Consider the following 61185-nt stretch of genomic DNA (forward strand, 5'->3'; position numbering starts at 1 on the left):
TTTTCATTCGAAGCACACAACATGAGTAACCTTATCTTAGTTCCGAGCCTTTATATATATATATATATATATATATATATATATATATATATATATATATATCGTTGCTGCTCGTGTCGAAGACGGTGACGGTAATCGCAACAACAGTTGCCGAGTCCTCGGCATTGTTGTAGCTCCAATAAGTAACTCTAGCGGGCAATGCGATGATGTCTCCCTCATGGCAGTGGATCATCTGGTGCTCGTATCGGAACCTCTGACATTCTTTGCCTGTCTCCTGCTCCCATATTTGTTTGGGTTGCTGGAAGGATGGGAACGTCTCTAGGCAACCAAGGAACACTGTTCCAATGATTCCCCTTCCTGCATCCATCATAGACCATCGTCGAGCTTTAAGACAATATATATGACATGAAATTAAATCATCATATTCAAAAGAGCACGATGTATATGCGTGAACGAGCCTTGCACAATATAGACGAGACGTGGTGGGCTGGAAATGGATGGCAAGAGAAGGCCTCTCGGTTGGATGGTACGACGACATGCAGCCACACCCACACACTGGAGCTGTTCAGTAAACTGGTTACAGTACTCCGTGTACCCAGCTTCCGAGGGCACACGTCGGGTGAGCTCAAGGGCGCTTAGCTTATCGATTCTGCAGTGGCTCACGGGGCTGTAGTGATGAGCACTCATCCATGGTTCACCTGCTCGCTGCTGGCCCAAGCCAAGTGGGGCTGGTGAGTTGTGCAAGAGAAGGAGCACCCAAACAGAGAAAGAGAGGACAATGTAAAGGGAGGTGGCCATGGGCTAGTGTTCTGCACAAGGAACGGAGCGAGAGTGATGAAGGGGAGTGAAGAAGTGGGAGAGGATATTTATAATCGGTTTATTTGCAGGGTCACGAGTATTTCCATCACCTCTCGTGTCGCCGCATGCTGCATGGTGCGACACCATTCGGTTGAGAGGCCAACTGCAAGCTGAGAAGAACGTGTTCTTGATGACGCTATGACCTTTCTGAACTACCACGACGGGGATGGCTAGAATGCTACAGTGTTCGACCGGTACCGCCCTGCACCATTCGGTACCGCCCGGCACCACACGATAACGGTCGAAATCGTCCGTTAAGACACTGTAGCAGTCATGCTACAGTGTTCCACCGGTGCCGCCCGGCACCACACGATAACGGTCTAAATCGTCCGTTAAGACACTGTAGGAATAACACAAATTTGCCTCTCGATCAGCTCAGCTTCAGGAATAACAGAATAAGTCACACTAGAAATGGCTGTCATGCAAAATATAAAAAAGAATTCTTAATTCTTCAGGTCAGACAATATACCAATCTGATGCTACATATTTCACATCTGTAGACAAACAAATGCACCGGTTAATACTAATGCAAAAAGCGAATTTTGTATCAAGTAGCTTATGGTGCATTTGTCAATAATATGCATTTCAGGACTAAGAGTTTGTTACGCATGAAAAAGTAAGCATCAAAATCATTTGTAGGGACATATACATTCTTCAGCCATTGGATAGGATGCAAAAAACAAATTATTTAGGAGGTACTAAAGCATATGATTAGAAATATTGCCTTGGTGACGCATATTCGCACTAACAGAGATGGCACATTCAAGAAAAGTCTGTCATAAATTTTTAGAAGGTTACCTGGTGAATAGAGCTTAGTGCAAGCGTCATAACCAATGGCAGATGAACGGCCATTGAGCTCCATCATGGTATTGACCTGGCGAAGAACAGAACGTAGGCACCTTTGCCATCCCACCATGGTATCTAATTCTAACAAATCCAAGAATTACAAGAGTCGTGGTCAATAGAATGCGACAAACAATTGCACACAATATATATGATACAAGAAAAGAGCACAAGATCAGTGTTACTTTCATAATGTTAATTTTAAAATTGCTCTATAAAGATCATGCATGAAACAAGGAAACTACTGTGACTAGCTACTATCACAAATTCTGAATACACAACCAATGGCGATGTGTGTGCTCATGGTAATAGTAAACTTCAAAATCACATTACACGAAAAAATTAAATAAATAAATGTCAGTTGGAGATGGCAATTTCCTGAGGAAATCCAGATGTCACTTTAATTAGGGAAACACCAACATCTGGTCTTTTTTTCTTTTTGGTCTTTTTTCATTCTTCACCAGCAACTTCTTTTTCATTCTTCATACCGAATGACAATTTAGCAGCTTTTGTACAGAAATGTTACATGTCTAACATTTATTCGGTTTCAAAACCACGAACCACATAATTATCTGTCAATTCATACGATGCCATCCATGCGGGGGGTTACGGTCAATGCAGGCTTGAAACTTGTACCAGAATAAAGATTAAGAACGAAAGACGAAAGAGAAGTCAAAATCGAGGCATTTCAAAAATTACCAACTGGTATAGCCGCTGGAGCAATCCAGTTCAATAAACAAAACATAGAATGTGACCGATAAATGCATGAACTGAAGTTACCCCGACGCCAGTAACTCCGGTCGGAACTACAACTCGTTCTGCAAGGACTATTTCCAGCCAAAACCAAATCCAAACGTATTGTTAATTCGATGCGCTAGTATCAGTACTTACTCATATGGTTAAATAATATTTGGCCACCAGGACAATACATCGATCATCGAAACCAAGATCAACAACCCAACCCCCCTTTGCCCGCCCTGAATCACCACCAAGGCAAGAAGAAGGACAAATAAAAAGAAATCAAGACAACGAAATGCCGTGTCGGGTGATTCACAGAACTGCTACTCATGAGGGTTCAAAGTGCTAATTATTAGACACCGATCTCACTGCTTCTCAGGATATGAATGAACGCTCCGATAGAGCATCAAGTAAAAGAAAAGAGCGAGAGAGAACCTCTTGGCGGCGGCCGGCGACGACAGCCAAGGCTTGAGAATTGGGAGAGAGGCAGCGAGCGACGACCGGCTCTCAGTAACTCGCCGGCAGTAGTCGGGCTTGCTTTGCTTTGCTTCGCTTCGCTAGGGTTCAACTTCAGGAATAACGCAAATTTGCCTCTCGATCAGCTCAGCTTCAGGAATAACAGAATAAGTCACACTAGAAATGGCTGTCATGCAAAAAATAAAAAAGAATTCTTAATTCTTCAGGTCAGACAATATACCAATCTGATGCTACATATTTCACATCTGTAGACAAACAAATGCACCGGTTAATACTAATGCAAAAAGCGAATTTTGTATCAAGTAGGTTATGGTGCATTTGTCAATAATATGCATTTCAGGACTAAGAGTTTGTTACGCATGAAAAAGTAAGCATCAAAATCATTTGTAGGGACATATACATTCTTCAGCCATTGGATAGGATGCAAAAAACCAAAATTATTTAGGAGGTACAAAAGCATATGATTAGAAATATTGCCTTGGTGACGCATATTCACACTAACAGAGATGGCACATTCAAGAAAAGTGTCTGTCATAAATTTTTAGAAGGTTACCTGGTGAATAGAGCTTAGTGCAAGCGTCATACCCAATGGCAGATGAACGGCCATTGCGCTCCATCATGGTATTGACCTGGCGAAGAACAGAACGTAGGCACCTTTGCCATCCCACCATGGTATCTAATTCTAACAAATCCAAGAATTACAAGAGTCGTGGTCAATACAATGCGACAAACAATTGCACACAATATATATGATACAAGAAAAGAGCACAAGATCAGTGTTACTTTCATAATGTTAATTTTAAAATTGCTCTATAAAGATCATGCATGAAACAAGGAAACTACAGTGACTAGCTACTATCACAAATTCTGAATACACAACCAATGGCGATGTGTGTGCTCATGGTAATAGTAAACTTCAAAATCACATTACACGAAAAAATTAAATAAATAATTGTCAGTTGGAGATGACAATTTCCTGGTGAAATCCAGATGTCACTTTAATTAGGGAAACACCAACATCTGGTCTTTTTTTCTTTTTGGTCTTTTTTCATTCTTCACCAGCAACTTCTTTTTCATTCTTCATACCGAAAGACAATTTAGCAGCTTTTGTACAGAAATGTTACATGTCTAACATTTATTCGGTTTCAAAACCACGAACCACATAATTATCTGTCAATTCATATGATGCCATCCATGCGGGGGGTTACGGTCAATGCAGGCATGAAACTTGTACCAGAATAAAGATTAAGAACGAAAGACGAAAGAGAAGTCAAAATCGAGGCATTTCAAAAATTACCAACTGGTATAGCCGCTGGAGCAATCCAGTTCAATAAACAAAACATAGAATGTGACCGATAAATGCATGAACTGAAGTTACCCCGACGCCAGTAACTCCGGTCGGAACTACAACTCGTTCTGCAAGGACTATTTCCAGCCAAAACCAAATCCAAACGTATTGTTAATTCGATGCGCTAGTATCAGTAGTTACTCATATGGTTAAATAATATTTGGCCACCAGGACAATAAATCGATCATCGAAACCAAGATCAACAACCCAACCCCCATTTGCCCGCCTTGAATCACCACCAAGGCAAGAAGAAGGACAAATAAAAAGAAATCAAGACAACGAAATGCCGTGTCGGGTGATTCACAGAACTGCTACTCATGAGGGTTCAAAGTGCTAATTATTAGACACCGATCTCACTGCTTCTCAGGATATGAATGAACGCTCCGATAGAGCATCAAGTAAAAGAAAAGAGCGAGAGAGAACCTCTTGGCGGCGGCCGGCGACGACAGCCAAGGCTTGAGAATTGGGAGAGAGGCAGCGAGCGACGACCGGCTCTCAGTAACTCGCCGGCAGCAGTCGGGCTTGCTTTGCTTTGCTTCGCTTCGCTAGGGTTCAACTTCAGGAATAACACAAATTTGCCTCTCGATCAGCTCAGCTTCAGGAATAACAGAATAAGTCACACTAGAAAGGGCTGTCATGCAAAATATAAAAAAGAATTCATAATTCTTCAGGTCAGACAATATACCAATCTGATGCTACATATTTCACATCTGTAGACAAACAAATGCACCGGTTAATACTAATGCAAAAAGCGAATTTTGTATCAAGTAGCTTATGGTGCATTTGTCAATAATATGCATTTCAGGACTAAGAGTTTGTTACGCATGAAAAAGTAAGCATCAAAATCATTTGTAGGGACATATACATTCTTCAGCCATTGGATAGGATGCAAAAAACAAAAATTATTTAGGAGGTACTAAAGCATATGATTAGAAATATTGCCTTGGTGACGCATATTCGCACTAACAGAGATGGCACATTCAAGAAAAGTCTGTCATAAATTTTTAGAAGGTTACCTGGTGAATAGAGCTTAGTGCAAGCGTCATAACCAATGGCAGATGAACGGCCATTGAGCTCCATCATGGTATTGACCTGGCGAAGAACAGAACGTAGGCACCTTTGCCATCCCACCATGGTATCTAATTCTAACAAATCCAAGAATTACAAGAGTCGTGGTCAATAGAATGCGACAAACAATTGCACACAATATATATGATACAAGAAAAGAGCACAAGATCAGTGTTACTTTCATAATGTTAATTTTAAAATTGCTCTATAAAGATCATGCATGAAACAAGGAAACTACTGTGACTAGCTACTATCACAAATTCTGAATACACAACCAATGGCGATGTGTGTGCTCATGGTAATAGTAAACTTCAAAATCACATTACACGAAAAAATTAAATAAATAAATGTCAGTTGGAGATGGCAATTTCCTGAGGAAATCCAGATGTCACTTTAATTAGGGAAACACCAACATCTGGTCTTTTTTTCTTTTTGGTCTTTTTTCATTCTTCACCAGCAACTTCTTTTTCATTCTTCATACCGAATGACAATTTAGCAGCTTTTGTACAGAAATGTTACATGTCTAACATTTATTCGGTTTCAAAACCACGAACCACATAATTATCTGTCAATTCATACGATGCCATCCATGCGGGGGGTTACGGTCAATGCAGGCTTGAAACTTGTACCAGAATAAAGATTAAGAACGAAAGACGAAAGAGAAGTCAAAATCGAGGCATTTCAAAAATTACCAACTGGTATAGCCGCTGGAGCAATCCAGTTCAATAAACAAAACATAGAATGTGACCGATAAATGCATGAACTGAAGTTACCCCGACGCCAGTAACTCCGGTCGGAACTACAACTCGTTCTGCAAGGACTATTTCCAGCCAAAACCAAATCCAAACGTATTGTTAATTCGATGCGCTAGTATCAGTACTTACTCATATGGTTAAATAATATTTGGCCACCAGGACAATACATCGATCATCGAAACCAAGATCAACAACCCAACCCCCCTTTGCCCGCCCTGAATCACCACCAAGGCAAGAAGAAGGACAAATAAAAAGAAATCAAGACAACGAAATGCCGTGTCGGGTGATTCACAGAACTGCTACTCATGAGGGTTCAAAGTGCTAATTATTAGACACCGATCTCACTGCTTCTCAGGATATGAATGAACGCTCCGATAGAGCATCAAGTAAAAGAAAAGAGCGAGAGAGAACCTCTTGGCGGCGGCCGGCGACGACAGCCAAGGCTTGAGAATTGGGAGAGAGGCAGCGAGCGACGACCGGCTCTCAGTAACTCGCCGGCAGTAGTCGGGCTTGCTTTGCTTTGCTTCGCTTCGCTAGGGTTCAACTTCAGGAATAACGCAAATTTGCCTCTCGATCAGCTCAGCTTCAGGAATAACAGAATAAGTCACACTAGAAATGGCTGTCATGCAAAAAATAAAAAAGAATTCTTAATTCTTCAGGTCAGACAATATACCAATCTGATGCTACATATTTCACATCTGTAGACAAACAAATGCACCGGTTAATACTAATGCAAAAAGCGAATTTTGTATCAAGTAGGTTATGGTGCATTTGTCAATAATATGCATTTCAGGACTAAGAGTTTGTTACGCATGAAAAAGTAAGCATCAAAATCATTTGTAGGGACATATACATTCTTCAGCCATTGGATAGGATGCAAAAAACCAAAATTATTTAGGAGGTACAAAAGCATATGATTAGAAATATTGCCTTGGTGACGCATATTCACACTAACAGAGATGGCACATTCAAGAAAAGTGTCTGTCATAAATTTTTAGAAGGTTACCTGGTGAATAGAGCTTAGTGCAAGCGTCATACCCAATGGCAGATGAACGGCCATTGCGCTCCATCATGGTATTGACCTGGCGAAGAACAGAACGTAGGCACCTTTGCCATCCCACCATGGTATCTAATTCTAACAAATCCAAGAATTACAAGAGTCGTGGTCAATACAATGCGACAAACAATTGCACACAATATATATGATACAAGAAAAGAGCACAAGATCAGTGTTACTTTCATAATGTTAATTTTAAAATTGCTCTATAAAGATCATGCATGAAACAAGGAAACTACAGTGACTAGCTACTATCACAAATTCTGAATACACAACCAATGGCGATGTGTGTGCTCATGGTAATAGTAAACTTCAAAATCACATTACACGAAAAAATTAAATAAATAAATGTCAGTTGGAGATGACAATTTCCTGGTGAAATCCAGATGTCACTTTAATTAGGGAAACACCAACATCTGGTCTTTTTTTCTTTTTGGTCTTTTTTCATTCTTCACCAGCAACTTCTTTTTCATTCTTCATACCGAAAGACAATTTAGCAGCTTTTGTACAGAAATGTTACATGTCTAACATTTATTCGGTTTCAAAACCACGAACCACATAATTATCTGTCAATTCATATGATGCCATCCATGCGGGGGGTTACGGTCAATGCAGGCATGAAACTTGTACCAGAATAAAGATTAAGAACGAAAGACGAAAGAGAAGTCAAAATCGAGGCATTTCAAAAATTACCAACTGGTATAGCCGCTGGAGCAATCCAGTTCAATAAACAAAACATAGAATGTGACCGATAAATGCATGAAATGAAGTTACCCCGACGCCAGTAACTCCGGTCGGAACTACAACTCGTTCTGCAAGGACTATTTCCAGCCAAAACCAAATCCAAACGTATTGTTAATTCGATGCGCTAGTATCAGTAGTTACTCATATGGTTAAATAATATTTGGCCACCAGGACAATAAATCGATCATCGAAACCAAGATCAACAACCCAACCCCCATTTGCCCGCCTTGAATCACCACCAAGGCAAGAAGAAGGACAAATAAAAAGAAATCAAGACAACGAAATGCCGTGTCGGGTGATTCACAGAACTGCTACTCATGAGGGTTCAAAGTGCTAATTATTAGACACCGATCTCACTGCTTCTCAGGATATGAATGAACGCTCCGATAGAGCATCAAGTAAAAGAAAAGAGCGAGAGAGAACCTCTTGGCGGCGGCCGGCGACGACAGCCAAGGCTTGAGAATTGGGAGAGAGGCAGCGAGCGACGACCGGCTCTCAGTAACTCGCCGGCAGCAGTCGGGCTTGCTTTGCTTTGCTTCGCTTCGCTAGGGTTCAACTTCAGGAATAACACAAATTTGCCTCTCGATCAGCTCAGCTTCAGGAATAACAGAATAAGTCACACTAGAAAGGGCTGTCATGCAAAATATAAAAAAGAATTCATAATTCTTCAGGTCAGACAATATACCAATCTGATGCTACATATTTCACATCTGTAGACAAACAAATGCACCGGTTAATACTAATGCAAAAAGCGAATTTTGTATCAAGTAGCTTATGGTGCATTTGTCAATAATATGCATTTCAGGACTAAGAGTTTGTTACGCATGAAAAAGTAAGCATCAAAATCATTTGTAGGGACATATACATTCTTCAGCCATTGGATAGGATGCAAAAAACAAAAATTATTTAGGAGGTACTAAAGCATATGATTAGAAATATTGCCTTGGTGACGCATATTCGCACTAACAGAGATGGCACATTCAAGAAAAGTCTGTCATAAATTTTTAGAAGGTTACCTGGTGAATAGAGCTTAGTGCAAGCGTCATAACCAATGGCAGATGAACGGCCATTGAGCTCCATCATGGTATTGACCTGGCGAAGAACAGAACGTAGGCACCTTTGCCATCCCACCATGGTATCTAATTCTAACAAATCCAAGAATTACAAGAGTCGTGGTCAATAGAATGCGACAAACAATTGCACACAATATATATGATACAAGAAAAGAGCACAAGATCAGTGTTACTTTCATAATGTTAATTTTAAAATTGCTCTATAAAGATCATGCATGAAACAAGGAAACTACTGTGACTAGCTACTATCACAAATTCTGAATACACAACCAATGGCGATGTGTGTGCTCATGGTAATAGTAAACTTCAAAATCACATTACACGAAAAAATTAAATAAATAAATGTCAGTTGGAGATGGCAATTTCCTGAGGAAATCCAGATGTCACTTTAATTAGGGAAACACCAACATCTGGTCTTTTTTTCTTTTTGGTCTTTTTTCATTCTTCACCAGCAACTTCTTTTTCATTCTTCATACCGAATGACAATTTAGCAGCTTTTGTACAGAAATGTTACATGTCTAACATTTATTCGGTTTCAAAACCACGAACCACATAATTATCTGTCAATTCATACGATGCCATCCATGCGGGGGGTTACGGTCAATGCAGGCTTGAAACTTGTACCAGAATAAAGATTAAGAACGAAAGACGAAAGAGAAGTCAAAATCGAGGCATTTCAAAAATTACCAACTGGTATAGCCGCTGGAGCAATCCAGTTCAATAAACAAAACATAGAATGTGACCGATAAATGCATGAACTGAAGTTACCCCGACGCCAGTAACTCCGGTCGGAACTACAACTCGTTCTGCAAGGACTATTTCCAGCCAAAACCAAATCCAAACGTATTGTTAATTCGATGCGCTAGTATCAGTACTTACTCATATGGTTAAATAATATTTGGCCACCAGGACAATACATCGATCATCGAAACCAAGATCAACAACCCAACCCCCCTTTGCCCGCCCTGAATCACCACCAAGGCAAGAAGAAGGACAAATAAAAAGAAATCAAGACAACGAAATGCCGTGTCGGGTGATTCACAGAACTGCTACTCATGAGGGTTCAAAGTGCTAATTATTAGACACCGATCTCACTGCTTCTCAGGATATGAATGAACGCTCCGATAGAGCATCAAGTAAAAGAAAAGAGCGAGAGAGAACCTCTTGGCGGCGGCCGGCGACGACAGCCAAGGCTTGAGAATTGGGAGAGAGGCAGCGAGCGACGACCGGCTCTCAGTAACTCGCCGGCAGTAGTCGGGCTTGCTTTGCTTTGCTTCGCTTCGCTAGGGTTCAACTTCAGGAATAACGCAAATTTGCCTCTCGATCAGCTCAGCTTCAGGAATAACAGAATAAGTCACACTAGAAATGGCTGTCATGCAAAAAATAAAAAAGAATTCTTAATTCTTCAGGTCAGACAATATACCAATCTGATGCTACATATTTCACATCTGTAGACAAACAAATGCACCGGTTAATACTAATGCAAAAAGCGAATTTTGTATCAAGTAGGTTATGGTGCATTTGTCAATAATATGCATTTCAGGACTAAGAGTTTGTTACGCATGAAAAAGTAAGCATCAAAATCATTTGTAGGGACATATACATTCTTCAGCCATTGGATAGGATGCAAAAAACCAAAATTATTTAGGAGGTACAAAAGCATATGATTAGAAATATTGCCTTGGTGACGCATATTCACACTAACAGAGATGGCACATTCAAGAAAAGTGTCTGTCATAAATTTTTAGAAGGTTACCTGGTGAATAGAGCTTAGTGCAAGCGTCATACCCAATGGCAGATGAACGGCCATTGCGCTCCATCATGGTATTGACCTGGCGAAGAACAGAACGTAGGCACCTTTGCCATCCCACCATGGTATCTAATTCTAACAAATCCAAGAATTACAAGAGTCGTGGTCAATACAATGCGACAAACAATTGCACACAATATATATGATACAAGAAAAGAGCACAAGATCAGTGTTACTTTCATAATGTTAATTTTAAAATTGCTCTATAAAGATCATGCATGAAACAAGGAAACTACAGTGACTAGCTACTATCACAAATTCTGAATACACAACCAATGGCGATGTGTGTGCTCATGGTAATAGTAAACTTCAAAATCACATTACACGAAAAAATTAAATAAATAATTGTCAGTTGGAGATGACAATTTCCTGGTGAAATCCAGATGTCACTTTAATTAGGGAAACACCAACATCTGGTCTTTTTTTCTTTTTGGTCTTTTTTCATTCTTCACCAGCAACTTCTTTTTCATTCTTCATACCGAAAGACAATTTAGCAGCTTTTGTACAGAAATGTTACATGTCTAACATTTATTCGGTTTCAAAACCACGAACCACATAATTATCTGTCAATTCATATGATGCCATCCATGCGGGGGGTTACGGTCAATGCAGGCATGAAACTTGTACCAGAATAAAGATTAAGAACGAAAGACGAAAGAGAAGTCAAAATCGAGGCATTTCAAAAATTACCAACTGGTATAGCCGCTGGAGCAATCCAGTTCAATAAACAAAACATAGAATGTGACCGATAAATGCATGAACTGAAGTTACCCCGACGCCAGTAACTCCGGTCGGAACTACAACTCGTTCTGCAAGGACTATTTCCAGCCAAAACCAAATCCAAACGTATTGTTAATTCGATGCGCTAGTATCAGTAGTTACTCATATGGTTAAATAATATTTGGCCACCAGGACAATAAATCGATCATCGAAACCAAGATCAACAACCCAACCCCCATTTGCCCGCCTTGAATCACCACCAAGGCAAGAAGAAGGACAAATAAAAAGAAATCAAGACAACGAAATGCCGTGTCGGGTGATTCACAGAACTGCTACTCATGAGGGTTCAAAGTGCTAATTATTAGACACCGATCTCACTGCTTCTCAGGATATGAATGAACGCTCCGATAGAGCATCAAGTAAAAGAAAAGAGCGAGAGAGAACCTCTTGGCGGCGGCCGGCGACGACAGCCAAGGCTTGAGAATTGGGAGAGAGGCAGCGAGCGACGACCGGCTCTCAGTAACTCGCCGGCAGCAGTCGGGCTTGCTTTGCTTTGCTTCGCTTCGCTAGGGTTCAACTTCAGGAATAACACAAATTTGCCTCTCGATCAGCTCAGCTTCAGGAATAACAGAATAAGTCACACTAGAAAGGGCTGTCATGCAAAATATAAAAAAGAATTCATAATTCTTCAGGTCAGACAATATACCAATCTGATGCTACATATTTCACATCTGTAGACAAACAAATGCACCGGTTAATACTAATGCAAAAAGCGAATTTTGTATCAAGTAGCTTATGGTGCATTTGTCAATAATATGCATTTCAGGACTAAGAGTTTGTTACGCATGAAAAAGTAAGCATCAAAATCATTTGTAGGGACATATACATTCTTCAGCCATTGGATAGGATGCAAAAAACAAAAATTATTTAGGAGGTACTAAAGCATATGATTAGAAATATTGCCTTGGTGACGCATATTCGCACTAACAGAGATGGCACATTCAAGAAAAGTCTGTCATAAATTTTTAGAAGGTTACCTGGTGAATAGAGCTTAGTGCAAGCGTCATAACCAATGGCAGATGAACGGCCATTGAGCTCCATCATGGTATTGACCTGGCGAAGAACAGAACGTAGGCACCTTTGCCATCCCACCATGGTATCTAATTCTAACAAATCCAAGAATTACAAGAGTCGTGGTCAATAGAATGCGACAAACAATTGCACACAATATATATGATACAAGAAAAGAGCACAAGATCAGTGTTACTTTCATAATGTTAATTTTAAAATTGCTCTATAAAGATCATGCATGAAACAAGGAAACTACTGTGACTAGCTACTATCACAAATTCTGAATACACAACCAATGGCGATGTGTGTGCTCATGGTAATAGTAAACTTCAAAATCACATTACACGAAAAAATTAAATAAATAAATGTCAGTTGGAGATGGCAATTTCCTGAGGAAATCCAGATGTCACTTTAATTAGGGAAACACCAACATCTGGTCTTTTTTTCTTTTTGGTCTTTTTTCATTCTTCACCAGCAACTTCTTTTTCATTCTTCATACCGAATGACAATTTAGCAGCTTTTGTACAGAAATGTTACATGTCTAACATTTATTCGGTTTCAAAACCACGAACCACATAATTATCTGTCAAATCATACGATGCCATCCATGCGGGGGGTTACGGTCAATGCAGGCTTGAAACTTGTACCAGAATAAAGATTAAGAACGAAAGACGAAAGAGAAGTCAAAATCGAGGCATTTCAAAAATTACCAACTGGTATAGCCGCTGGAGCAATCCAGTTCAATAAACAAAACATAGAATGTGACCGATAAATGCATGAACTGAAGTTACCCCGACGCCAGTAACTCCGGTCGGAACTACAACTCGTTCTGCAAGGACTATTTCCAGCCAAAACCAAATCCAAACGTATTGTTAATTCGATGCGCTAGTATCAGTACTTACTCATATGGTTAAATAATATTTGGCCACCAGGACAATACATCGATCATCGAAACCAAGATCAACAACCCAACCCCCCTTTGCCCGCCCTGAATCACCACCAAGGCAAGAAGAAGGACAAATAAAAAGAAATCAAGACAACGAAATGCCGTGTCGGGTGATTCACAGAACTGCTACTCATGAGGGTTCAAAGTGCTAATTATTAGACACCGATCTCACTGCTTCTCAGGATATGAATGAACGCTCCGATAGAGCATCAAGTAAAAGAAAAGAGCGAGAGAGAACCTCTTGGCGGCGGCCGGCGACGACAGCCAAGGCTTGAGAATTGGGAGAGAGGCAGCGAGCGACGACCGGCTCTCAGTAACTCGCCGGCAGTAGTCGGGCTTGCTTTGCTTTGCTTCGCTTCGCTAGGGTTCAACTTCAGGAATAACGCAAATTTGCCTCTCGATCAGCTCAGCTTCAGGAATAACAGAATAAGTCACACTAGAAAGGGCTGTCATGCAAAATATAAAAAAGAATTCATAATTCTTCAGGTCAGACAATATACCAATCTGATGCTACATATTTCACATCTGTAGACAAACAAATGCACCGGTTAATACTAATGCAAAAAGCGAATTTTGTATCAAGTAGGTTATGGTGCATTTGTCAATAATATGCATTTCAGGACTAAGAGTTTGTTACGCATGAAAAAGTAAGCATCAAAATCATTTGTAGGGACATATACATTCTTCAGCCATTGGATAGGATGCAAAAAACCAAAATTATTTAGGAGGTACAAAAGCATATGATTAGAAATATTGCCTTGGTGACGCATATTCACACTAACAGAGATGGCACATTCAAGAAAAGTGTCTGTCATAAATTTTTAGAAGGTTACCTGGTGAATAGAGCTTAGTGCAAGCGTCATACCCAATGGCAGATGAACGGCCATTGCGCTCCATCATGGTATTGACCTGGCGAAGAACAGAACGTAGGCACCTTTGCCATCCCACCATGGTATCTAATTCTATCAAATCCAAGAATTACAAGAGTCGTGGTCAATACAATGCGACAAACAATTGCACACAATATATATGATACAAGAAAAGAGCACAAGATCAGTGTTACTTTCATAATGTTAATTTTAAAATTGCTCTATAAAGATCATGCATGAAACAAGGAAACTACTGTGACTAGCTACTATCACAAATTCTGAATACACAACCAATGGCGATGTGTGTGCTCATGGTAATAGTAAACTTCAAAATCACATTACACGAAAAAATTAAATAAATAAATGTCAGTTGGAGATGGCAATTTCCTGGTGAAATCCAGATGTCACTTTAATTAGGGAAACACCAACATCTGGTCTTTTTTTCTTTTTGGTCTTTTTTCATTCTTCACCAGCAACTTCTTTTGCATTCTTCATACCGAATGACAATTTAGCAGCTTTTGTACAGAAATGTTACATGTCTAACATTTATTCGGTTTCAAAACCACGAACCACATAATTATCTGTCAATTCATACGATGCCATCCATGCGGGGGGTTACTGTCAATGCAGGCATGAAACTTGTACCAGAATAAAGATTAAGAACGAAAGACGAAAGAGAAGTCAAAATCGAGGCATTTCAAAAATTACCAACTGGTATAGCCGCTGGAGCAATCCAGTTCAATAAACAAAACATAGAATGTGACCGATAAATGCATGAACTGATGTTACCCCGACGCCAGTAACTCCGGTCGGAACTACAACTCGTTCTTCAAGGACTATTTCCAGCCAAAACCAAATCCAAACGTATTGTTAATTCGATGCGCTAGTATCAATACTTACTCATATGGTTAAATAATATTTGGCCACCAGGACAATACATCGATCATCGAAACCAAGATCAACAACCCAACCCCCCTTTGCCCGCCCTGAATCACCACCAAGGCAAGAAGAAGGACAAATAAAAAGAATTCAAGACAACGAAATGCCGTGTCGGGTGATTCACAGAACTGCTACTCATGAGGGTTCAAAGTGCTAATTATTAGACACCGATCTCACTGCTTCTCAGGATATGAATGAACGCTCCGATAGAGCATCAAGTAAAAGAAAATAGCGAGAGAGAACCTCTTGGCGGCGGCCGGCGACGACAGCCAAGGCTTGAGAATTGGGAGAGAGGCAGCGAGCGACGACCGGCTCTCAGTAACTCGCCGGCAGCAGTCGGGCTTGCTTTGCTTTGCTTCGCTTCGCTAGGGTTCAACTTCAGGAATAACACAAATTTGCCTCTCGATCAGCTCAGCTTCAGGAATAACAGAATAAGTCACACTAGAAATGGCTGTCATGCAAAAAATAAAAAAGAATTCATAATTCTTCAGGTCAGACAATATACCAATCTGATGCTACATATTTCACATCTGTAGACAAACAAATGCACCGGTTAATACTAATGCAAAAAGCGAATTTTGTATCAAGTAGCTTATGGTGCATTTGTCAATAATATGCATTTCAGGACTAAGAGTTTGTTACGCATGAAAAAGTAAGCATCAAAATCATTTGTAGGGACATATACATTCTTCAGCCATTGGATAGGATGCAAAAAACCAAAATTATTTAGGAGGTACAAAAGCATATGATTAGAAATATTGCCTTGGTGACGCATATTCACACTAACAGAGATGGCACATTCAAGAAAAGTGTCTGTCATAAATTTTTAGAAGGTTACCTGGTGAATAGAGCTTAGTGCAAGCGTCATACCCAATGGCAGATGAACGGCCATTGCGCTCCATCAAGGTATTGACCTGGCGAAGAACAGAACGTAGGCACCTTTGCCATCCCACCATGGTATCTAATTCTAACAAATCCAAGAATTACAAGAGTCGTGGTCAATACAATGCGACAAACAATTGCACACAATATATATGATACAAGAAAAGAGCACAAGATCAGTGTTACTTTCATAATGTTAATTTTAAAATTGCCCTATAAAGATCATGCATGAAACAAGGAAACTACTGTGACTAGCTACTATCACAAATTCTGAATACACAACCAATGGCGATGTGTGTGCTCATGGTAATAGTAAACTTCAAAATCACATTACACGAAAAAATTAAATAAATAAATGTCAGTTGGAGATGGCAATTTCCTGGTGAAATCCAGATGTCACTTTAATTAGGGAAACACCAACATCTGGTCTTTTTTTCTTTTTGGTCTTTTTTCATTCTTCACCAGCAACTTCTTTTGCATTCTTCATACCGAACGACAATTTAGCAGCTTTTGTGCAGAAATGTTACATGTCTAACATTTATTCGGTTTCAAAACCACGAACCACATAATTATCTGTCAATTCATACGATGCCATCCATGCGGGGGGTTACTGTCAATGCAGGCATGAAACTTGTACCAGAAAAAAGATTAAGAACGAAAGACGAAAGAGAAGTCAAAATCGAGGCATTTCAAAAATTACCAACTGGTATAGCCGCTGGAGCAATCCAATTCAATAAACAAAACATAGAATGTGACCGATAAATGCATGAACTGATGTTACCCCGACGCCAGTAACTCCGGTCGGAACTACAACTCGTTCTTCAAGGACTATTTCCAGCCAAAACCAAATCCAAACGTATTGTTAATTCGATGCGCTAGTATCAGTACTTACTCATATGGTTAAATAATATTTGGCCACCAGGACAATACATCGATCATCGAAACCAAGATCAACAACCCAACCCCCCTTTGCCCGCCCTGAATCACCACCAAGGCAAGAAGAAGGACAAATAAAAAGAAATCAAGACAACGAAATGCCGTGTCGGGTGATTCACAGAACTGCTACTCATGAGGGTTCAAAGTGCTAATTATTAAACACCGATCTCACTGCTTCTCAGGATATGAATGAACGCTCCGATAGAGCATCAAGTAAAAGAAAAGAGCGAGAGAGAACCTCTTGGCGGCGGCCGGCGACGACAGCCAAGGCTTGAGAATTGGGAGAGAGGCAGCGAGCGACGACCGACTCTCAGTAACTCGCCGGCAGCAGTCGGGCTTGCTTTGCTTTGCTTCGCTTCGCTAGGGTTCAACTTCAGGAATAACACAAATTTGCCTCTCGATCAGCTCAGCTTCAGGAATAACAGAATAAGTCACACTAGAAATGGCTGTCATGCAAAAAATAAAAAAGAATTCATAATTCTTCAGGTCAGACAATATACCAATCTGATGCTACATATTTCACATCTGTAGACAAACAAATGCACCGGTTAATACTAATGCAAAAAGCGAATTTTGTATCAAGTAGCTTATGGTGCATTTGTCAATAATATGCATTTCAGGACTAAGAGTTTGTTACGCATGAAAAAGTAAGCATCAAAATCATTTGTAGGGACATATACATTCTTCAGCCATTGGATAGGATGCAAAAAACCAAAATTATTTAGGAGGTACAAAAGCATATGATTAGAAATATTGCCTTGGTGATGCATATTCACACTAACAGAGATGGCACATTCAAGAAAAGTGTCTGTCATAAATTTTTAGAAGGTTACCTGGTGAATAGAGCTTAGTGCAAGCGTCATACCCAATGGCAGATGAACGGCCATTGCGCTCCATCATGGTATTGACCTGGCGAAGAACAGAACGTAGGCACCTTTGCCATCCCACCATGGTATCTAATTCTAATAAATCCAAGAATTACAAGAGTCGTGGTCAATACAATGCGACAAACAATTGCACACAATATATATGATACAAGAAAAGAGCACAAGATCAGTGTTACTTTCATAATGTTAATTTTAAAATTGCTCTATAAAGATCATGCATGAAACAAGGAAACTACAGTGACTAGCTACTATCACAAATTCTGAATACACAACCAATGGCGATGTGTGTGCTCATGGTAATAGTCAACTTCAAAATCACATTACACGAAAAAATTAAATAAATAAATGTCAGTTGGAGATGGCAATTTCCTGGTGAAATCCAGATGTCACTTTAATTAGGGAAACACCAACATCTGGTCTTTTTTTCTTTTTGGTCTTTTTTCATTCTTCACCAGCAACTTCTTTTGCATTCTTTATACCGAACGACAATTTAGCAGCTTTTGTACAGAAATGTTACATGTCTAACATTTATTCGGTTTCAAAACCACGAACCACATAATTATCTGTCAATTCATACGATGCCATCCATGCGGGGGGTTACGGTCAATGCAGGCATCAAACTTGTACCAGAATAAAGACTAAGAACGAAAGACGAAAGAGAAGTCAAAATCGAGGCATTTCAAAAATTACCAACTGGTATAGCCGCTGGAGCAATCCAGTTCAATAAACAAAACATAGAATGTGACCGATAAATGCATGAACTGAAGTTACCCCGACGCCAGTAACTCCGGTCGGAACTACAACTCGTTCTTCAAGGACTATTTCCAGCCAAAACCAAATCCAAACGTATTGTTAATTCGATGCGCTAGTATCAGTAGTTACTCATATGGTTAAATAATATTTGGCCACCAGGACAATACATCGATCATCGAAACCAAGATCAACAACCCAACCCCCCTTTGCCCGCCCTGAATCACCACCAAGGCAAGAAGAAGGACAAATAAAAAGAAATCAAGACAACGAAATGCCGTGTCGGGTGATTCACAGAACTGCTACTCATGAGGGTTCAAAGTGCTAATTATTAAACACCGATCTCACTGCTTCTCAGGATATGAATGAACGCTCCGATAGAGCATCAAGTAAAAGAAAAGAGCGAGAGAGAACCTCTTGGCGGCGGCCGGCGACGACAGCCAAGGCTTGAGAATTGGGAGAGAGGCAGCGAGCGACGACCGGCTCTCAGTAACTCGCCGGCAGTAGTCGGGCTTGCTTTGCTTTGCTTCGCTTCGCTAGGGTTCAACTTCAGGAATAACGCAAATTTGCCTCTCGATCAGCTCAGCTTCAGGAATAACAGAATAAGTCACACTAGAAATGGCTGTCATGCAAAAAATAAAAAAGAATTCATAATTCTTCAGGTCAGACAATATACCAATCTGATGCTACATATTTCACATCTGTAGACAAACAAATGCACCGGTTAATACTAATGCAAAAAGCGAATTTTGTATCAAGTAGGTTATGGTGCATTTGTCAATAATATGCATTTCAGGACTAAGAGTTTGTTACGCATGAAAAAGTAAGCATCAAAATCATTTGTAGGGACATATACATTCTTCAGCCATTGGATAGGATGCAAAAAACCAAAATTATTTAGGAGGTACAAAAGCATATGATTAGAAATATTGCCTTGGTGACGCATATTCACACTAACAGAGATGGCACATTCAAGAAAAGTGTCTGTCATAAATTTTTAGAAGGTTACCTGGTGAATAGAGCTTAGTGCAAGCGTCATACCCAATGGCAGATGAACGGCCATTGCGCTCCATCATGGTATTGACCTGGCGAAGAACAGAACGTAGGCACCTTTGCCATCCCACCATGGTATCTAATTCTAACAAATCCAAGAATTACAAGAGTCGTGGTCAATACAATGCGACAAACAATTGCACACAATATATATGATACAAGAAAAGAGCACAAGATCAGTGTTACTTTCATAATGTTAATTTTAAAATTGCTCTATAAAGATCATGCATGAAACAAGGAAACTACTGTGACTAGCTACTATCACAAATTCTGAATACACAACCAATGGCGATGTGTGTGCTCATGGTAATAGTAAACTTCAAAATCACATTACACGAAAAAATTAAATAAATAAATGTCAGTTGGAGATGGCAATTTCCTGGTGAAATCCAGATGTCACTTTAATTAGGGAAACACCAACATCTGGTCTTTTTTTCTTTTTGGTCTTTTTTCATTCTTCACCAGCATCTTCTTTTACATTCTTCATACCGAATGACAATTTAGCAGCTTTTGTACAGAAATGTTGCATGTCTAACATTTATTCGGTTTCAAAACCACGAACCACATAATTATCTGTCAATTCATACGATGCCATCCATGCGGGGGGTTACTGTCAATGCAGGCATGAAACTTGTACCAGAATAAAGATTAAGAACGAAAGACGAAAGAGAAGTCAAAATCGAGGCATTTCAAAAATTACCAACTGGTATAGCCGCTGGAGCAATCCAGTTCAATAAACAAAACATAGAATGTGACCGATAAATGCATGAACTGAAGTTACCCCGACGCCAGTAACTCCGGTCGGAACTACAACTCGTTCTTCAAGGACTATTTCCAGCCAAAATCAAATCCAAACGTATTGTTAATTCGATGCGCTAGTATCAGTAGTTACTCATATGGTTAAATAATATTTGGCCACCAGGACAATACATCGATCATCGAAACCAAGATCAACAACCCAACCCCCCTTTGCCCGCCCTGAATCACCACCAAGGCAAGAAGAAGGACAAATAAAAAGAAATCAAGACAACGAAATGCCGTGTCGGGTGATTCACAGAACTGCTACTCATGAGGGTTCAAAGTGCTAATTATTAGACACCGATCTCACTGCTTCTCAGGATATGAATGAACGCTCCGATAGAGCATCAAGTAAAAGAAAATAGCGAGAGAGAACCTCTTGGCGGCGGCCGGCGACGACAGCCAAGTCTTGAGAATTGGGAGAGAGGCAGCGAGCGACGACCGGCTCTCAGTAACTCGCCGGCAGCAGTCGGGCTTGCTTTGCTTTGCTTCGCTTCGCTAGGGTTCAACTTCGGGGTCATGGAAATACTGGGCGACTGTTTATTTTATGTTAATCATTCGTGGCTTCTAGTGGCGTCAGATTTTACCGAGTGGAGACGTGAGTCCGATCTCAAATCCGGTCGGCTCGACATCCGAACCGGCTCATACGTGAAAATTAACATTCGTAGCTGACGTCTACTGGAATCGATCTCAGTCGCATCATTGCCATGAAATGCTCTTGGTTGACCCAAACATGGATGACCCGTTTCAAGCCCAAGAAGGTAGTGTGGACGCCGTTGCCTTCCTTCCAACGGAGGTCGGTAACCTTTTGTACACAAACCATTCATGCTGTATGCACCGATCAAAACAAATCTAATTTACAAAATATCAAAAGAAAATTGCTTTATCTAAGTAAATCGGTCAGATGATTGAGTGCCCAACCACAGTTCAATATGGATTCGTTCGTTGGCTTCCTCAAGAAAACAGCTCTTGAATTTATATGTACATAACACTCGAATCATCATTTGCCAGTGATACCAGACCTGTCGCAACTTCTCAGATAATAAATACTTCATCTACAAACTTGGTTGTTGGTTTCCTTCAATTGTCAGCTCCGCATTAGGAACGTCTCCACATCTGATGGCATTCTTCGACCGTAAGAGAAATGCAGTCTGTGCGTCATGTTTGACGTCCTTCACTTACATTCGAAACTGAAAGCTTTGGGCAGTTTCTCCTTGATCTGTGTAAATCATGCATTCCATTTATCTTCTTCGTATGGAGCCATAGAAAAGTTTTCAAACTCCAAAATACGCAGAATCATCTTTGCTTGGTTCTCTTCTCCATCCAGAATGGATATCAACCACACAGATTAGAATTGGAGTTTAAAATCGGAAGGCGATATCATTTGCCGTTCAACCGATACGCCATAGACAGTAGAAAAGGGGGGAAAAGAAAAAAAACAAAAGTTTCATTGCCCTTTTATGATGAAAAACATGCCACCTTCTCAACATTCTGCTGGAGTCTTGCTGGGCAAACCCCTGATGACATGCTTGCATTGAAACCTATAAAAAAGCTAAGCTTGTTAGAGATGCCACGAAATAGAAACTCTTCAAAATTTGCACAAGTTTATTGGGCCAGTCACAAGTAGAGAAAGGCGAGGTTGAAGATTGATCTTCTACCAATATCATTAACATTGTGCCATCGGATTAAACACTAATTCTGGTAACTAGCAATCAACTTCTTCCTCGGCATTCAGTCTCAAGTGTTAGGTTAATCTTATCATAACTACAAAACCAAAAAAGTAGAGCTGACTAAATGAGTAATTACATGAGCTGTATGTATTATAATCTTGAGTGATAATAGAATATACTTAATCCTGATGACTAACAGTTTGGTGCTTTAATAGAAAATCTGCCAAACAAAACAAAGAAACTGTTCTGAGTTCAATCCCATGCTCCTTTACTACAAGTTACTAAGCAGTTCTTCACGTATTAGGACAAGAACGCATTAAGGCCGTTCAAAGATTCGAGGCATTTCAAAAGCAGAACTGACCCTCATGATGGGATATAGGAAAACTTGCCGAAAGAGATTAATATCTCAATTGCACATAGATAAACTTTTACCTCAGGTTAATGCAAAATCAATGCAGTAAAACGCATGTGAGGTTACATACCAGATTTCATCATATTCAGTGGAATTAGGACATAAGGAGCTGCCGGTAAGTGATGTTCGATGCAAATCATCCATGGCATGTGCTGGAATCTTGCAATTGTTGTGTAACCTGAGTGGTACTACCTGTAGCGGTGCCAAAGAATCAGGAAAACAAAACCTTTTTGCAACAGATTGAGACATCATAGGCCTAACAAAACAGTAGAACATATCACCACCGTCTGGGATGTCAAAGTACCTTTTTGCCGAATCGGAAATCATGCTTGGGAAAAAAATGAAGAGGGAGGCTGAAAGTAGACGAACTTCTGACGAGCAAGAAAAACTTGGACGGACCTAAAAGCAATCAGAGATAATTTTTAAGGTGAAGGCAGTCGTCAATTATCTTGATCGGAAATAGCAAGAGTGGAAAAATTAGAACAAACCCATGTAAGTACTACTCCCGGCACCAGCAGATATTAGAACTCGAATGGCCTGGTCACGAGAAACATGTTAACAGAATGTATGACGGTTCACATGATGGCCAGTTAGAGTTGACCGAGAGAAACCAACCTTTCTAGCAATATTATCAGAAATTTTCCTTTCGGTGCATTTATTTGCATTTCCAGAACCAAAATTCCCTCCAGAAAATACCAGCTGGTATACGTGTTGAGGTCTCACAATACTCGCTCCAAGAATCAAAGTAACTTCTCGAATGTCAGGCATCTCCTCTAGCGCCAGTCGAAGCGCAGAGATTAAGCTCGATTTGGAACACATCAATTTGTCCACCCTCCTGATCCCCTGTTTGATCTCTCTTTTCCTCAAATTATGCTTCCTCCTATCGGATGCCTTTGATTCTTCCGGTGTTCGACATGCCTCTTCCTAGGAACAGGAGCTTCTTTGGATGAGAACATTTCAGCCCACTCGAAAGATCATAACTTAGATATATATTGACCGTTTGACCTACCAAACTTTCATGTTCCTCCTTTAGAGCATCAAATTCATTTTCGAGGTGTTGAAGCAGCCTGCAGCGACGAGAATACCAAGAAATGTTCTGATTCATCTTCAAATTGATGTAACCAATTATATTCATCTGAAAAAGGACACGGGATCGCAAAGGAAACGAGAAGCAGACTCAATTTACATGTTTGGTGGAACTCTGATATTTCTAACACTGATTAAATGATTCTATTCTAGAAATGCGTAACAGTTATTCTACACACATTTAGTTTGAATGTGTGTAGTATAACTGTGAAAGTATACTACACACATTCAAACTAAATGTGTGTAGTATACTTTTTTTCAGTGGTGAGGGGGGAAGAAAGTATTGAGAAATTTGGAACCAAAACTATAGGAACTTAGCATATAAAATCGATATGTTTCTCGATCGGGGTGGGATAATCAGCCCGACCACTTCATTTCGCTGTCCTCGACAAGGGCAACAGGAAAGGCGTGATTCGAGAGAAACGGAAGGGGGGAGTTCACCTCCGGGAGAAGACGAAGGGAGAGAAGCGTCCGGAAGCGTCCCTCGCTGCCCACCCGAACGCCTTGCGCGGGTGCTCCTCCTCCGGGGGCGTCGCCTTCCTCTCCCCGTTCACGGTTGCCGCCTCCCCCATTGCCTACTCTTCTCTTTATCGTCGCTCGCCGTGACGGTGGAAACGAGGACAAGGACGGGAGGGACGCTGGGTTTATATTCTGGTCAATGCGTACCGTGCGCTCGAGCTCATTGCATCGTTGTCATCGAATCTGCCTTACGATTCGCTTGCTTCGCGATCCAACGGTCAACTCCATCGACAACGTTTTGGTTACGATGCGCCTCGAGGCGCATCGTCGCTTGGGACAGGACCACTCCGACGTCGCCACAAACTACGTCAGCCGCGTGATGGGCGGCTTCGTCAGATGGACGGGTTAGATTCACCTCATCGGATGTGCGTACGTGGCGACCTGTAAGTGGGGCAGGACGTTGGTGCCTGATTGTAGCCGCGGTGTTGCGGGCCGACCAGCAAACAGCTTCGTATCGCATCAGAACGTCGACGCCCTACCACAGACCTGATGTCAGTAGCCTGGCGCCGGGGAACCACGATGACGGGACGGTGTTTCGTGGCTCGGTGAGCACTGCTGCTCACCGGAGGAGACCGGAAGCTAATTACGGTGCATTAAAGGCGCCAACAACACGCGTAAAGACAGATCACCTTTTTCTTTTTCTCCTTCCTTTCATTTTCTTAGATATTTATATGTAATTAGCTGGCGGATGGAGTAATGGGCATGATGAATGAATGCTTCGCTAGTGTAAAATGCCAACGACAAGAGGATTTGGAAGGAGCGGAATTAATGGATATACTGACGATGGAGAGTGACTGAGCGAGCGGTGACGTGGTTTTCTGGACGGTGATAAACCACACCACAAGCAGTCCCCACTGGACTCAGCTCTCATATCATACATAGCTTCGAGTGGGTGAGCTCAATCTGATCTCTTTTAAGCCACCCTCTTTTAAGTACACCGCATCATCACATGACAGCAAAGGAGAAGAATTCAAGAAACCACAGCATCACAATTAATTCTTCCTTGAACTCTTTCCCTCTCAACGACTGACTATGCTTCCCCCTTGGCTTTCGTCGTATGTGATATTGAAAGAACCCAACTAAACCCACCCGGGTAACGAGGGGGTGGTGGTTCGGTGGGGTCAGCATATGTCGACGTACGGATTCGTAAAAGGTTTCACAAGTACAAGAAGGAACCGTGAGAGTTTATTTACACGGCATGCAGCAACTACGTGCGTGGCCAGCAAGTCAAACACATGTTCGATGATATAATAGATACAGACACGCATACCTTTCGATAAGGACCGATCGCGTCATCATCAGCACATTCATGGTTTGGCAGAGCCTCTTAATCCACAGAGGAAGCTTCTTTGTATCTAAGGATTTCAACGCCCAAGTAGTCGATGGTGCCACGAACGGCCACATGAGGCTTCTCCACCTTCACTCTCACAGCAGATATCTGAGGCAATTGAAGTAGCGTGGTATTTGCAATCAAGTGAGCTACCGACTCCAACAGATTCTGAGACGTACCCTCTACCACTTCCTTCACTATCCTGCACATCCACCACCAACTCCACAAGTTAATGTTGTAATGTAATCCACATATGATGACATGCAATCCAAGTTCTTGTTAGTTTTGCCAAACAAGAAGAAAAACTTTTTTGATTCACTTACCAACTCAAGTGAAGATTTCACGGAAAAGTAGTGACAGCAGTGATCTATCATATCATGCTCTCAAAAGCAAATTTCCTGACCAGACTCTACACTACCATCTATTAACCACACACACACACTAGTACGCTTAGAAGAAGATAATTGCTATCACCAAGAGAGTTTCCAAAATATATCAGTAGATATGAAGGATCCATAAGCCAAATTAACAAAGTATCCTAAGCACGACAAGTTATATGCATCCAGTTCACGAATTTCTGATGCACAAGTCAGCTTTCTGAACTGGAACCATTTGGCTCCATTCCGCTAGCTACTTACATTCCACCAAATACAGCGACCTTTCGAAAGGTTCACTCCTACGAAACCCATAAACCAATACTATTTTTATATGAACAATTGGAACATGCCACTGATAGGCTGATGCATACATTGTCCTGCAGGATTATTATAAGCGCATTTGACTATATTGTTGTGCACCACCCAAATATGAGTTCTTTGTGTTTTATGGGTTCCTGAAGTTTTGAACCTTGCGAATAAACTGTCCCCAGGCCTTAAGCTCACATTTTGCATCTTTGTCGACTCTCTTCAAGTTTATCAAACCAAGTAGGAAGTTTGTGCACACCATTATGTACAGGAAGAATCATCGTCCTTGATGTGCAAGATAGTAAAGGCCACTGAGTGGTCTTGGCACACATCCGGGAGAGGTCGGCATGGCATGCCACCCATTTTGCATGGTGATATGATTCAACCTGTGTTCACACATGACTGTTGGCGCCACTAACCTAATTATATATTGTACCAGAAAGATAATACCAAAGCTAGAAGTGAGGATTGTGCAAATGCATGAAGGATAACATATTGTCAAAATGTTTCCTAGATTCTCCATTTGCTCCAATGATACTGTAGCAATAGCACGAAATATAAACCATCATTCCACTCTGCAACAACCCTGCTCCTTGCATCCATTCTCATTCTCTCGAATAGTGAACATCAGTAAAATATGTTATAAAGAAATTCTCATTCTCTCAATTTCCAATATTCCATGGAGGCAGGTCACCTCCTGATGCTTAAGACATTCTCATCACAGTGTGTGCTATATTAAGAGTTCTCATTTCAAGTACTAAATTACATATGGTCTTCCCTCCATTCGCAAAAGTTTACATAATGCCTCAACTGTGAGCTCATTTTTGCTGTCTATCTTGATAAAATTATCAAAGGTAGTATTTCATTCCAGAAAACTACTTGCACGTTCAAAGGCTCACATTAGTCTATGAATATTACCATGGCTAAGTCAGGATGAAAACTAGTGAATTGGGTGTTCTTTAATAAGATGTATGACCAAAAGAGTTGATGAAAAATTTAGCAGCCAGTCTTTTTAAAATAACTTTACCAAAAAATATAATGAACCTATCTTTTGCTTAGAAGAAAAATCATCTCTAAACTTTACGTATGGTTGTGGCCTCAGGTCATCCCATCATTAGGGCCTTAAACTTAGAGATGAAATAGTCAAGTCAGTCACGGGCCATTTCTGCAAACAAGCTGGTTAACATTGAAAAAAAAAGAAAAAAAGAAATGGTTGATCGAGCATGAAATCTAACCCCACCCACCACTAAAACAGAGATGCAGACTACTAGGTACCAAGACAAACAACTATGCCGGTGGCCATAGCAGATACATCTTAGAGGAAATATATCAACTTTTTATAACTGCTATAAGTTTTATTAAAACAGACATAATGTATAACCACTGCATTGTCAAAAAGGAAGAGGGAAAAGAAAAAGGAACAGTTACCGATAAATAGCAGTATAGCTGACTGTGTCAGAAATGTCATCAGATTTACCAGCATTGCTCAAGTCCATCCAAGCATCCACATCGATCACAAACTTTTGACCAAGCTTCTTTTCCTCCAGTTTCAAACCATGAAATCCATGAAACTGCAAGCCCCTTAGTATCAGCTTGTCTTTATCAACAAAATCACGTTCACCCATGGATGATGAACTTGATGAAGTATATAAGGTTTCAATTTTCAGAATATGCAACAACAAAAGAAGATACCTCGATGTATTGGCTCCAACATATCACTTAAAAAATAACATTTAAGTTGGTTTCTATAAAAAAAAATTGCATTGATGAAAGCCAAAGAAATTAAATACTATAAATGAAATGCAGCTTGACATAGTTACCTGCATCTGCAGATATAAGGTTCAATTATATATCACTACACGGAGGCTTTAAACTTGCAGTTCAAGAAGGATGCAGGATAAAGACGAGATAAACAGAGCTCAAATAGCCAACAAGCACAATGCGAGACTTACTGTTCGGTTCTTTATATCGGATTCAAATGATAGCAGCTTCCCCAGTTTCATGAATGTGCAAGTACACTAAATAAACAGTACTGACAACCATATCTGAATACCAACCTTTCCTACATCTTGGTTGCTCCCGACAGCACGTAAATGGCTAACCTTTTTTCTTTTCGAACGAGAGACAATATGGTGACCGGAGCCCGAAAAGACCGACTTAAATCAACCAAATCCGAGGAAGACTTTTTTTGCGAAATTGGAGCTGAAGATATCAACGACAAAAAAAAAAACCCTAGAATGCAATTTTAAGAACCAGCCGCAGGTTTTCAAGTTTAAACAGCTCGATGGAACCCAATACCCTATCGTGAAGATCTATGGACCGATATTCTTCACCGGTTTCTATGACTAAATCAGGACGGCCCTTCATTCGATTGGAAACCCTAGAATGCAATTTTAAGAACCAGCCGCAGGTTTTCGAGTTCAAACAGCTCGATGGAACACAATACCCTATCGTGAAGATCTATGGACCGATATTCTTCACCGGTTTGTATGACCAAATCAGGACGGCCCTTCATTCGATTGCAATCCGTAAATCGTTGCAAAAAGAAACTCAAAATAACTTGCAAGGAGGCAGAGATCGATTACCTTCGCGCAAGACTCCGTCTCCACCATTCTCTCCCACCCGATTCCTTGGAGATGATAAGGGGGCAGACTAAGGGGCGGGAGCGTGTCCATTGGTGCCGCCGAGGGGCAAGTCATCGCCGAGAAGTCCTAAGGATCAAATCAGACCAACCACGGACGGCCACGAGTTGACGATGCACGAGAACGCACGGAATACCACACGGCGACGGACCTTGTCTCGCATAACCTATTTGAGTCGAGCACGAAAAATAAAGTTTAGGCAGGCGTTCAATGCAAATAGTGAGATCATAATCCTACGTTTAACAAACCGGAAGGCAAAACTTGTTCGATCAACAAAGAAAGAAAGTCGAAGCATATCAAAAAAGAAAGTCTTTTTTTTTTTTTGTCCTCTCCACAAAGAACTCATCGGGAATTTTTTTTGCTTTGCTACAGTCAATCAGAACAAAACATTTTTAGTTATGATAACGAACAAGAAAGCTACTTGGCTCTAAATCCTGTCGGATGCAATTCATTTCCATCCATGTCTAAATTGGTTGTCAAAGTCTTATAGGTCAGGCTAGATTGCATCACGCAACACAATACCAATGACGAGTTGTCACCGTACCATTACTCCCAACAAGTTCATGCAATGTATACAGTGAGCCAACAACAATCCACGCACCCGAGGACAGCCCCAAGTTCCACGGTGCATTACACAAACACTGGTCCATGACACTGAAGGATCAATTGCCCTCTCCCATGCTTACAGGTCTCTCTATCTAGCACATAAGGGTTTGATTAAACATAGATAGTCACGCAAATGATAAGCTACCGAGATAGTCTGATAATGAGACAATTATTTATTGCGCTTAACGGCACGTCTTCCTTGGCCCTTCTTTGGAGGGCCCTACCGAGAGAGTCTAATAATGAGACAATTATTTATTGCGCTTAACGGCACGTCTTCCTGGGCCCTTCTTTGGAGGGGCCTTCCCGCGGCGCTTCAACATTTCCAACTTGGCCAATCGCCTAACACAGGCAGAAAAATAAATAAATAAAAATCAGTGAAGATAAGTGATCCATATCTCCAGTTTCAGAAGAAAGTTTTTCACAAAAATATGGTATGATTTCATTTGCACATAGTGGATGGAGACTACAAAAAAGAGTTCTTCACAATACAGTTTAGCAGGATCTGAAATTTGTGACAAAAGTTACCTTGTCTAATCCGATGGATTGAGTTCTTGATCGCTTTCAAGCATACGAAAAACTACAAAGTGGTAGTAGTTGCAAGATTCGATCATCACAATAGAAAAAAAATTAACAGTGCATGCTAAGCTTCTAATGAGTTTGATCGATGATATGAAGATGTGCATAGGTTATATCAGGTCACTGGGATGGGATAAAAATGCCCAATCAAGTTCAGAAGATGTTGAAAGCTGCTTGTAGGAATCCCGAATTTGACAAAAAAAAACCAAGCAACGAGGTGGATGACTGATCTTGAAACTTCATTAGTTTATGATGTCAGAAACCTATCCTGCTCTATTAAAAGCTGAAAAGCATAAAGTTGCGGGTGTCAAGCCATATTGTGTTTATTTAGTTCCAGCTTAAAAATTAAGAGTCAAAGGCGGTCTGGTCAAAAGTGAACCTATACAGCCGGAGCACATTTATACTGATTTAAAATTTGTATTGTTCAAGTTAAATTTGCTAGCTGTTGTACAATATGAATAGGCTTCTATAAACATAACAAAAAAAAAAAGGAACTCTATTTCAGGAACTGTGTTCTACAATGAACATTTTAGACCTTATTATGCCATAATATCAGGTCAAAGACAACACACAAATGTGTCAAGTAGAATCCAAGATCATCCTCCAGTTTCACGCTAACACTACCCACAGTTAGCAGATAATTTCTACCTATATACTAATATACATTCATCACGTATATAGATCTATACTCATAGAAGAGTGCTACACTTATCCAAGGACCTGAATAATGAATAGTAAACTTAGCTCACACAAGTAGATCTTTCTGCCTTTTTATCCATGACAATTCAAGAGATATAAATAGGCAAGGGATCGAGGAATTTAACAAATTTGTAGATCTTATGTTATCATAAATTACTACAAAGAGAAAGCAGTTATAATAATGTCATAAAGTAAAGATCATGTTAAGAAGTATAACGTGTGCTTGTTTCTTTAATCTATATGAATGCTAGTGTCTTAACCAAAGTAACCACCAGAATATTTTAATTAATTAGAACGATATTCCTGCTGCATCAACTACCTCAGCAGGATAAGTATGATAAATGATATGGAAGGATGGTAAGAAAAGAGAAGTTATATGAATATAGCATCAGACCACCTCTGTCACAGCCTCCTTTTCTCATCACATCCTCCTCCCTCCCACCCATCTCTTTCCCTCTCAGGTCCAGACGATAGCAATGCACACCAAGTGTCGATATGTCAAGTCCGGCCGCCGACAGGTATCAGCACCGGACTGAGATTTTAAACCTTGATTTTTAAGTATGCTAAAAATGTCCAGTTCTAGATCACAAACGAGAAGGTGTTCCTTTCGCTTTACCGGTAACAAAGTCCGAAGGGTCCAAAGTTTGCAGTAATTCTGATATTTTTGACACCAGACAAACAGATGGACACCAAAAGATTAATAACCATGATTCAGGATCCGATATAATGTCTTGCATGTCAGAAGCGAGCCTTCAATCATAGAAGAAGAATGGTTTCCATGATAATAAGTGAAACTACATTGCAGTGACGATCAAGTGATAGTGGTTGCTTCGAAAAGCAATCGTGGCATGTGTACTAGACAAATGCAAGCAATAATACAGAAGCACGGAATTTTGCCTGCAACCTCATTCTCAAAATTACAGCATACAGATGCGTTCTTCTGTAGAAGGTACTCCGCACTATATCTCATCAATCATAACACACAAAACCATCCTACTTTTTGGTCCATCATGCACCAACTCATACTGTTTTTCCATGTAACTTATTACGTGATTTGCAGAGGTCATATATCACCACCTACAAGAAACAAACAAACATATGCGAAACACCACGACGCTACAACATCGGTTTTCAGAAGCAAAAGGCCAAGCACGTAGAGTGCATCGAAAAACATCGAAATGGTGCACCACCAAATACGGGGGGAAAGAAAAAAGATATTAGAGGAGGGGGGGCGTAGACGTACAGTTTCTCCTCGCGAGCGAGGACGAGGGGATCGTCATTCTTGATGTCGTAAGGGTACCACTGGGCGACCTTGTCTCCGATGAGCTTCTTCCGGAGGATCTTGTGAGGGGATCGCTTCCCCAAAGGATTCAGGACGTGTCCGAAGATCCTGGCCCGCGCCTGCGCCAGCGCCACCCCCTGCAGCGCCGCCGCCGTCAACAGGCTCATCCCCCCTGCCTTGGCTTGCCCTTCCGAATGTGCTTCCGGCCACCTAAACCCACACGCCCCCTTCGCCGACCGTCGTCTATGGGCCACCCTAAATTTGTGGGCCCAACACTCCTTGCCCTTTCGCCCATTAAGATCCCTAAGACCCAGTCGCCCGTTAAGTTAAATATTAGGAACGACTCCACATCGGTGCAGAACCAATAAGAGACAAACATGAATCCGACCCGAACGATTTCCAGGTTCAAGTTATTGATTTGATCCAATATTTATGTTCGGATTCCGGACTATTTGTTGTGCTCCTTCGGTCGACCCCTACCAACTACAAGCGAGTGGAAGAAACCATTACAAAAAGTTTATTATACCTTTCATATTTGTCTTACCCGCTTTGCTACTTACTTGCCTGTTAATTAGACGCAGCAGAGGACCCACAGGTGGACCCTCATTGCTCCACTGTGGCATGTAAAAGCATCAGGCAAACAGGCGAGCGGGTAAGCCGCCTGAGCGTTTTCGTTCTATGTAACACAACATTATAGAAGATGTGAATAGAGAGGAGCGGAGGTAGATGATGAATAGTACCAACTCCGCCCTCTAATCTGAAAAGAACAAAGGAGTTAAATACTCACAAACATCCTTGGCATGTTTACATGAAGTCATGTGTGCTTTGCACTTTTCCTGTCCCAACTCAAGCAGCGAAAGACTTCAACATTTATTCTTCGGCAGCTCCAAGTTACTTGCAGATGTGTTTTTTGAGACGGACCTCAACAATAAAGCAGATGAATCCAATCTCTTTCCTGAGCACCGTGCAGAGAAGGATACATTACACCGGTGCAGCCGCTTCCCGCTTTCTGCCCCACCTGGGAGTGGTCTCGATGAGCTGATGAGGGAAGAGCTGCCTCTCCCGCCTCGTCAGCTTCTTGAAGTTGCTAACCCGCAGCTTGGCTATCTTCGCCTCCTCTTCTGGGGTGGTTTCTCTCACCACCACCGTCAGGCGACATTTAGGTCTCACCATGATCCCACTCCTCCCTTTAGCATGGTAGGATATCCGCTTCAGATGCACACCCTTCCCGACGAAGGCTTCGTCTATCGCACCACCCCACCACAGCAGCAAATGTGAGACAGGCAGCTAATTGTCTCCCCTCCCACCCCAAAAAAATATCTCAAAGCATTCACTTACCAACAAGAAGACGATCTGGGTCCAGTCCATGATTATGAGCTGCATTAGCTCGGGCTGAATGTATCACCTGCAATACATACAAGAATGCAGTGGTTCTGAAATAGGCTGCAATTTATAGATAATAAGCTCACATATCAGAAACATTCCCAATATTCAAAGAATGCAATTACAATCGACAACTGAATCAAATTTTTGCTCCTGCAAGACACGAGGTGATGCTTTGTGATACCTGATAGACGGTCTTTGCAGCTCGTTTGACAGTTACTTGCAGTTGCAACAGAGCATCTTCAACACGCATTCCACGTACTAGTTTAGCAACCAGATTAACCTTCTTGGGACTCTGACATCAACATATCCAATAAGAGATGAATGATAAAATCAAAAACCCAAAGGGTGCAATGCACAAGGCATTTGAGCAAATGTTTTAATCAATACTAGAAAAACTGGTTTTGGAGCATGTTCAAACCAAATTTTCAAACCTTGTACCCTTTACGCAGAGATAAGGCCTGTATTTAAGGTCAAGCATGAAGTAAACTGAATCGTCTTGCATAGATGGGCTGATCTCAAAGGGTTTATATCTTAAAAAGAGTACGAGCACTCATGCTGTGCAGCTTTTCTGAGCAACTAGCAACTATGAAACCACAACTGCACAAAAGGTGCTATGGATAAAGTATACCTGTCTTATATCTTTCTTAATAGCTTGAACCCTCAATGGTTTTGATAGTGCATCATTTTTTCCAGTCTTCATAGGATCCCCCATAAGAGGTGTCAAAGGGGATGAAATAGGTACAATGTTTGCATCTTCTTCCGCAAACAGTTTCCTCGAACTGGAAATTTGCTGCAATAGGAGGACATGTGGTCAAAAATACAGTATGAACAATTGTCTGTCACTATTTTTTTCTTTTTAATTGTGTCACTCTGAGGTAGTTAAGTTTAAAGAAAAATAACGATGACGTCGCAAGTAAGAAAAGCATCTTACTTTTCTTTTATATCAAGAAACTTAAATAAAATTCTAGTGCTAAAAATCCTGCTTCTTTGCACCTGGAGAAAAGCTCAAGGGGCATATTAAGAAGACCAAAATTTGATGTAGAATCAGCACTCTAGGTCACTAGAGAAAGTTGTATCATATGAATTCCAAAGGATTTATATCCAGCAAAAACTGAGCATGCCTATACATATACAAAATGACAGACTTTTTGGGCCCCCATACTAAAATAATAAGTAATATAAATAAAAAAAAATATGGTGAGAGCTTAATTTTCTTAAATGCAGGTCCAACAATTCAATGATGTATAAAAGAAATGAAGGCAGATAGTATATTGGTCTTCCATTCTTCATTATCTTGATTCTGACATACAGTTTATTTTATGTGTAATGTTTTAAGGCAATTACCAAATGTTGCAAATATTGATAGGAAGGCCTTCCAATTCTTGAGGAAGAAATATCAGAAACTATCCATGGATGTGCAAATTGGCCTGCAACAAACACAAATTTGCCTCTTAATCAGCTCAGCTTCAGGAATAACAGAATAAGTCACACTAGAAATGGCTGTCATGTGAAAAATAAAAAAAGAATTAGTAATCCTTCAGGTCAGACAATATACCAATCTGATGCTACATATTTCACATCTGTAGACAAACAAATGCACCGGTTAATACTAATGCAAAAAGCAAATTTTGTATCAAGTAGGTTATGGTGCATTTGTCAATAATATGCATTTCAGCCATTGGATAGGATGCAAAAACCAAAGTTATTTAGGAGGTACAAAAGCATACGATTAGAAATATTGCCTTGGTGATGCATATTCACACTACCAGAGATGGCACATTCAATAAAAGTGTTTGTCATGAATTTTCAGAAGGTTACCTGGTGAATAGAGCTTAGTGCAAGCATCATACCCAATGGCAGATGAACGGCCATTGCGCTCCATCATGGTATTGACCTGGCGAAGAACAGAACGTAGGCACCTTTGCCATCCCACCATGGTATCTAATTCTAACAAATCCAAGAATTGCAAGAGTCGTGGTCAATACAATGCAACAAACAATTGCACACAATATATATGATACAAGAAAAGAGTGCAATAACAGTGTTACTTTCATAATCTTAATTTAAAAATTGCCCTATAAAGATCATGCGTGAAACAAGGAAACTAAGTGACTAGCTACTATCACAAACTAAGAATACACAACCAATGGCAATGTGTGTGTTCATGATAACAGTCAACTTCAAAATCACATTAAATGAAAAAAATTAAATAAATAAATATCAGTTGGAGATGGCAATTTCCTGGCGAAATCCAGATGTCACTTTAAGTAGGGAAACACCAACGACAGCCCTTTTTTTTTTTTTGTTCTTTTTTCATTCTTCATGCCGAATGACAATTTAGCAGCTTTTGTACAGAAATGTTACATGTCTAACATTTATTCGGTTTCAAAACCACGAACCACAAAATTATCTGTCAATTCATACGATGCCATCCATGCGGGGGTTACGGTCAATGCAGGCATGAAAGTTGTACCAGACTAAAGAGTAAGAACGAAAGACGAAAGAAAAAGAAGTCCAAATCGAGGCATTTCAAAAATTACCAACTGGTATAGCCGCTGGAGCAATCCAGTTCAATAAACAAAACATAGAATGTGACCGATAAATGCAAGAACTGAAGTTACCGCAATGCCAGTAACTCCAGCCAAAACCAAATCCAAACGTATTGTTAATTCGATGCGCTAGTATCAGTAGTTACTCATATGGGTAAATAGTATTTGCCCACCAGGACAATACAGCTCGACTGCTCCCAAAAATCGATCATCGAAACCAAGATCAACAACCCAACCCCCCCCTTTTGCCCGACCTGAATCACCACCAAGGCAAGAAGAAGGATAAATAAAAATAAATAAAGACAACGAAATGCCGTGTCGGTTGATTCACAGAACTGCTACTCATGAGGGCTCAAAGTGCTAATTATAAGACACCGATCTCACTGCTCCTCAGGATCTGAATGAACGCTCCGATGGAGCAGCAAGTAAAAGAAAAGAGCGAGAGAGAACCACTTGGCGGCGGCCGGCGACGACAGGCAAGGCTTGAGAATTGGGAGAGAGGCAGCGAGCGACGACCGGCTCTCAGTAACTCGCCGGCGGCAGTCGGGCTTGCTTTGCTTCGCTTCGCTAGGGTTCAACTTCGGGGGTGATGGAAATACCGGGCGACTGTTTATTTTATGTTAATCATTGGTAGCTTGTCGAGGCGCCAGATTTTACCGAGTCGCGACGCGAGTCCGATCTCAAATCGGGTTCGGATCGACATCGAACCGGCTCATACATGAAATTTGACATTTGATGCTGACGTCTACTGGAATCGATCACTCGCATCATTGCCATGAAACGCTCTTGGTTGACCCAAAGATGGATGACCCGTTTCGAGCCCAAGAACGTAGTGGACGCCGTTGCCTTCCTTCTTTAAACAAACCGTTCATGTTGTAAATACAAATCTAATTTACAACATATCAAAAGAAAATTGCTTTCTCTAATTAAATCGGTCAGATGGATGACCCGTTTAAACAAACCGTTAATGTTGTAAATACAAATCTAATTTACAACATATCAAAAGAAAATTGCTTTCTCTAAGTAAATCGGCCAGATAATTGAGTGCCCAACCACAGTTCAATATGGATTTATATGTACATAACACTCAAATCATCATTTGCCAGCGCTACCAGACCTGTCGCAACTTCTCAGATAATAAATACTTCATCTACAAACTTGGTTGTTGGTTTCCTTCAATTTTCGGTTCCGCATTAGGAACGTCTCCACATCTGATGGCATTCTTCGACCGTAAGAGAAATGCAGTCTGTGAGTCATGTTTGACCTCCCTCAGTTACATTCGAAACTGAAAGCTTTGGGCAGTTTCTCCTTGATCTGTGTCAATCATGCATTCCATTTATCTTCCTCGTATGGACCCATAGAAAAGTTTTCAAACTCCAAAATATGAAGAATCATCTTTGCTTTTTGTTCTCTTCTCCATAATGGATATCAACCACACAGATTAGAATTGGAGTTTAAAATCGCAAGGCGATATCATTTGCCGTTCGACCAATACGCCATAGACAGTAGAAAAGGGGGGGAAAAGACAAAAACACAAAAGTCTCATTGCCCTTGTTATGATGAAACACATGACAACTTCTCAACATTCTGCTGGAGTCTTGCTAGGCAAACCCCTGATGACATGCTTGCATTGAAACCTATAAAAAAGCTAAGCTTGTTAGAGATGCCATGAAATAGAAACTCTTCAAAATTAGCACACTTTTATTGGGCCAGTCACAAGTAGAGAAAGGCGAGGTTGAAGATTGATCTTCTACCAATATCATTACCATTGTGCCATCGGATTCTGGTAACTAGCAATCAATTTCTTCCTCGGCATTCAGTCTCTAGTGTTAGGTTAATCTTATCGTAACTACAAAACCGAAAAAGTAGAGCTGACTAAATGGGTAATAACATGAGCTGTATGTAATATAATCTTGAGTGATAATAGAATATACTTAATTAATCCTGATGACTAACAGTTTGGTGCTTTAATAGAATATCTGCCAAACAAAACAAAGAAACTGTTCTGAGTTCAATCCCATGCTCCTTTACTACAAGTTACTAAGCAGTTCTTCATGTATTAGAACAAGAACGCATTAAGGCCATTCAAAGATTCGAGGCATTTCAAATGCACTGACCCTCATGATGGGGTTATAGGAAAACTTGCTGAAAGAGATTAATATCTCAATTCCACATAGATAAACTTTTACCCAAGGTTAATGCAAAATCAATGCAGTAAAATGAATGTGAGGTTACAAACCAGATCGCATCATATTCAGTGGAATTAGGACATAAGGAGCTGCCGGCAAGTGATGTTCGATGCAAATCATCCATGGCATGTGCTGGAATCTTGCAATTGATGTGTAACTTGAGTGGTACTACCTGTAGCGATGCCAAAGAATCAGGAAAACAAAACCTCTTTGCAACAGATTGAGACATCATAGGCCTAACAAAACAGTAGAACATATCACCATGTCTGGGATGTCAAAGTACCTTTTTGCCGAATCGGAAATCACGCTTGGGAAAAAAATGCAGAGGGAGGCTGAAGGTAGAGGAACTTCTGACGAGCAAGAACAACTTGGACGGACCTAAAAGCAATCAGAGATAATTTTTAAGGTGAAGGCAGTCGTCAATTATCTTGATCGGAAATAGCAAGAGTGGAAAAACTAGAACAAACCCGTGTAAGTACTACTCCCAGCACCAGCAGATATTAGAACTCGAATGGCCTGGTCATGAGAATCAAGTTAACAGAACGTATGACGGTTCACATGATGGCCAGTTAGAGTTGACCAAAAGAAACCAACCTTTTTAGCAATATTATCAGAAATTTTCCTTTCAGTGCATTTATTTGCATTTCCAGAACCAAAATTCCCTCCAGAAAATACCAGCTGGTATACGTGTTGAGGTCTCACAATACTTGCTCCAAGAATCAAAGTAACTTCTCGAATGTCAGGCATCTCCTCCAGCGCCAGTCGAAGCGCAGAAAGTAAGCTCGATTTGGAACACATCAATTTGTCCAGCCTCCTGATCCCCTGTTTGATCTCTCTTTTCCTCAAATTATGCTTCCTCCTATCGGATGCCTTTGATTCTTCCGGTGTTCGACATGCCTCTTCCTATGAACAGGAGCTTCTTTGGATGAGAACATTTCAGCCCGCTCGAAAGATCATAACCTAGATATATATTGACCGTTTGACCTACCAAACTTTCATGTTCCTCCTTTAGAGCATCAAATTCATTTTCGAGGTGTTGAAGCAGCCTGCAGCGACGAGAATACCAAGAAATGTTCTGATTCATCTTCAAATTGATGTAACCAATTATATTCATCTGAAAAAGGACACGGGATCGCAAAGGAAACGAGAAGCAGACTCAATTTACATGTTTGGTGGAACTCTGATATTTCTAACACTGATTAAATGATTTTATTCTAGAAATGCGTAACAGTTATACTACACACATTTAGTTTGAATGTGTAGTATAACTGTGAAAGTATACTACACACATTCAAACTAAATGTGTGTAGTATACTTTTTTTCTGTGGTGAGGGGAAAGAAAGTATTGAGAAATTTGGAACCAAAACTATAGGAACTTAGCATATAAAATCGATATGTTTCTCGATCGGGATGGGATAATCAGCCCGACCACTTCATTTCGCTGTCATACAACCAATCAAAGACGAACGGATAAATTGGCTCTCAGAATTCAGCTGCGTTAATTACACCTTTATCTTCCGAGCTAAACATTGCAAGTTGGAAACAATCACATATAAACCAGAAAATGGATATAAGAGAACTACTCTCGAACAGAAAAATCGCGAATGAGAAAAAGTCCTCCGAGAACCCCTTCGAGAAAACCAATATCACGCCAAACGAAGCCCCAAAGCAATTTGGGTGCACGAAACATTCGAGAAAACCAATATCACGCCAAACGAAACCCCAAAATAATTTGGGTGCACGAAACATTCGAGAAAACCACATCACGCCAAACAAAACCCCAAAATAATTTGGGTGCACGAAACACGCAACGTCCGCCCATCTTGCACAAGATCACAACAACGTCCTCCATCATCACCGATCCATCCCTTTTCCGTTGATTCCTCTCGTACATTGCCGGAAAGAAAAGAAATTGCAAGAGAAAGAGCAAGAAATGTAAGGGTAAACTAGTGTCCGAAGGGCTTACGACGGGATCTGTTGGTGCATGTAGAGGACGAACCCGAGGATCTCCTTGACGATGTGGAAGATGTCCGATCTCCCCAACCCGTCCGCCGCTGCCGCCTCGATCTCCATAAAACCTGGCCGCCCTCCTCCTCCCGATTCCATATGCTCCGATCAGAAACTGAGGACAGTGGAGGAAGATTTCAAAACACAAGCACTAGCAGCTGCGCTTAACGGATCGGAGTCTGGGAAGCAATACCCGTAGCCACTTTTAATCACGTAGCCATGCCGATTTCAAAACACACGCAACGGCAGCTGCGCTTAACGGGTCGGAGTCTGGGAAGCAATACCCGTAGCGACGTTTAATCACACATCCATGCCGATTTCAAAACACACAACGGCGGCGGCTGCGCTTAACGGGTCGGAATCTGTGAAGCAATGCCCGTAGCCACTTTTAATCACACATCCGACACGTGATACGGATCCGCGTATTTTTTATTTAAGGTATATATATATATATATATATCGCTAAAACTATAAAAATGCAAGAGGTAGTAATGATACTAAATAATAATAATCATCATCTCAGATAAGTCCATGTTAGATGGAGATTAAAACACGTGGATCCATGATCACATTAGGGATAGAGAAAGCAGCGACAGCAGTCAGCTACACCACCGCATCGGCAGAAGCTCAGGGTTCAATCATCGGTTCACGGCGCGACAGTTGCTCCTGATCTGCCCGTCGGTCCCCGTGAGAACCCCGATGTTGCCCATCCTCGTTATCGACTTCCCGAACGCATCGAAGAAATCGCCGTCGTCGAGCAGCTTGTCCACGATCTTGCTCGATTTGCCGTCGGTCAGGAGGGTGGCGTCGGACTGGAACAGCCCCTCCTTCTGCTTCAGGGTGACGTAGTAGTGGTCGTCGAACGACAGGCTGCTCCCTGGATCCATCTCCACCGTCGTCGTTCTGTCGGTCGGACTGCACTGCGTCTTCAGGAACGCAGCGTGGGTCGCGTTCAGGGACGGGTCGGTGTCGCCTTTGCCGGTGAAGTTGTAGAGCCTGTTCCTGATGATGCCGCAGTGCCCGACGCCAATTGTGTGTGCACCTGCCAGACAGCATCAACTTCGTGTTACTTAATACTATACAACTAGTGAAAGGACAAGCACTTGACGGTTGCAGATTGGTTCAGCGGATGTAACTGGGTTTTCATGGTGTCTACTTATACTATACTATTCTATACCTGATAGGACGACGAGGTCCTCGACGTCCAGATTCTTGCTGGCGAACTGTTGAACGAGCCTGGTGAAGTTGGCGCCGGGTAAAGGAATGTCGAAGAGGGCCTCGGATGCGAGTGATACATTGCCGTCCCTTCGGCCGGTCTTCACTTCCCAGAGAGGCTTCTGAAACTGTCATCAAACACCAAACACTTAACACGGCTAAGAGTCAAAGTTGGTACACACAACAAGAAACCACGTAAGGTTTGTGCAGTGCAAGTCGATCGTCAGCGACTTACTTGAAAGGATACCGAGTCTCTTGCGGCCAACGCAACTATGTCAGCGCAGGAGACCCTCCCTGGGCAAGCCTTCTCCAACGCCGCCTTCACCTGATCGATGACTTCGAAGCCTGCTAGCGATCGGTTCGGGATGGCATCCTTTTCGGCGCTAATGTTCGCTGTTGAATCCAGCAACACGGAGGCATCACAACCCTGTCGTACGCATGCATGCAGCCACATCGTGTCAGTCAGGAAGGCTATATATGTATCCATATGGATATGCATGACAATTAACCATGAGCCTCCGTGCGCTTACCCTCACGAAACAGTCATGGAAGAACAATCTCAAGAGTTTTGCAGGCAGCGTCGAGTTGCTCTCGACGCTTGCCCACACCAAGTCCTGAACCATTTGCTCGGCCTGAGGGCACATCTTCTTGTAGAAGTGCTTTTTTAGTTCATCTGCTTGCCCTCCGGAAGAGAGGCCAAGAAGCACCACACAGGCCAGAAGGAGGAAGGTGGCCTTCATCTCTGCGCTTGCCGTTTGCTACTGCTGCTAGTATGAATCCGCTAGCTGGCTACATCCGTCGAGCTTTAAGCTTCATGCTGCCCTTTATATACAAGATTCGAGAGTAAGATCGAGGGGCTGGCAACTGCAGATTGTTTAAGGTTATCTTTGGTTGATGAAGACGTGAAGACGCTCTCTTCTTCGCATGTGTCATGGACTTGTGGGTCAAAACGATCTTGCTAATGCAATAATGAGATCGATGAGTATAAAGCTGAGGAAGGTTGCGTGCAGCTTCCATGCACCAGCTAAACCTAGTCTAAATCGTTCATCTATAAGTCTGACAAAAATATTTCTTCATCGTTGACCATTTGGAGTCAAAGAATTCTCCTTCGCATGCTGGCTGTGAAGAAGAAGATGATGATCCTGGTGATGTTTGCTAGAACTAACCTCTCTTTTGTGTTTTGGTTGTTGTTTAAGCAGTCAGTAATTGAGAATACAATTCATTAACCCGATGCGACATCATTACCATCGACCAATTTGGTCACCTCCCCTCTTAGTCGTAGAGAGATAACAAAAGAAGAGTGCATGCAGCCGATTGCAGTAAGTCATCGAGTTAGTGATACGATTTACATATGACGCATTCATCCAAGAAAAGATTCGTCTCGGCACATTAATGGTCGTCACATATGGATGGTGTGGACAGGAGACATCAGAAAAATAAAAAGAAGCAAACAGACATGGATGGATAGGAATCGATTAGCTGCCCGCCCCGTCGGCGTAATAATTGATTAGCGAGTAGCATTCTGAGTGTCTTTTTTCTTAACGAGGCAGGTTGCGATGCAGAGTCTCGAATGGCCTCGTCGTCTTTTCCCGGTAAACCTCTTGTCCCGAATCAAATGAATATGATAAGAGAAACGATGGAACCAGGAATGCATATAGAAAAATACAAAACGTCTTTTATGCCGATCTTGTTGACTTTGACTTTGTGGTGTCCCTCATTAATACATAAGAGTTAGGTGATGATGAAACGAGAGAGAGAGAGAGAGAGAGAGAGAGAGAAGGTGGAGGCCACGAGCAGTGGAAGTAAGCGGCCACTTGAACGTACTGATGATGCGTGGAAAGATGGAGAGACGCCCTTTATTCGGGCGACAGGTTCACGGCAAAAACATTTATATATGTTCTGTAAGCACCGATGATGAGCCCGCAGGAGATGAGGGCTGCGTCTGTACCCTGTTGATATCGTGTGTTGCGCACTGCATGTGAAGTGGCGTGGAGTCCGGGAGGAGAACATGAGTTATCATCCATGCAGTCAACGGTACTGTCCATCCATCCATCCATGCAGTCAACGGTCCTGTCCAGCTAATGAAGAGTAATCGTCGACAAAATCACATGCGCTCCGAGGCCAAAGTCGTCGTCGTCGTCGTTCGTCTCGGTAATCGGCCATTGGCTTCCAATGTTTATTGGCAAACACAAAGCAGTAACGATGAGAAGAAGAGGAAAACCGACCGGTGTCTCTTTCTCGTCGCAAACGTCGTTCCCTTTCTTTGCTGAACGAGGGCGCGGCGGCGCATGGAACCGTCAACCAACGCAAGGGATTCGCACAAAACCATGCCATGTATCCATCAAATCCGTGCTATAGACGTGTGGAGTTGACTTGGGCACGAAGCTATCGACGAAACCAACCAAAAAAATATTATCCATCCTCGACGCTTACGAGTTGCAAGCAGCCATTTGTACGTCTCCCCCCTACATCGAATGCACCGCCCCCCCCCCCCATGCATTATTATATACACCCAGGGAGCTTAGAAGAAATATAGGGGACCATTATTTATATGTAGCCGACGAAAAGAGAAGATTAATATATTCATTCTTTCTTTTTGTTTTTTCTTCTTTTTCTGTCTCGGATGATGCACTGAGATACTGTGACTGAAACTTAGATATCGCAACATCAGAGAGATGAAAGCTGGTAGTGGGAACTATGGTATATATGTCATCCTCGACCCCAAAGATTCAACCCTACATTAGTATTATGGTATATATGACATCCACAAGTTTTCTTCTTGCTTATTAACCACAATCATGGCATCGATTAAAGATGAAATATTATTGCATGACTCTGTGGTTGCCGGGCACCAAACCGCTTCTACCATAATTCCACGAGTGACTCAACCTTGCAGTCCAATAATAATAATCCCCGAGTCGGGTCGAATTAAAAACAAACAATTATAACATACACAACCACTAATTGGCAAAAACGTTGGACAAACATATAGTTCTTTCGGAATTGAACCTATCAAGCCGTTTTATTAATTTCAATATACGGGACAACGATGATAAAACCGCATTGTTCAGATCAACACTTTGTAAGATACCAAAGCGCTGAGTAGAAAACGTCCACAGCCTACTGCAGGGATGACATAAAGCAAGAAAAATCCACACAATATATAGATGTCGGTTCTTAGTTGAAATTGTGTGTCATGATACTTCCAATCACAAACCAATAAGAAAATAAAAGGCCTGAAAACAGTTTCTTGGGGTTTTCCTTTGACAGAAAGAAAACTACTACCTTACGACGCAGTTGAAAACTAGGATGACTTGAAAAAGATCGAGGATGAAGAAGCATGTCTTCCGAACCATCGTGATTCACTCAGGCAGATTTTGCACACACCAGATCCTCGATCAGATCCGCGGCATCCTGCACCGTCACAATGCTCTGGGCGCTGTCTTCTTCGACGGTGATCCCAAATGCCTCCTCCAGACCCATCACAACCTCAACCTGCACCACAAGTTTGATTTGATTATCTTGTATTGTAGACCCAATCATAATAGGGCATGTAACATTTTCTACATGTCTGAGCTACTGCTACTGATATATTTGGATAAATTATGAGGGCGTCACATTTTGCGTCTCCGCTTGATGGTGGTAACACAGAAAATTACCATGCCTAAAAACCAAACACATCAACCCAATCTTTCGACCAGAATTTATGAAAAGATCACATTCAACATTTTTTTGTTACTAGCATCAGCTACAATTTTAACTTGGCCAGTTAACTAGCTTGTCAGAAAATAGAAGCAGAGACAAATGTCCCAGAAGAAAAGCTATCATAAAGGGGGATATACTAAAAATTATTCTCCAAACCATGGCATTTTCACTCCTAGAGCAAGCTACAGAAGAATGGAACTCATTTGGGGTGATTTAGTCGATTAGTTCACACATCATCACTCTTTGATTAGGCTCTAATGTAAATTCTACACCAAACCATAAAAGTTTTGCTATCTTTTGAGTACTCGAAGCAGAAACAAACTTAGATATTTCTTTCTCGACAACATTTCCGGTAAGATCAGAGATGTGGATGGTACCGTGTCAAGAGAATCAGCCCCAAGATCAGCAAACTTTGAGTGTCCAGCGACAGTGGCGTTTTCAGGGAGTGCCAACTGCTTCTTCACTATATTACAAACCTTCGCCAGTGTCTCTGGTTTGGCCTGTTTTACCAAATATATGATGATGAAAATATAACTATTAACTATTAATTTAATAAGCATAACTCATGTCAAAATGAAGTGCTCAAAAGCATGCAAGAAAAAATTAGTCTAAATGAGATTGAAACATCATTATACAATCAACAGAAATCCTATTCTCCCTCCAGTTAACCAAGATGACCACGTTATCCAGGTATCCTCAGTATCTAAAGGATATCCCTTTTTAGTAACTACATAAAACTGACCATTCTGAAACATGGCAAGCATTCAGGAAGTATCCCAAGGATAGACTTTTGTCAAATTCCAAGACAATGGAGCATGTGTTTCAGATTTGAGTACGTAAGATTTCAGAATTTGGTGCTGAAGCAAAATATTATTCATTAATGCCCTTATAACAGCAAAATTAACAAAAAAATTCTACTGGAAATGAGGCAACTAAAACACTCCACCAAATATTACTCAAACCACATGCCACCAAACATTTAATTATAGCAAAGTAATTAATTGCTGCAATATGACAATGAGGACATGCACAGAATAACGATATTGGTAAGCACAATAAAAAAATGCTAATGTTAGGAAAAAATATATATATTGGATGAAAAATATCTTATTTTCCAATAGCAAAATACGACCATGTTCTCTGTTTGCCTAATTCACTAGTTGCTATTATCTATAGTATCTCTAGAAATGCATGAAATGCAAGATAGCTGTACATTGAATTTAGAAATTTCTGGTAAAATGATGTCATGCAGAGAAATCTCCTTGTTTGGACCTTGTAGTAATATTGGATGGAAACTAACAAAAGAGGACAGCAGCAATTCTAAAACAAAGGCATGATAGTGAGACTGCTAGTAAAAAACTTATGGCAGATAAAGGGGCAAAAGAAACATACAGCACAAGAAACCCGAAAGCGTGATGTTGCTGGGTGTGATCTTATTGACGGAATGCTCTTTCTTTGGCCGGCAAAAGAAACGGATTTGACAACAGATAAGCCATTAAATACCTGCAAACCAGAAACAAAATCATATCATCATGTAGACTAACCAACAGTTCGTTCAATAGAACAGCATGGGTCAATTAGTATACCAACAACACATGTGTGCCCACGGTAGGTTCGAGCAAGTTGTTAAGTAAAGGACTAAAGCTGAAAAGTTTGGTACGTAGATTGAAATGATAAAATATGCTACTTGGCAGTGAATATGTAATGCTATGTCCATAGAAAGCCCAGTTACTGATGAGTGAATAATAAGTTAAAATCTTGGATCTAAAGGGTGGTAGTAGGCACCCTTATTCTCAAACTGGAGAAATTATATGCAATACGACATTTAGTGGAACAAACATTCCCGTCAACGACACTACAAAACAAATCAAGTGCACAAAACTCACCAAAATTTTCCAATAAATATTCAGATGATTATGATATATAAAAAAAATCAATGGATCTATTTTAAAACCCCAACAACCTAAATTGTCTGTTCAAATCCGATAAATAATGTTTTTGATTAATCATCATTGGAAATGCAATGCTGGGAAATCCGGCCTCGCTTTCATAACTACAGGGTTTTAGAATCACCATCTTCTGCATGCAAATTTCATGTTCAAATCTGATAAATTAGGTCTTTGATTAATCATCATTGGAAATGCAATGTTGCGAAACCCGGACTCGCTTTCATAAACTACAGGGCTTCAGCATCACTATCTACTGCATGCAAATTTCATGTTTACTTGATGAAACACACAAATTGCACATGATTGCCCAAACCTTTACTCTAGGTGTTAGAATCTCTAGGGCATCATGTCGCATGTGATAGTATAGCAACGAGGAAAGAGGTTAGAAAAGAGGTCAGACAACATCATTTAATTAAACAACTAAGTGCAAGATGTGATTCCAGTAAATCTTGATTGACAACAATATTCGATCTCACTAAAAAACTCAAAGAAATAAAACCTACTTTGTGAGATTAAGAAGGGGCAATAAATTCTTATCAGGTTAAATAAAGAACATGGAGATCACATTCAATTTCTTCAATAAGTCGACAAAAAAAAAAGAAAACAACCTCTTCCATGATGATAACCGATCTGGGAAAGGAAACCTTTTCTAGCAATCAATGATCTTTAGAATGTTCTAAAGAAAATGCCAAAACCACAAATTAATTTTGTGCTTCCGGTTTCCGTTGTACCCTCGTAAAATGAAACGTTGTCTTTGCTGATGTTGAGTTCAATATTTAGGGGTTCTTCAGGCTACGGAAATCTTTGAAATTTTTGACGGGTTGGTGATCAGTTCAAAGACGAGACGAAAGTGTCTATATTTGACAATGACCGTCATTACTCACAGCAGTATGCTTCGAATGATCTTCTGGTGAGGCTAGCTTAATAACAAAGTAGCAAACTATATGAATCAAGGCGCTCTGATGGATCAATCCAGTCGATCCATCCGAATCGAAGATCTCCAAAAGAAGAAGAAAAAGAGTTTACCATGCCGTTCTCAGATCTACAGAATCAAACAGAGCTCAACGAAAAAAGAAATAGATAACATCTTAATGAAGTAACCAGATCCGCAATTCCGGAGAGATCAATCCGACGAAAAACCTTGCAGAAGGGCGAAAAACAAAGCAACGAAGTTGAGATCACGGAAAGACGACATAAAAGGCGATTGCCACCTGCAGCGATCGCCGCGACGGCCGTGCGGAGATTGAGATCGCCGTTCCCGTGACGGAAGCCATTGCCGACAGATCGACCCGAAGATGACAAGAGAGAGAGGAACACAAGGGGCGCAAGTGAGGCAACGGGGAGGCGGCTGATCATAAAGAGGAGCGAGGTGGCTTCGGTAATATCGACGTTAAAATGACCAAAAGGCCATCCAGGAGAAGGCATCTGCCGACCTGCCTGCTCTTTATATCATCACTACTGGCCCATCCCGGCCTTACCAATGTTGACCCGTCCAGTATCTAAAACCCTCGAATTCGTCGACACACACTCTTACCGCCTTTAATGCTAATGTTACTACGAACATTGACATTTATCCGATCTTATTACGGGAGGAAATTAGGATTTGACTCTATTGTATAACCTTCTTCACGCTCTTTTCATTCGAAGCATCCTTTCCGATTTAATGTTCATCCTTACACAAATATTTTCACCATTAATTCCAAGTCACCATGAACAACTTCAAACACAAATGAGTCGACGATCCCACACGCTGAAGCAGAAGAAGTAGAAGAAGAAGAAGAAGAAGAAGAAGAAGCACACCACATTGGCTTGCATCCACGAGGAAACCTAGTAGTTCGATTTACGAAGGCCCAGGAGGCCGAGGACGACGAGCAACACGTACGCCAGGGATGCCACCATCGACAGAACGATGGCGGCGTTGACGCGGGCGCAGAAGCCGCCGACGGCGTGGCAAATATCTGACCACCTAGCCAAGCGTTGTTGTCCGTGCTCCAGCACAACGCTGATCGCAGTTGCCGCACCGTTGCAGGAGAAGAGGAGGACCACCATGGCCAGGTCGCCTATGGAGAAGGGCAGTAACATGATGCTTTTGCCAGCTTTGCTTGCGATGAGGAGCGCAAGGGAGACCACCGAGTAGAACGACACAAGGGTGTTGGCCACTATAAAGTACCTGAGATTTAGAGAGAACAAGAGAAGATTAGGTGGCGAATATGTACCTACTTGCTCCTCCTCGATGCCAACATTGCTAGAAAGATATGATTTAGGGAGGCATTGCTACACGAAGGCTGCGGAGTTGGTCGACTTGGTCGATCCGGCGACGGTGGATAAGAAACCCGTAAGAGGATTAACGAAGAGAACCGTGACGGTCCCCCGGGCGGTGCCCATCACGATGGTGGCGACTAGTGTTAAGACTATGGCGCTGATGCGGAGGATGTAGCTCAGTAGAGGCATCCAGCTCACTGGCGCCGGCACTCCGACGTTGTAGGCAGGAGGCGATTGCATCGCTGGCGGCTCTGCTGCCGCATGAATAATATCGTGGGCTTCGCCGCCGGTTGTCCCATGCATTCCACCAAAACCAGGCCCATTATTCTGGGACTCCATTCCCCTTTGAGAAGGAAGGATATCAGAGACTTGAAGTGCTATATACGAGAGACGTCAAGGAGAGAAAAGCCGCGAACTAACTAGCCAGCCAGTCTAGGAAGAACATCCAATGCACCACTCACTAGTAGTACTCCTTGTGCCTATCTACCAATGGAAATAGGAGATAGTATGGCGCCCTGCGTGTGTATATACATACATACACATGTATATATAGCGTGTGGGGACGCATATTGCGGAAACAATGTGCTGCCCATGTGGATCTCATATCACGTACTGAGATCACATGTGGAAGTATACTACTGCGGAGGCGGAGACAAGATATTTACCGTGTATCATCATTTTGTCAAAGTCAAACCTCCGTTCTTCGTAGCGTATTTTGGATCCTCAAATCAACCGGTTGGCATCAGGGATTCAATATGCTTCCCATATGGCGGCGTCTGTATGTGCGACGGCCGCAGCACCTCTGGTGAAATACACACTTTGACATCTCTCGCTCTCTCTCTCTCTCTCCGTATGTGAAAACGAAACGAAAGCAAGCGCAGGAAGTTTGACTATTCAATCATCTAGTCGCAAGCTTACAGGTGTGGCATTTGAACCAGTCTCGATGAGCCTGCGTTTACGTCAACGCAGTTACGATGCTCGAAGATAAGGATCCCAAGCTACGTGAAGACAGCATAAGATTATCGTCAAGCTTTAATGATATATTAAATGTAGACCCCTAAAAGAATGATCACTTCCGACCAATAACTAAGATCTAGAAAGTTGGAATTGACTATTTTCAATCACGATTTCTGATAAATAATTTGGACTCGAAAAAAAAATTTCAAATTCTCTAGACGCTCTTATTAGTATCGCCATCATCATAACTATTTGAGTCATTTAAACAGATGTTAGTGTCAACTTCGACTTCCCCATTAGATAGAAGGGATAGTTTGGTGGAGAGAAACCGTGGCAGGGTTAGATATCACAGGGTCGGCCCATTTCTTTGATGCTGACACAAATAAGGCTTGCGTGTGCAAATCAAACTTCGTGGGAACGCCCGTTCTACGCTACACAGCCTTTTGCCCACTTCGTCAAACTTGGCATCGGCATCCTCTCCCTCCCTCCAACCAGAAACTAAAACACCTCTCCATTTCTCATTCTTAATAGCGATTAGTCTACATCTCGTGGTCACGTCGGGGCCAAACGAGTGCACTTGCGTGCTTCCATTCGGGAGGTCGATGGATGATGGCGGGGGGATCGCTCGCTTTTTGGTTTCTTCCTCTGGAGATCTCGAGACGCCTGAATGGCCGACCTCTTTCTTTCTTTCTTTCTTTCTCTCTACATGTGCCATCGAACCTTTCTTTGACTTTTATTGTTGGTCAGAGCTGGATAAGATCATGGAATGGTCGACGTGTTCATCTGAATGGTTGGGTGTGCGTGAGCTGGCTCCATGCATCGGCTCCTTCAAGCAAATTTATGATGCCACACCCACAGTCCACCAGACTTGCAATTCAACTACTGCTACCTAACAAGAAACCGATTTGATAAAATATGGGACCCGCAGAGGCGGATGCGTACGTTCTTCCGTTCATACCGCGAACGACGTGTGGATTATGCCACCTCCCGCTACCCGTGTCCTGTGCTTTATATATCGATACGCACACACCGGAGAGGACCATTCTTCAACCCGACTCCCTCGGAGAGCACAGGCCATGGCATCCACGGAGACGAGTACTACGTCTACCACCAACGACTTCTCCGGCGGCAAGACCGCCCCGGAGTCCGGATACGTGGTGCCGTCGCGGCCGCCTCCCAATCTCTTCTTCCTCGACTTCGGGCTGAGGCTCCTCCTCTTTGCGTCCGCCGTCACGGCGCTCGTGGTCATGGTCACCAGCAAGCAGACCAAACTTATTCCCGTCACTGTGGCGCCTTCGTCCCAGATCTTCTTGGTCAGTCGCGACGCCAAGTTTCAGCACTCTCCGGCCTTCATGTAAGTTTGCCGACGCATGCTAGCTGGTTAGGAAGAGAACCAATTAAGTTTGGTTGTGCTGGGCCAACTCAGGCTGAGCCATAGCTATAGCTAGCCGTGGTTTTTCTTTGCGCTACCACACTTGAATTTTATTTCTAACATATATATATATATATATATATATATATATATATATATATATATATATATATATATATATATATATTATCCCAGCTTCTCAAACAAATGATAGTGGATACATAAATCTGATGCTTATGGCTGTATGTGCAGTATTACTTTAAATTATATATGGATCTTGATAAACCATTTACAACTTACCTCGATGCTATAAATATCATGCACGTCCACCTTTTTCTCCTTGGACTTGCAAGATTTTGTTTGAAAAGTCAAAGATTTAAGTCATCTTTTTATCCAGAGTTGATTTCCAAGTTTTTATTTTTCTTACGGAAGCTTCCATAGTCTTACTCGAAATGCCGCCATCCGAGTAGGTGGATGGTTCATATTGCATAGTTCAGAGACTGTGGATGGGTCCTCCTATCATATATTTATATGCATGTATATATAAGATATGGAAGAAGAATATAAAGATAATTGATTTATGACATGTTGTCTGACGATCGACTGCTGAATTCTTGGTTTGTGTTTGGCCTTTGTGCAGATATCTGGTGGCTGCGCTTTCGGTCACTGGTTTGTACAGCATCATCACCATGTTGGTTTCCTTGTTTTCCATCGCAAGCCCCTCTCCATCACCAAAGACGCTGTTCCTTCTCATCCTCTTCGACACGGTAGACTAACTAACTTTAGTTTGTGGTGGTGTTGGATCCATATCGACCACTTGGATATAAACTTTTATATGGCGACATGAAGTAGCCATGTATGACGACGTTGCTTCTCTTTTGACAGCTGATGGCCGGAGTGATGGCTTCAGCCACCGGCAACGCGGGATCCGTCGCCTACATAGGTCTGAAGGGCAACTCTCATGTGAATTGGAACAAGATCTGCAACATGTATGGGAAGTTCTGCCGGCACGTAGGCAGCTCCGCGGCCGTCTCCCTCATCGCCTCCATCGTCCTCGTCTTGCTCGTCGTGCTCTCCTCCTATTCTCTCTACCGTCGCAGTCGCTAATGACAGTTAACGCGTCCACCTTCTCTCTTTAGCAGGTAGAGTTTGGTGTCACGTTTAGTGGTGTGTAATCCATTCACATGGTCTTGTCGTCGTCGTCGTCGTTCGTCTTGTGTAATGGTGATAGTGTGGTTTGCTTCTTCGTGTCGCCGCCAAATGTGAAAACACTGGTTTCTGTTTTGTTGACTGCGACTCCTTTGGCCATCGCATATATGTTGATCGAGAAAGCTGCAATTATTCATCACCACGACGATGCTGTACGAATGGTAACCGAATGGCAACCACAGAAGAGAGAGCCAGCATTAACTGTGCTGTGCATGACTTCCTTTCGTCCACCAAATGAGCCATTCCAAGTAGCCAATTGCATGTAGAATGACTTCTACAAGAATCAGCTGGTCGGAACTATTCGGCACGGGCCAATGGCACGGCGGTGCCAACACAAAATGATCGGCTCCCATTCATTCCCTGTTCCGTAACATCAACCACCAACACAACGACTACACGTCTAATCCCTTACTGCTCACTTTTCATCCTCGACCATCCAATTACTATCGATTAGATGACTTCGAGCCGCCCTCCCTGTTTTCATTTAATGAATTTATTGCGGTACTATACTGTGGGACGACACATTTCATCATACACATCGTGGCGGGCCATGTCAAAGTCTCGGTAATCTGGATATCAATACAAGAGACACATTTCCTTATGGATCTGTGCAATAAACAAAGAGGTTATTCCTTACCAATTCATCCTACTTTGTGTCCAATAAATAAAGAGGTTGTGCATACGTTCAGCGAAAGTATCAGAGCAAATCACAGACCACCAACCAAGACATGGAGAACCACTCACTGGTAATAGTGGTAGATGCAAAAACTGTGGCGGGGGGCATGGATTCAGAAAAAAGTTGCAGAGGTTAGAGGTAACCAGAGAAACGGCTGCTGCACCTGAGGCTCAGCCTCATTCATCGCGTTTGCTTCAGTTTTCAGGCACGATTCCTAGGTATCGCTTGGCGTGCATGCATCCCGAAGCCCGCCAGGAGGATAGAGCGTTAGAATGTTCATCTGCATGCGGCGCAGGTCGGCGCAGAACTGGAGCGCTTCGTTCATGGTCTTCTGCGCCCCGCTCAGGGCTTCTTCCATGTGTGTGTGGCACAGGTAATGAGAATTGATCTGGAAGAGGATCTTGTCGTGCCGTTCTTGGAACCTCGTCAACCTCTCCTCGGCTTGCTCGAGAGCCTCGCTGACGCGCCTCAGCTTCTCGGCCATGAGCTGCCGCCGGTGCCATTTCTTCAGCTCCAACGAGCTCAGCAAACCCAACGAAGCGAGGCCTGCGAGAATCGAAAGAACGTGCAGCAGACCCATGGAGAGGGAGGGAGGGAGGTCCGTGAAAGGAACGGAGACCAACCAAGGATTGCAGGAGCCGATTCCTTGCTCCGTCGTGAAGATAATAAAAAATACCAGCCGGAAAGCAAGTAGCCAAACAGGAGATTTCAGGTTCTAAAACATCAAAAAGGAAGCACGAGCGTCTTTTTCTTACGGTCGCGGGCAGGAAAGCAGGTCTCAAGGTACATGGTTCCGTCGAGCGGCGATTCCCCTATCATATGGCTCCGGCTCCGGCTCTGGCTCCGGCCGGCACGAGATACATACAGAGAGGGTTGACTAGAATATAAATTCATGCACCATCTTAGCTGCCGGTTTCGCTCATGGCACATCAGACAGCATTAGTCTACCATGGACTCATCATAGGGCTCTTCTTTTCCACGTATTTTTCCCAAAAACACATACATCTGGACTAGTACTTTACTTGCATCAAGTCGTCCTCATATTTATATATACAAAATGTAGATAGATTGCAGAGAGTATATAAATTTGGCTTTGCGTCCATATTCCATATCTCAAGAGTGTCTAAAACTTTGAAGCCCCCACAGGCAGGCAGTACACGGTAAGAAAGAATACGATTAGAGGATGAAATAAACGTTGAAAGGCAAAAAAAAAGACAAGTCGCACACATTTAAGGAATCTGGAATCCACGCACCTTCTCCTACAGCATAACTTGTAGCAGTCGAAAAGATGACCAGAAGCTTGTTCTGCTAACGGAAAAGTGACGAGGTCTGTAAGAATATTTCTTCTATTCTCTTCCTCCTTTGATCTATTTGGCAGAGTATCGGCTATAAGATGCATTTTTCTTAGCTGTTCTGCTTGGTGCAGTCAAATCCACGGCACACGGACACCCATATAATAACAACTAAAAACAGCAGAATTCCAAGGACCACCAGCTTGATTTTCATGTTCTGCAACCACATTTTCTTACGGATTCTCGTCCCCTGTTTCTTGAACCCTTGAGCCTGGAAATTGAACATATCTAACATGATCACTGAACTATAATACACACACACACACATAATAATATAAGCTAATTTCCAAATTATCTGGCTACCTCATTTCGCAAGTCTGATGCCTTTGCTTCCAGATCAGTCAGCTTCTCCCCGCGCTCTAGAGTCTGAAAAATATAAGTGCATAACCCAAGAAACTTATACATTGGGTTCCAAAAAAGTTGATGATGAAACTGTCAAAAAGACTAAATATTATTTTATAGCAATTTAAATGAGGGCAACAAAAAATGGTGCTGGTTCTCCTTTCGCACTTTAACAATAGCAGAAATCAGAGTCTTTTCGTAAATGCAACAAAGTTCTATTTAAATATAGGCTTATCCTTCCGACTTTCATCATTAACACTCGTGGAACTTTTGTTGTCTGCAATATGACAAACAAACCAATAGCAAAGGTAATAGTAGGGCCAAATGACAGATCACCTGTCAGAGCAGCTACCATCTAAATGATAAGAATCTTAAATATGGCCCACTAAATGTTCATCTATTACTTGGATATGGCAATCCAAATTTGGCAAAAAAGTTTCCAGGATTCTGGGTGTCAGTAGTGCACTCAAAAACAAACTGAAAGGAGAAACCTTTTTCCTAATAAAATGCTGTGTTTGGTCCAGCATATGGGATCATATCCACCGATCAGCAGACCCAGACCTCAGTCCTACAGCACCAAGGTCCATATTCTGCAATTTACTGGCAGACCATAGTTTACATTTATTGACCAACAACTAGAATAATATGCAGAAAAAATATATCCTGCGACTTGCATGAAGATCTAGAAGGGGTCACCTAAAAATAACTCAGACGCCGGTCACAAAAGGGGATGGTGTAGGGCTTGCCAATCCTTGTTATGTCTTTCTCAAGGTAATTTCTGTTAATGCATTTGCAACACAAAATCTCTGTAAATGAATAAGATACTTCCGCTTGGTAGCTTAACATCGCCACCACTTTTATCATATTTCACATTGTTTTGGTTCAAAATACCAAAAGGTTTAAGCACGCCAGCGAATAATCAAATTATTTTAAGTCTATATTTGCAAAAAAATTTCTAAAAAGATTTTTCTGGTTCAAAATTACCTTGGTTAGAGATATCAGATAAAGTGAAAAATAGTTTTCACTAAGTAGTCAAATATTTTTCCTCACATGCAAAAGGGAAAGAACATGTGTCTTGATGTGCTGATCCATTTTGAACTTAAGGTCATAAGGCTAAAACATAGACACTGGCAGACCTGTTTAAGGAATTAATATGGAAAATATTTCTTCTAACATGTTAGAGCATTACCAACATTTTTCTTTGTTTTCAATGTCATTTCCAATTGTAGAAATACCCGATTAGCTTTACATGATAGGCAATACGATTTTTAGATCCATGAAGCAAACAGAAGAGCTTCATAATAATTTAGTAGGGATTTTAATAGAAAACAGTAAAAGATGAAGCTCAAATATAAAATTCCAATTAAATTCCAGTGCACTCGGTATTTGAAAACACAAGGAATTATTAGTACAAATTTGTATACCTAACCTTTTATTACTGAAGTTGCATCAAAATATCTGTAACAAGAATCAAGTACCTTATCGATGTTCTCCAACATAATGTTTTTCACTTCTGAAACTTGGACCTTAACTTTCAAAAGCTTTTCTACCTCTTCTGCATGATCAATTATATATTGCATGTGCCCCTTAATGACTGGGCTGCAGCATACAAGTTAAGCTCATATAAAACTTGAATTAGGTTTAAGAAAAGGGTAAAAAATGCATCAGCTGGAAGTCTGGAACAGAGAAGCATGATACGATAAGCATACCCAAATTCTTTATTTAGACTTTTGGCAGTTGCTGTATCAGCTTTGCCACCACCGTATCTCTTGGTAAAGTCCGCTTTCAGTCGCTCCAAGAAAGCTATGGAAACATTTTTCACAACAGAGTCTTTGGTAACAACACAGTATGCTGCAATATCAAGGGAAGGAAATAGATGTCCTCATTAAAAGTACTTCTACATCTATATGATTAATGGCAGATCAGTTTACCCATGACTTTAATGCACATGAAAGTTAAACATCATTAACATTTTGATGATAAGATAATTAAATAAAATACTTATCAGATGCATTGACTAGAAGATTGACCTTTCTTCACTAGCTAGCATACATGAAACAATGCAGAATAGAAGCAGGAAATTCTCACATTTGTATCTATTATACTAGTATCTAATTCTCAGATTTGCTAAAACCCTGCATAGTTTACAAACCCAAAAGCCTAATACAGCATTCAAATTCCCGAAGATATACACTATCTTTGTCCACTGCAACAACCTAACACCATGTTGATTGATTTTGACATTAGACTCATAACAACAATGCAAATGAACTCTTCGAAGTCTAAAGGTATTACAAATGAAAACTGGCAGAAAACAATAATAATCTCATCATGATCTCTATGTTACGTAGCCATATCGTGCAAGTAACATCTATTTGTAAAGAAGTATCCGGTTCAATAACGTAGATCGCTGGTAAATAAATATGTAGGATACAGCATCATGCTTACAGAAGAAACGGAAAAAAAGGTGTCAGCCCCAATTGTTCTTTATTGCAATCACAGTGTCCAAGTCAATAAGTTAATATCAACGGTGCACCAATATGCAGAAGAATATGCTTATGACCATAGAGGCTGAAGGCATTAAACCCTACTGGGCACTATAGCAATGATATCGGGAAGACATGTCGCGAGTACATCTATGATACATACACATTGCTCCTAATTTCACCAAGAAGCTAGACTCTTCAATCACAAGTCTTTGAATAAAACAGAATTTGTGATTCTGCTATCTGAAGGGCATTAGGAACTCCAAACATACATGATATAGTGCCGTGATAGTAAAATATTATAGAATAAATCTGTATATTTTGCGACCCCTTCAAAAGCATAATTGAAACACTACAATAGCTTCCCGATGTGTGAATTCTATTTGTAACAAATCTGTGACAAGATGTAATCCTTTTGCTTCCATAACCCTATAGAGGTTTCCCTTCACCTTTCTGAGCGTGCTGATTGGCATACGTCGATAATCAAAGGGGCAATATCTTAGCTTGAAAACTCATTAGTACATTCAGCATCATGCATTAGCTTCAGACATCTATTATTCTCCGCTTAATGTTGTTATTATTTATTTTGACTTCCGCAAACATAGTGGTCTCTTCGAATGATGTTGATCCCGCAGAGAAAGTAGAAGAAATTGTGGTATCCTATAAAAGATGCATCGGATTCTTCATGAAGAAGGCCAAATTAAACGTAATTTTCGTGGCATTTTCTAGTTCACACATAAACCTTCACTCATCAAGCAGGCAACTTCCAAGAACCACATCGAACTGCCACCATGAGTCATACTGAACGCATATGAATAGATCAAGCGTATGTCACGGCATGATACTATCGAGATCGGGAAGATACCGTAGCCATTATGGACGAGGAAGATGAAAGTGTGGGCATCGCAAGCGTAGGTGGAGAGCTTGTTGGAGGAGGGGAGCTTTTGGAGGCACTGCGCCGCGATCGCCGGGAAGTTGCCGGTGTACTCCGTGTACTCCGCGAGCACCACGGTCCCCCGCGCCACGAACCCGTAGATGAACCAACCCTCTTTCCCTTCCTCCGCCATTGCTGCGCGCCCCGCTCCTCCCTCTTCTCTTCAAGAATCGGATCTCGGAAGACAGAGATCAGGAATTCCTAGATTCGATCGCCTTCGGCTTCTTCCCGGATCAGATTGTTGTCCTCCTGGTGGTGGGGGGGCAGCAGGGAAGGGTTCGAAGCCTTTTGGGTTTGGGAAGCGGAATGCGAATCAAAGGTCATGCATCATTTAGGCGACCACAGTCATCGCTCGCGGCTGTGGCGCGTGCTTCGGTCCGACGGCAAACAGCAATCTCCAACATCCATTTCTAAACCACGTGTAAACCTAAGGGGGTCCCACATGTCACATGACCTTTGTGAATGCCGTCTTGTGTCGGAGACATGGCAGCTGCGGCCGCGGAGAGACCGCGTGTTCCAGAAACTGCGATATTATTATTATTTGAGCATTTCTTTTGGTGCGTGAATGGCGGTAGGAAGGAAGGAATCAAACGGGGTATACAATGCACTCGAGTCGTCGATGCAGAAAACTCGAAGCGTAGGACTCAGCATCTGTCTCTCCGTTGACCTTTTTCTTCTCTCTCCAGGTGCGAAGAAAAAGGGGGTAAGACGAGGAAGAAGCCGTACAAGTCAAACGTGATCGTAAAGCGGGTGGGAATTTTGGGGTAAATGGCAATGCATATATATTTCTCGCTGATCTTTCTGTGGACCAACTCTTTCTGCCACCATGTTTTTTACCAAGGAATTAGATGCTAAAACGAAGAATTAGGGAAACCAGTGTCGTAAAGAGTATCCCCAGTAAATAATATATCATCGCATGTAGGGGGTATATAAGATGCAGAGACAAGAGATTGGCTAGCAAGTTACATCGCGTTAGAGCTAAGTCGTCGATGTGTTCGTCACACGAGGCTCTCGATGATGATAAATAGGAACAGTTCAACCCACCATCCATATCTAAGTCGATCTTAGTTACCATCCGCTGCACACACTATTTCCCACGAAGTCCTTTGTACTTCATCGAAATTAATAATTCGATTAGGAGGTGGGCTCGGCCCATTTACCGCAAACGAGGCCCACGAAGGCCCGTCCGTCATGGGCCCTTCGCCCCAATCACAACATCATTCCAAAAAGAGGATGGTTATCGTTTTCTGTAAAATAATAGAAAATTTATAGAGCAGATGACAACTTCATCTTCACATGTTCGAAATATTTAACGACGTAGCATAAATTCATATGCTTCTTCTACATGATATTACGAAGCGGAAAGGCTTGGCAAAAGAAAGCATGCATTGGCATAAGGAAACAAGCTTAAGGTGCTACAGGAATTCGAATTCTAAGATATGGTCAGTTGTTTTCGTTTCCTTGCAAGGAGAGAGGAGTAAAGAGAAATAATGGACGGTGGATGCTGTGGGAGTAGTAGCCGACGCCGATGGGTGTCTGGGGCCCTCGCCGCTGCAATGTCTGTGCAGGGTGCAGGGTGCAGGGTGCAGCGAACCCCCCCGGTTTGGAGAATCCAAGACATTATTAGGGGAGGTGTGAGGAAGACGTTGACATTGGTTCGGAAAGGAACAAAGGAAAAGGGCATCGAATGGTACCCCGGAAACAATCAATATACATTATGTCACAACCTCTTTTAATTACCCCCACAGACGGACGGGCAGGCTAAGTTGAACAGTGGCTCCTCATTATACCGAGTCACCCCTCTGACAACTCCGCACATTGCATCCCGATTTCTTCTCCCTGTTGTTTGCTGCATGGAGCTTACCTACCTCCCACCATCAACAGCAAGGATCCATTTACTTCACCCCAAGTGTGCCAGCCGATATACATAGATATGTACATAAGGGACATACACCAAACTATTATTTGGACTGGACTGGACTGGACTAGACTCCTTTGCATGAATCCTCCTCCTCGTGCTGTGGATTTCCTGCAGACCATTTTAGTGGTTGAGATCCATTACTGGTCTCTTTGCTCTACCTCCGAAGAATAGCTAGTTCAAAACCGTAGGATTACAATTATGTGCTGCTGACACCCGAGCAAGCTTTTTCCAGGTCCCTCATAAAGATCCAACAGGCAAATTGTGCCAGGCTGATCCCAGAATGGATCCATCGGTTGTTGGACTTGTCGTCCCGCCCATGCATTGGCCGGAGGTTCATCCCGACTGTTGACTGCATAGGCCGAACGAATTGCATGGACAAAGCCGCTTGCCGGCCGCTGAGCAGCTGCTGTTTTCCAAATACTTTTCCATTCGAGCCAAGTTCGCCGGTTGAATCTTCTCCGTCACCAGCAGTTCTGAAGTTTCTTCTTCTTCCGTTTGAATCACATGCATTCCGTCGATTGTTCTGAGATGATTGATGTTGATCAAT

General features: G+C 41.7%; 9 protein-coding genes and 1 long non-coding RNA gene across 14 annotated transcripts in view; 1 reads left to right on the forward strand and 9 right to left on the reverse strand.

Moving 5' to 3' along the window:
- LOC135623890 (uncharacterized) overlaps positions 1-1787 on the reverse strand; it is a 2301-nt gene extending 514 nt beyond the window's left edge. Inside the window, exons 1-4 of one of the 2 annotated variants that reach the window (XR_010491555.1) lie at positions 1657-1786; positions 909-1198; positions 459-809; positions 1-357 (exon numbers count right to left, since the gene is read on the reverse strand). The exon at positions 1-357 is cut by the window's left edge and continues 512 nt beyond it. This is a non-coding gene — a long non-coding RNA (uncharacterized LOC135623890). Of the gene's footprint in view, positions 358-458; positions 1199-1656 lie in introns of both variants that reach the window. The other variant, XR_010491554.1, reaches the window with a different exon arrangement.
- Positions 1788-21487: 19700 nt separating this feature from the next.
- Positions 21488-24392, reverse strand: LOC135623886 (uncharacterized). The gene is made up of 7 exons (XM_065127333.1): positions 24232-24392; positions 23714-23771; positions 23320-23628; positions 23193-23241; positions 23009-23103; positions 22775-22896; positions 21488-22163 (listed from the first exon to the last, which is right to left on the reverse strand). The coding sequence occupies exons 1-7, from the start codon at positions 24360-24362 to the stop codon at positions 22106-22108; spliced, it is 822 nt and encodes a 273-aa protein (XP_064983405.1). The 5' UTR covers positions 24363-24392; the 3' UTR covers positions 21488-22105.
- A 1080-nt stretch (positions 24393-25472) lies between these two features.
- On the reverse strand, positions 25473-32434 carry LOC135623889 (dihydroneopterin aldolase 2-like). 2 transcript variants are annotated; one of them, XM_065127336.1, is made up of 4 exons: positions 32089-32229; positions 28908-29130; positions 27751-27893; positions 25473-25841 (listed from the first exon to the last, which is right to left on the reverse strand). In XM_065127336.1, the coding sequence occupies exons 2-4, from the start codon at positions 29019-29021 to the stop codon at positions 25637-25639; spliced, it is 462 nt and encodes a 153-aa protein (XP_064983408.1). In that variant the 5' UTR covers positions 29022-29130; positions 32089-32229; the 3' UTR covers positions 25473-25636. The 2 variants fall into 2 exon arrangements, with proteins under 2 accessions (XP_064983408.1, XP_064983409.1); XM_065127337.1 differs by lacking the exons at positions 25473-25841; positions 27751-27893; positions 28908-29130 and adding an exon at positions 29484-29909 and having other exon boundaries at positions 32089-32434.
- A 446-nt stretch (positions 32435-32880) lies between these two features.
- LOC108951246 (uncharacterized) lies at positions 32881-36668 on the reverse strand. 2 transcript variants are annotated; one of them, XM_018818263.2, is made up of 8 exons: positions 36513-36668; positions 36236-36316; positions 35332-35460; positions 34858-34940; positions 34142-34303; positions 33695-33805; positions 33466-33532; positions 32881-33371 (listed from the first exon to the last, which is right to left on the reverse strand). In XM_018818263.2, the coding sequence occupies exons 3-8, from the start codon at positions 35447-35449 to the stop codon at positions 33109-33111; spliced, it is 804 nt and encodes a 267-aa protein (XP_018673808.2). In that variant the 5' UTR covers positions 35450-35460; positions 36236-36316; positions 36513-36668; the 3' UTR covers positions 32881-33108. The 2 variants fall into 2 exon arrangements, with proteins under 2 accessions (XP_018673808.2, XP_018673807.2); XM_018818262.2 differs by lacking the exon at positions 36236-36316 and having other exon boundaries at positions 36513-36667.
- Positions 36669-36962: 294 nt separating this feature from the next.
- LOC135586135 (uncharacterized) lies at positions 36963-40422 on the reverse strand. 2 transcript variants are annotated; one of them, XM_065127331.1, is made up of 7 exons: positions 40251-40422; positions 39240-39297; positions 38846-39154; positions 38719-38767; positions 38535-38629; positions 38302-38423; positions 36963-37699 (listed from the first exon to the last, which is right to left on the reverse strand). In XM_065127331.1, exons 1-7 carry the CDS (start codon positions 40355-40357, stop codon positions 37642-37644), a joined length of 798 nt encoding a protein of 265 aa, XP_064983403.1. In that variant the 5' UTR covers positions 40358-40422; the 3' UTR covers positions 36963-37641. The 2 variants fall into 2 exon arrangements, with proteins under 2 accessions (XP_064983403.1, XP_064983402.1); XM_065127330.1 differs by having other exon boundaries at positions 40218-40422.
- Positions 40423-40778: 356 nt separating this feature from the next.
- LOC103999450 (peroxidase 24-like) lies at positions 40779-42277 on the reverse strand. The gene is made up of 4 exons (XM_009421203.3): positions 42004-42277; positions 41709-41900; positions 41436-41601; positions 40779-41300 (listed from the first exon to the last, which is right to left on the reverse strand). Exons 1-4 carry the CDS (start codon positions 42211-42213, stop codon positions 40897-40899), a joined length of 972 nt encoding a protein of 323 aa, XP_009419478.2. The 5' UTR covers positions 42214-42277; the 3' UTR covers positions 40779-40896.
- Positions 42278-44610: 2333 nt separating this feature from the next.
- On the reverse strand, positions 44611-48545 carry LOC103999482 (acyl carrier protein 1, chloroplastic). The gene is made up of 4 exons (XM_009421238.3): positions 48339-48545; positions 46571-46681; positions 45556-45678; positions 44611-44968 (listed from the first exon to the last, which is right to left on the reverse strand). Exons 1-4 carry the CDS (start codon positions 48399-48401, stop codon positions 44840-44842), a joined length of 426 nt encoding a protein of 141 aa, XP_009419513.2. The 5' UTR covers positions 48402-48545; the 3' UTR covers positions 44611-44839.
- Positions 48546-48754: 209 nt separating this feature from the next.
- LOC135623888 (CASP-like protein 1E1) lies at positions 48755-49889 on the reverse strand. Its single transcript, XM_065127335.1, has 2 exons — positions 49406-49889; positions 48755-49297 (listed from the first exon to the last, which is right to left on the reverse strand). The coding sequence occupies exons 1-2, from the start codon at positions 49726-49728 to the stop codon at positions 48955-48957; spliced, it is 666 nt and encodes a 221-aa protein (XP_064983407.1). The 5' UTR covers positions 49729-49889; the 3' UTR covers positions 48755-48954.
- Positions 49890-51378: 1489 nt separating this feature from the next.
- LOC103999480 (CASP-like protein 1D1) lies at positions 51379-53008 on the forward strand. The gene is made up of 3 exons (XM_009421236.3): positions 51379-51700; positions 52359-52485; positions 52604-53008. The coding sequence occupies exons 1-3, from the start codon at positions 51423-51425 to the stop codon at positions 52823-52825; spliced, it is 627 nt and encodes a 208-aa protein (XP_009419511.2). The 5' UTR covers positions 51379-51422; the 3' UTR covers positions 52826-53008.
- A 1673-nt stretch (positions 53009-54681) lies between these two features.
- On the reverse strand, positions 54682-59008 carry LOC135623887 (vesicle-associated membrane protein 724-like). The gene is made up of 5 exons (XM_065127334.1): positions 58649-59008; positions 57007-57148; positions 56776-56896; positions 55259-55321; positions 54682-55166 (listed from the first exon to the last, which is right to left on the reverse strand). The coding sequence occupies exons 1-5, from the start codon at positions 58848-58850 to the stop codon at positions 55008-55010; spliced, it is 687 nt and encodes a 228-aa protein (XP_064983406.1). The 5' UTR covers positions 58851-59008; the 3' UTR covers positions 54682-55007.
- Between the last annotated feature and the right edge of the window lie 2177 nt (positions 59009-61185).

This window comes from Musa acuminata, chromosome BXJ2-9 (assembly GCF_036884655.1).
Source record: "Musa acuminata AAA Group cultivar baxijiao chromosome BXJ2-9, Cavendish_Baxijiao_AAA, whole genome shotgun sequence".
Classification (NCBI taxonomy): domain Eukaryota; kingdom Viridiplantae; phylum Streptophyta; class Magnoliopsida; order Zingiberales; family Musaceae; genus Musa; species Musa acuminata.

Coding starts and splice junctions, on each gene's coding strand:
- LOC135623886 (XM_065127333.1), bottom strand. CDS start 24,362: ATGGGGGAGGCGGCAACCGTGAACGGGGAGAGGAAGGCGACGCCCCCG. Junction 23,772..24,231: donor CCCTTCGTCTTCTCCCGGAG/GTGAACTCCCCC, acceptor TCGTCGCTGCAG/GCTGCTTCAACACCTCGAAA. Junction 22,164..22,774: donor ACTGAATATGATGAAATCTG/GTATGTAACCTC, acceptor GCTTTTTTATAG/GTTTCAATGCAAGCATGTCA.
- LOC135623889 (XM_065127336.1), bottom strand. CDS start 29,021: ATGACTTGCCCCTCGGCGGCACCAATGGACACGCTCCCGCCCCTTAGT. Junction 27,894..28,907: donor AGACGGAGTCTTGCGCGAAG/GTAATCGATCTC, acceptor AGGGGCTTGCAG/TTTCATGGATTTCATGGTTT. Junction 25,842..27,750: donor AGCTATACTGCTATTTATCG/GTAACTGTTCCT, acceptor GTGGATGTGCAG/GATAGTGAAGGAAGTGGTAG.
- LOC108951246 (XM_018818263.2), bottom strand. CDS start 35,449: ATGGTGGGATGGCAAAGGTGCCTACGTTCTGTTCTTCGCCAGGTCAAT. Junction 34,304..34,857: donor ATCAATATTTGCAACATTTG/GTAATTGCCTTA, acceptor CTCCTATTGCAG/CAAATTTCCAGTTCGAGGAA. Junction 33,533..33,694: donor CTGCAAAGACCGTCTATCAG/GTATCACAAAGC, acceptor TATGTATTGCAG/GTGATACATTCAGCCCGAGC.
- LOC135586135 (XM_065127330.1), bottom strand. CDS start 40,357: ATGGAATCGGGAGGAGGAGGGCGGCCAGGTTTTATGGAGATCGAGGCG. Junction 39,155..39,239: donor AGGAGGAACATGAAAGTTTG/GTAGGTCAAACG, acceptor TCCTGTTCATAG/GAAGAGGCATGTCGAACACC. Junction 37,700..38,301: donor ACTGAATATGATGCGATCTG/GTTTGTAACCTC, acceptor GCTTTTTTATAG/GTTTCAATGCAAGCATGTCA.
- LOC103999450 (XM_009421203.3), bottom strand. CDS start 42,213: ATGAAGGCCACCTTCCTCCTTCTGGCCTGTGTGGTGCTTCTTGGCCTC. Junction 41,901..42,003: donor TCCATGACTGTTTCGTGAGG/GTAAGCGCACGG, acceptor TGCGTACGACAG/GGTTGTGATGCCTCCGTGTT. Junction 41,301..41,435: donor GGACCTCGTCGTCCTATCAG/GTATAGAATAGT, acceptor GCTGTCTGGCAG/GTGCACACACAATTGGCGTC.
- LOC103999482 (XM_009421238.3), bottom strand. CDS start 48,401: ATGGCTTCCGTCACGGGAACGGCGATCTCAATCTCCGCACGGCCGTCG. Junction 46,682..48,338: donor CGTCGCGGCGATCGCTGCAG/GTGGCAATCGCC, acceptor TCTGGTTTGCAG/GTATTTAATGGCTTATCTGT. Junction 44,969..45,555: donor GGGCTGATTCTCTTGACACG/GTACCATCCACA, acceptor CTTGTGGTGCAG/GTTGAGGTTGTGATGGGTCT.
- LOC135623888 (XM_065127335.1), bottom strand. CDS start 49,728: ATGGAGTCCCAGAATAATGGGCCTGGTTTTGGTGGAATGCATGGGACA. Junction 49,298..49,405: donor ACCAACTCCGCAGCCTTCGT/GTAGCAATGCCT, acceptor TCTAAATCTCAG/GTACTTTATAGTGGCCAACA.
- LOC103999480 (XM_009421236.3), top strand. CDS start 51,423: ATGGCATCCACGGAGACGAGTACTACGTCTACCACCAACGACTTCTCC. Junction 51,701..52,358: donor CAGCACTCTCCGGCCTTCAT/GTAAGTTTGCCG, acceptor GCCTTTGTGCAG/ATATCTGGTGGCTGCGCTTT. Junction 52,486..52,603: donor TTCTCATCCTCTTCGACACG/GTAGACTAACTA, acceptor CTCTTTTGACAG/CTGATGGCCGGAGTGATGGC.
- LOC135623887 (XM_065127334.1), bottom strand. CDS start 58,850: ATGGCGGAGGAAGGGAAAGAGGGTTGGTTCATCTACGGGTTCGTGGCG. Junction 57,149..58,648: donor CCTCGTCCATAATGGCTACG/GTATCTTCCCGA, acceptor TTGATATTGCAG/CATACTGTGTTGTTACCAAA. Junction 55,167..55,258: donor CATCAGACTTGCGAAATGAG/GTAGCCAGATAA, acceptor TTCAATTTCCAG/GCTCAAGGGTTCAAGAAACA.